Source organism: Asterias rubens, chromosome 20 (genome assembly GCF_902459465.1).
Source record: "Asterias rubens chromosome 20, eAstRub1.3, whole genome shotgun sequence".
In the NCBI taxonomy this organism is placed as follows: Eukaryota; Metazoa; Echinodermata; class Asteroidea; order Forcipulatida; family Asteriidae; genus Asterias; species Asterias rubens.
This window is the reverse complement of record NC_047081.1, coordinates 2,564,988-2,637,076: the sequence shown is the minus strand read 5'-3', so window position 1 is coordinate 2,637,076 and position 72,089 is coordinate 2,564,988. Positions and strand designations below refer to the sequence as shown.

At 38.0% G+C, this 72,089-nt stretch overlaps 4 protein-coding genes and 1 long non-coding RNA gene across 8 annotated transcripts; all 5 read right to left on the bottom strand.

Moving 5' to 3' along the window:
* Window positions 1-452: 452 nt before the first annotated feature.
* On the bottom strand, window positions 453-15,435 carry LOC117303828 (vesicle transport through interaction with t-SNAREs homolog 1A-like). Of its 2 annotated transcripts, none has more exons than XM_033788212.1 (8): window positions 14,650-15,435; window positions 12,382-12,440; window positions 11,087-11,197; window positions 8,769-8,855; window positions 7,688-7,772; window positions 5,066-5,136; window positions 3,120-3,181; window positions 453-913 (listed from the first exon to the last, which is right to left on the bottom strand). In XM_033788212.1, the coding sequence occupies exons 1-8, from the start codon at window positions 14,750-14,752 to the stop codon at window positions 820-822; spliced, it is 672 nt and encodes a 223-aa protein (XP_033644103.1). In that variant the 5' UTR covers window positions 14,753-15,435; the 3' UTR covers window positions 453-819. The 2 variants fall into 2 exon arrangements, with proteins under 2 accessions (XP_033644103.1, XP_033644104.1); XM_033788213.1 differs by having other exon boundaries at window positions 834-913; window positions 3,124-3,181.
* Window positions 15,436-18,008: 2,573 nt separating this feature from the next.
* Window positions 18,009-22,923, bottom strand: LOC117303841 (60S ribosomal protein L34-B-like). Its single transcript, XM_033788228.1, has 4 exons — window positions 22,819-22,923; window positions 20,395-20,560; window positions 19,202-19,305; window positions 18,009-18,223 (listed from the first exon to the last, which is right to left on the bottom strand). The coding sequence occupies exons 2-4, from the start codon at window positions 20,551-20,553 to the stop codon at window positions 18,142-18,144; spliced, it is 345 nt and encodes a 114-aa protein (XP_033644119.1). The 5' UTR covers window positions 20,554-20,560; window positions 22,819-22,923; the 3' UTR covers window positions 18,009-18,141.
* Window positions 22,924-26,916: 3,993 nt separating this feature from the next.
* LOC117303911 lies at window positions 26,917-34,975 on the bottom strand. 3 transcript variants are annotated; one of them, XM_033788365.1, is made up of 11 exons: window positions 34,854-34,975; window positions 33,810-34,012; window positions 33,469-33,588; window positions 32,714-33,252; window positions 32,070-32,267; window positions 31,692-31,820; window positions 30,223-30,669; window positions 29,598-29,714; window positions 28,654-28,761; window positions 27,958-28,160; window positions 26,917-27,480 (listed from the first exon to the last, which is right to left on the bottom strand). In XM_033788365.1, the coding sequence occupies exons 2-11, from the start codon at window positions 34,006-34,008 to the stop codon at window positions 27,411-27,413; spliced, it is 2,130 nt and encodes a 709-aa protein (XP_033644256.1). In that variant the 5' UTR covers window positions 34,009-34,012; window positions 34,854-34,975; the 3' UTR covers window positions 26,917-27,410. The 3 variants fall into 3 exon arrangements, with proteins under 3 accessions (XP_033644256.1, XP_033644255.1, XP_033644257.1); XM_033788364.1 differs by having other exon boundaries at window positions 33,810-34,009; XM_033788366.1 differs by having other exon boundaries at window positions 33,044-33,252; window positions 33,810-34,009.
* A 234-nt stretch (window positions 34,976-35,209) lies between these two features.
* Window positions 35,210-62,131, bottom strand: LOC117303669 (TNFAIP3-interacting protein 1-like). The gene is made up of 14 exons (XM_033787925.1): window positions 62,031-62,131; window positions 60,036-60,181; window positions 54,302-54,435; window positions 53,088-53,246; window positions 51,704-51,786; window positions 50,567-50,693; window positions 48,011-48,118; window positions 46,104-46,262; window positions 45,131-45,259; window positions 43,953-44,150; window positions 43,281-43,460; window positions 41,682-41,762; window positions 40,194-40,348; window positions 35,210-38,342 (listed from the first exon to the last, which is right to left on the bottom strand). Exons 2-14 carry the CDS (start codon window positions 60,112-60,114, stop codon window positions 38,276-38,278), a joined length of 1,659 nt encoding a protein of 552 aa, XP_033643816.1. The 5' UTR covers window positions 60,115-60,181; window positions 62,031-62,131; the 3' UTR covers window positions 35,210-38,275.
* Window positions 62,132-62,600: 469 nt separating this feature from the next.
* LOC117304123 lies at window positions 62,601-65,909 on the bottom strand. The gene is made up of 3 exons (XR_004520563.1): window positions 65,743-65,909; window positions 64,839-64,935; window positions 62,601-63,806 (listed from the first exon to the last, which is right to left on the bottom strand). It is a non-coding gene; the product is annotated as an uncharacterized LOC117304123 (long non-coding RNA).
* Between the last annotated feature and the right edge of the window lie 6,180 nt (window positions 65,910-72,089).

Genomic DNA, 72,089 nt, shown 5'->3' with positions numbered 1-72,089 from the left:
CTTGTGCATTTTCAAAGGTCTCATGTTTTAATACGCACGCGACTTGCATGGGTTATACAAAGCTCTGGTCCTAGTCATACATGTATGTTTGAATTCTATAGATTATCTAAGTTTATTGTCCTAATGTAGTGTTAAAGGCAGTGGACACTATTCGTAATTACTCAAAATAATTATTAGCATAAGACCTTTCTTGGTGACGAGTAATGGGGAGAGGTTGATGGTATAACACATTGTGAGAAACGGCTCCCTCTGAAGTGCCTTAGTTTTCGAAAAAGAAGTAATTTTCCACGAATTTGATTTTGAGACCTCAGATTTAGAACTTGAGGTCTCGAAATCAACCCTCTAAACGTACACAACTTCGTGTGACTAGGGTCTTTTTTTCTTTCATTGCTATCTCGGAACTTTGATGACCGATTGAGCTAAAATTTTCACAGGTTTGTTATTTTATGCATATGTTGAGATACACCAACTGTGAAGACTAGTCTTTGACAATTACCAATAGTGTCCAGTGTCTTTAAATGGATATCACTTGTTTCACAGTAAAACTAACCTTGTTTGGTTACCACCGGAGCCTCTGTTTTAGAAAGAAATAGAAAACTCCACAGTGCATGAATACTCACACTGACCCTGGGTGCAGTAAATTGCACTACAAGGCATGCTTCAAATATCCTGCTCTCTGTCAAATCATTCAAAAACTGGGTACTTTACCTTGTCCAATTCTCAAATATGCCCAAGATATGCATATTTGATTACAATGTGACGCACAAGTTCATTGTTTTCTGGTGGGATTTGAGGTAATCTCTGTAGACCATCTGGAAACTATTTCTTGGTTGCGATGAAATAAATAACGAGGACAATAACAACCAGGAAGATGAAAGCCAGGAACACCATCAAAATACGATTCTGAATTATCCTGCAAAATCACAAACACACAAAAATCAAAATAAGGGTTTAATCAAAGATGCAAGGCCTGATTGTTTTTCAATATATTTGTTTACATTTCATTACAACATTTTCTTTATCTGAACAATTTTTTCAAGATGATGGTTCAAAGTAGAAAACAAACCCTACAAGTTTTCATAAACTTTATGTCCTTGACAGCCACAATGTACATAAAACAAGCAAAATTGTTTATATGTAGTTACTTGGCGTGGGTTGATGTTGACAACCGACAATATTATTTGATTTTGAATGAAAGAAAACCCACTATCATTGGCTGATTTGTTCGTACTCTCTTGAATCTATAAAATGCTCTAGAGTTAAAGTATATATTTAAATTTTGGGGTCATAAAACAAGCAAACTGTTTATACGTAGTTACTTGGTGTGGGTTGATGTTGACATCCGACAATATTTTATTTTGAATGAAAAAAACCCCACTATCATTGGCTGATTTGTTCGTGCTCTCTTGAATCTATAAATAGCTCTAGAGTTAAAGTATACATTTAAATTTTGGGGTCAAGCAGCTTTTAAATTTATTTGGTGAGTTATGAACAATTCACTTTTTTTAAAGGCAGTGGACACTTTTGGTAATTACTCAAAATAATTATCATCACAAAACCTTTCTTTATTACCAGTAATGGGGAGAGCTTGATAGTATAAAACATTGTGAGAAACAGCTCCCTCTGAAGTGCCATAGTTTTCAAGAAAGAAGTAATTTTCCACGAATTTGATTTCGAGACCTCAAGTTTAGAACTTGAGGTCTCGAAATCAAGCATCAGAAAGCACAAAACTTTGTGTGACAAGGGTGTTTTTTCCTTTCATTATTATCTCGCAACTTCTACAACCGATTGAGCTCAAATGTTCACAGCTTTGTTATTTTATGCATATGTTGAGATACACCAAGTGAGAAGACTGGTCTTTGACAATTACCAATAGTGGCCACTGTCTTTAAGTAACTGATCATTGATTCTAAAGCATCAAAGGTCTAGAAGATACAAACATTACTACACCTGTAAATCTGTTAGTATCAAGTGATAAACCACAAGAGGAACTGACTGAGTTAATTATTTAGCTGCAAATATGGGTAGATATGTAGCAAGACAAATTATGAGTGACATTAAAAGTCTTCATTGAAATTTGTCATTCTTTTGGGAGTATAATCAAGAAATACTGCATTTTGCTTTTAAAGACAGTGGACACTATTGGTAATTGTCAACACTAGCCTTCACAGTTGGTGCATCTCAACATATGCATAAAATAACAAACCTGTGAAAATTTGAGCTCAAATCGGTCATCGAAGTTGCGAGATAATAATGAAAGAAAAAAACACCCCTGTCACACGAAGTTGTGTGGGTTTAGATGGTTGATTTTGACACCTCAAGTTCTATATCTGAGGTCTCAAAATCAAATTCGTGGAAAATTACTTCTTTCTCGAAAACTATGTCATTTCAGAGGGAGCCATTTCTCACAATGTTTTATACTATCAACCTCTCCCCATTACTCATCACCAAAAAGGTTTTATGCCAATAATTATTTTGAGTAATTACCAATAGTGTCCACTGCCTGTAAGGTTATCAGTTTGTACGAGTTGAGGGTTGGATCTTTTAGTTTGTAGGCCTACTAGTTTGTTTTATAAGCAACAGTAATGGTTTTGACTTTTAATAAAGTGACAACGACAGATCATATCAGAAAGGGCGACAGAAACATATTTTTGCCTCATGATACTGTTACATTAGCTGACTATTTTTCATCAATGCAGTGATGTAATTTTGTATTCAAACAATAACCAAAAGGAAGATTCAAATTCATAAATGAACACTTTTAGTTGCAATTGATAGTGTAACATTTTAATTCTTGCCTACCAGTAATAATAGATAACAAACAACTGGGCCCAATTTCATAGCGCTGCTTAGCGGCCGATTTTGTGCTCACTGTGCAATTTCTATTTCATAGCGCTGCTAACCGTAAGCACACGAAAAGGCATGCTAACCTGCCGGTGCTTACGGCACAAAAATAAATGACATCACAGTGCAAATCCACGGTAAACATGCAATATGGCCGCCCAATTTTTCTGCTTACCTGTGAAATACGCTAAGGCTTAAGCAAATTTGCTTACTGTTAAGCAGCGCTATGAAATTGGGCCCTGGTTAAATCAGGAAAAAGAACAACTAAAAATTACCTACGCATCATTGCACTCAAAACTCTGGAGCTTTGCCCAACACCAGCATCAGTATCTCGTAACTGTGTACAAAATAGAGAAACATTTTGGACATAAGTCATGTCAGTAAGCAATTTCACTACCTCATTGGGTGCGTTCGTTTACCGTCCCTGGGTCGACCCCGGTGTGTGGCGTTTTTTTTCCAGGACGAACGTGAGTAATTATCTGCACACGTTCGTCCTGGAAAACAAAACCGCCACAAACCGGGGCTGACCCAGGGAAGCTAAACGAACACACCCAATGATTGATTGACATTGTTGATGAACATTATTTTTTAACAAACCTGTGAAAATTTGAGCTTAGTCGGTCATCGAAGTTGTGAGATAATAATTATGAAAGAAAAAAAACACCCTTGTCACACAAAGTTGTGTGCGTTTAGAGGGTTGATTTCGAGACCTCAAGTTCTAATATATGAGGTCTCGAAATCAAATTCGTGGAAAATTACTCAAAAACTATGGCACTTCAGAGGGAGCCGTTTCTCACAATGTTTTATACCAACAACATCTCTCCATTACTCATCACCAAGTAAGGTTTTATGCTAATAATGATGTTTAGTAATTTCCAATAGTGTCCACTGCCTTTACTGAAATGGATGGATTAGAAGTGTGAAAATCTTCAAAAATCTTTGACCCTTACAGACAGGATTGATCAGCCAGAATTGACCAATAACATCCCCTACTTTATACAAACAAAAGCCATTACAAAAAAAACGCAGCACAGTTGCTATGGTGATCAGGCTGTTTTACTCTAACGCATCACACAATATCACTGAATTTAAGAGGCATTTTTTGCAAATTGATTTCATATGTCACTGTCTTCCTTGGTATTGTACATTTTGATTTCAACAGATTCATTCAAACATTCATTTATTAAAAATGCACAGTTGACACACAAGCACGATGCCCTAGAAATTACATATCATTTTATACAAACATTGACTGCTTCGAGTGATATGGTTAAAACTACGACTCCCATAGTGATTTATTTTCCGAGACACAGCCGAGGGAAAATGGAACGGTCCAGGGATCACAGAGGGAGTCGTAGTTTTATCCATAGCACCACTTAAAGCAGTAAAATAAGGGAATAAAAAGGTAGCGCTTAGAAATAGAGTATGCGCATGCGCTTAGAAAAAGATTACGTGCTGTTACTAATAGCTATGAATTGCGCGTTCCGTGCCTGACATGCAGAAGCCAGCCAGTTATAAACAGGTCCAGCTGGTCATTATCAACTGTTTAAACACCCCCACAGGAAGCGCTCTCCACCAACAGGAGTAGCGAAACTGTCTGGGGTATTTATGGACATTTGTTTTATAACACCCCAACAGACTATTTATCATCTTCGTACACGTAACATTCGTACACGTGTTTCAGATACACAGATGCACAACTGATTGGGTTTGAGGTGGGTAAAAACATGATTGGTACTGCACGCCGTGTGTAGTTGTCGGACTATCACACGGCAAAACGATGAATGTTATTTTGTACTGTCCGTATACGGAGCGTGAAGCATTGAAACTCACAAGACGCACTGTCCAATAAAAACAGAGGAAGTAGTATACCACCCTCCAGTTGGAGCATCTGATTGGTGGATTATGGCGTACTTGAAGATAATAAATAATGTCTCCTTCATGAGAACAGGGCCCAATTTCATAGAGCTGCTAAGCACAAAAGTTTGCAAAGCATGAAATTTCTTCCCTGATAAAAACAGGATTACCAGCCAAATTTCCGTTTGTTACATAGTGCTTGTTACTGGTATTCAGCTTTTGTTTGCTTATCCTGAAAATCATTGGTTGGTAAACCTGTTTGTATCAAGGAAGAAATTTCATTCTAAGCAAATTTTTGTGCATAGCAGCTCTATGAAATTGGCCCGATGTTATCACATTAACAAGCATTTTCCTTCTCACTTACTCTGGCTCTGGATCTTTGTATTTTTTCACGGTCTCGTTGCAGATTGTCAAGGATTCCTTGTCCAAGTTGCTCTAAAAGGAAAGTATATAAGAGAAATCATTGTAAAATATGTAGTTCAATGAACATGTAGTTAGCTAGTTTTAAAGATGCTATGTCAGATTTTTGGCCGATTTGACGCAACAATAGGTATTTTGATGGGAGTCGAGAAAGTTACAAGCTTTCCTTTGAGCCATTGCCTGAAAAAGTCTGCCAATTATTAGTAGCAGTGAAGCAAAGTGATCAAAATTAGTTTTTGTCCCGACATATATCACGTGACCAATTCTTATGTGTTTTATAAGAAACGTTTTATTTTTTTCATGGTTCCTGACCATTAAAAGTAAAAGTTAAACTTTTTTTCGTTAGAGCGGGTGATACTCTTTGAAATACCGTTCACTCCGAAAAAATCTATTTCTTAATGTTTGGGGCCAAAAATCTGCCATAGCATCTTAAACTGGAAGTTGACACGCAAACCTTTCATAAACCAGATATCAGATGCCTGATAAGAAGTTTGAAGGTTGTAAATGTTGCAAGCTTTTGGTAGACACGTAAGGCTACAGGACTTTGGTGTCATAAATGTATTATTTGAAAAAGCTCAGATGTCCAACTGTGAACGAGGCACTGCACACACATTCAAAGCTTTAAAGGCAGTGGACACTATTGGTATTTACTCAAAATAATTATTAGCATAGAACCTTTCTTGGTGACGAGTAATGGGGAGAGGTTGATGGTATAAAACATTGTGAGAAATGGCTCCCTCTGAGGTGACATAGCTTTCGAGAAAGAAGTAATTTTCCACGAATTTTATTTCGAGACCTCAAATTTAGAACTCGAGGTCTCGAAATCAACCATCTAAATGCATGCAACTTCGTGTGACAAGGGTGTTTTTTTCTTTCATTATTATCTCGCAAGTTTGATGACCGATTGAGCTCAAATTTTCACAGGTTTGTTATTTTATGCTTATGTTGAGATACATATGGAACAAGGACATACACCTACACTGGAGTTGAACCTTTCCTACTCCTAGATAGATGGATCTTATGGAACAAGGACATACACCTACACTGGAGTTGAACCTTTCCCATTCCTAGATAGATGGATCTTATGGAACACGGACATACACCCACACTGGAGTTGAACCTTTCCCACTCCTAGATAGATGGATCTTATGGAACAAGGACATACACCCACACTGGAGTTGAACCTTTCCCACTCCTAGATAAATGGATCTTATGGAACAAGGACATACACCCACACTGGAGTTGAACCTTTCCTACTCATAGATAGATGGATCTCATGGAACAAGGACATACACCTACACTGGAGTTGAACCTTTCCTATTCCTAGATAGATGGATCTTATGGAACAAGGACATACACCTTTACTGGAGTTGAACCTTTCCCACTCCTAGATAGATGGATCTTATGGAACAAGGACATACACCTACACTGGAGTTGAACCTTTCCTACTCCTAGATAGATGGATCTTATGGAACAAGGACATACACCTACACTGGAGTTGAACCTTTCCCATTCCTAAATAGATGGATCTTATGGAACAAGGACATACACCTACACTGGAGTTGAACCTTTCCCACTCCTAGATAGATGGATCTTATGGAACAAGGACATACACCCACACTGGAGTTGAACCTTTCCTACTCCTAGATAGATGGATCTTATGGAACAAGGACATACACCCACACTGGAGTTGAACCTTTCCTATTCCTAGATAGATGGATCTTATGGAACAAGGACATACACCCACACTGGAGTTGAACCTTTCCCACTCCTAGATAGATGGATCTTATGGAACAAGGACATACACCTACACTGGAGTTGAACCTTTCCTACTCCTAGATAGATGGATCTTATGGAACAAGGACATACACCTACACTGGAGTTGAACCTTTCCTACTCCTAGATAGATGGATCTTATGGAACAAGGACATACACCTACACTGGAGTTGAACCTTTCCCACTCCTAGATAGATGGATCTTATGGAACAAGGACATACACCTACACTGGAGTTGAACCTTTCCTACTCCTAGATAGATGGATCTTATGGAACAAGGACATACACCTACACTGGAGTTGAACCTTTCCCACTCCTAGATAGATGGATCTTATGGAATAAGGACATACACCTACACTGGAGTTGAACCTTTCCTACTCCTAGATAGATGGATCTTATGGAACAAGGACATACACCTATACTGGAGTTGAACCTTTCCCACTCCTAGATAGATGGATCTTATGGAACAAGGACATACACCTACACTGGAGTTGAACCTTTCCCACTCCTAGATAGATGGATCTTATGGAACAAGGACATACACCTTTACTGGAGTTGAACCTTTCCTACTCCTAGATAGATGGATCATATGGAACAAGGACATACACCTACACTGGAGTTGAACCTTTCCCACTCCTAGATAGATGGATCTTATGGAACAAGGACATACACCTACACTGGAGTTGAACTTTTCCCACTCCTAGATAGATGGATCTTATGGAACAAGGACAGATACAATATTTAAACCCTTGCTTTGTCGCAGTCTTGTAAACAGTTGTAGCATGACATACCTGTTTCTACAGTCATCTTGTAACCAGCGTCCAGCTTCTTGCCTGAACGCTCTAACCTCTCAGTGTTATCCAGTAGTCTTGCTCTCTAAATATAAAACGAAAAGGGACAAATAAAGATTAACAAGTCTCTGAAAACAGGAATGAAAGCAATTTTGTTTGAAGCTTTGCATAATGTTGAAAAGTAAGATGAAAGTATAAAAATAAAAAGCCAACTCGAGGGAACAACTATGTGACAATCTCTTCTGTGGGAGTGTTTACTATGTTTGCTCCATTCTCCTGAAGACGAGCAGAGTATACTGTTCACAGACAACACCGCTTCTTTCTCAGAGCAAACACTCCCACAAAAGAGATTTTCACTTGGTTGACATTAGTTGTTCCCGCGGTTTACTGTTTGTTAATAGTATCTTAGGAATGCAAGTAGTTATTCATATTAAAACCAGTTCAAATTAATTTGGGGGCTTTAGACTGAATATCTAGATCACACAACCGGATTGAAAGTTACCAAGTAACCGAAAAGCTGATTTTGCGCAGAGCTAGTGTGAAAGCGAAGCTGTTTGTATCCGTGTTAAAATTTTACCGAACCAGCACGGACCCTATCCGGATAAGGTTAGACAGGGATCCATCGAAGGCCGATGGTGTGAAAAGGCATTAAGTTGTATTCATACTATGGCCAATATAAATTAATTGTTTAAAGCCATTTGACCCTTTCGGTAAACAGTGTTGTCCAAGGCCCACACTTTGTGTACCACAACTTCTATATCAAATAACAAACCTGTGAAAATTTAGGCTCAATCGGTCATCGGAGTCGGGAGAAAACAACGGAAAAACCCACCCTTGTTTCCGCGCGTTTCGCCGTGTCATGACATGTGTTTAAAATAAATCCGTAATTCTCGTTAACGAGAATTTATATTGTTTTGCTGTTTTCTCAAAAAGTAAAGCATTTCATGGAATAATATTTCAAGAGAAGTCTTTCACCATTGCCTTCTGTAAACCCTGTAAGTTATTTGCAAATCTGTGAACTTTTTTTTTTTTTCTGAACCGAAAGGGTCCAATGGCTTTAACCTCATCTACATGTACTGACCTGATCTTCTGATTGTCTCCCATCATCAAGTCCAAGAAGCTCATCTCTCGATGCTTCTCCATCTCGGAATGCAATCTTGGCCTTCCTCTGCGTAAATAAACAAAACCACTTGACAAAGGCTACGCTTCATTAACCACTTGGTGCTACGATTTCTTAAGTTTTCAGTGCTCAGCCGTCGATTTCACCAAACTCTTCCTAGGATTAAGGATTAATCCTAGCATTTCATGAAATCGGCTGCCGAATATGGATTTTTTTTTGTTAACTTACAAAATAATTTTTTTTTGAAAAGTTTGTTGTCAATGAGACCCTGACTTACAGAGAAAGACAATATAATGTTTTCTTAAAATAAATCAGGATTTCTGTTCTCTTTTAAAGACACTGGACACTATTAGTAATTTGTCAAAGACCAGTCCTCTCACTTGGTGAATCTCAACATATGCATAAAATAACAAACCTGTTAAAATTTGAGCTCAAACGGTCGTCGAAGTTGCGAGATAATAATGAAAGAAAAAACACCCTTGTCACACAAAGTTGTGTGCTTTCAGATGCTTGATTTCGAGACCTCAAATTCTAAACTTGAGGTCTCGAAATAAAATTCGTGGAAAATTACTTCTTTCTCAAAAACTATATACTTCAGAGGGAGTCGTTTCTCAAAATGTTTTATACCATCAACTTCTCCCCATTACTGGTTACCAAGTAAGGTTTTATGCTAATAATTATTTTGAGTAATTACCAATAGTGTCCACTGCCTTTAAGAAAGTATGAGATGAGTTCACCATAAATCGCTAAAAATGGTTGTAAGCCACGCCCAATAATCATCCATGGTATGCTGGAATTATGGATCACTTGGACTAAGGCCGTGTCCGAATTGGCGATTTTGGTTACAGCTACGGCTAGATCAGCGCGTCTGTCAGTGTTGAAGAATAGCAGACGCGCGCGCCCTAGCCGTAGCTGTAGCCGAAGTCGCCAATTCGGACACAACCTTACTTTCTATTGAGCCACTTGGCAGGTTTTGATGCATAGATCAATGGACAATATGTCAAATGTGTGTGTACTTTTAAAGAGCCAATAAAGGATGATCTCAATATGTCAACTGTTACCTTTTAATGACCGAAATAGACATCGCAGATACCGGTTAATAACCATTTTACTCTCAAAACTTGCATTTGGTAATAAATAACTTGAGACAAAAATGCACCCAGCCGCGCGGCTTTTTCAGCCGAGAGTCAAAAACGGCTTATCTATTATAATGACCCTGGACGCCAGTGACGATTTTCCCCTATTGGTTTTGAACACAGTTCTCCAGCTTTGGCATTTCCACACTAAATACCACCCACTGATGTCACGATTCCTTTGTCGCGCGGGCTTGTTTGACCCCACATTTTTCAGAAATTTGGCTTTAAGCATTCTGGAGAAAAACCTATTTTTACCATGTTTAACGTGAGGTAAGAGACTCGTTATATTTTTTATGTTTCCTGGATGGACTGCAGCTGTTGGAAAACTGTAATATATTTAAGATCATCCTTTGTTGGCTGTTTCAATGTAATTGTGTCAAACTCTACCATACTAGCCATTCTAGCAACCAGTGATATTAACAGGTCGCTAAATATCATTTAAATACTAGCCTTTTTTTTAAGGCATGTGAAGCAGTGCATTCTGGATTATAATTCTCTTTTTGTAAGAGTAAAATTGTTATTAACTGATATCTGCGATGTCTACTCGACCATACAAAGAAAGAAATATTAAGAGCAATTTAGAGTGGCACACTAAACTGTCATGTTTTGTTGTCAGGGGTGTGCATACAATAAGCTTGGGCGATACCGTGATATTATCGAATATCACGATATTAATTTGGAAACGATTTCGATATCGGATCGATTTGGTTTTAGTCGAAATCGCGATATCAATCAAGTATCACAATATCGCGTTGGATTTCCTAGCTGAGACATCTTGCACCCCATAGGTTTGGAGTAAAACCAGAAGAATAGGTCATAAGAACACCTCGCTTATGATACGACTGTCTCTTCTACAACTTTCACTGGGAGTTTGAAGACTGATGATGTCAAATTTAATTGATCGCGATTATATCGAATATCGCGATATATTGTCGGCGATACGTGTATCGTGAATAAAATAAATCGATATAGCCCAAGCTTAGGCCGTGTCCGAAACGGCGACTTCGGCTACAGCTACGGCTAGATCGCGCGCGTCTGCTATTCTACAACACTGGTAGACGCGCTGATCTAGACGTAGCGGTAGCCGAAGTCGTCGTTTCGGACACGGCCTTAGTATACAAGTCTGATATTTAAGCATATTACCAGATCTTTCTCTAGTCTGGTGAGTTCAGTCTCATAGCTTCGCAATCGTGTACTGTATCTCTGACGATCTGTCGATGGAATGCTTCGAATCTCGAGGTCCATCTGCTCTAACTGTGTCATAAAGAAACAAATATTGATGTTCAGATAGATTTGTAAGCACGGTTAAGAAGTGATAACAGGAGACGGGATAATTATATAATATTGGATGGCTTTGAGGGGGATACAATAATATATTGCACAAGCTATAATATTGCACGAGTCGAAGACAAGTGCAGCATGGTCATACATGTAGCTCGTGCAATATATTCTTATATCCCCCCAAAAAAGCCATCCAATATTATTATTATGTATATCTGGCTGAGGACTTGATCAAAGCAACACTACCTATTTTGGCTCCAGATTCCAGATTTTCAAATTGAATTTACAATTTTTGACAAAACACCAGCTTATCTACTCTAAATTCGTTGGAAGGTTATTTTCCGTCAGGAAAGCTCTCAGAACAATCGTTTTGTAGCCTTGTGTTTTCTGCGTCTTTGTTCTTCAAAAGTTTTTCAAACTCCTCATTGGAAATTCAAAGCGAATCACGCGCCGCTAGTCTAGTAGAAGCAGCCATTGTTGTTGATTATTATCTGCAGCTCCGTTCACTGGTTAACAACAGTAAGCGCGCGCTCTTGACTATATGGGAACCAGCGAAACTTGTTAAAATGCCCAGATGGAGCAATATTGAAGCAATATTGCTCCATCCGGGAACTTTTACTGACACAATATTGCTGTCATACGCGTACTTTTTACGAAAGCATTCAATACGCTCATATATTTTTGCCTCTGGAAGCCCGCTATAAATATTAATAATACATAATAAGACACGAAATATGTTTTAAAAGTGTATGTTGGAGTGGATGGCATAGTTCACTAGGTACACTGTTACGCATGTACCTCTTGTCATCTTAGTGACAGCGAGTACGCAACAGAGTTGACGTTGAAGCAGTACTTTTGTATGTAATAAATGCATTGAAATGAAAATTTTGCATGCAGTCTTTAATTTGCATTATTGCTTGATTTTGATGACAATTGTGTCCCATCTCATTACATTTTCAAGATCGCGGTGATCGGCATAGTCTTCGTAACATCTTAGGGCTGTGTAAATGAGGTATAAGGTATAGTAATGGGGAGTATACTACGTAGTAATATTTCATAACACTTCAGAGTATTTTGTGATGTAAGTGAGTAATATGGATGCCCTATTTCGCAATTGACAGCAAGTGTTGACACATTTCCACAACCTTGATACTTACCAGTTCCCTTGCCTCATCAATCTGCCTTTCTGCTGAACAACTCTGCTGTTTTTTCTCATCTAGAAAGGAATACAAAAAAACACTCATCATATTGGTCATCTTTAAAAGAAAAAGGTATTAATGTAAACTGTATGCCTGGGGGTCATTCTGTGTTAAATCACCCCCAAAATGCAATTTTAAACCCTACCCTCCTCAAATTTGCTCAAATAACCATTCGGTCAAATTACATACTTTGCATAGAAATAGGCAAGTAGGGCAACTTTGAGTGGAGCTTGACAGCAAGCCAAAAACATTACATCTCTAAATTTTGTGTAAAGTGGAGAAAACATAATATGGTGGTAACTTCTCGCGAAAGTTCATCTCCATATAACACGACCACAAGGTCAAAGTAGATGTCAAAAGGTTATCAAACCTAAACGTGTCCTACAAAAAATGTTATGGCAGATTTGGAAAGCTTCTGACCCAATGGTTACCGATTTATGGTTGTTTGAATAACAGGGGTCAACTGTGAATTTTGACCAGAATCAACGAGAAAGAGCATGCCGTAGCGTGAAAACCGTTTATCGAATGTCCAGAGCTAAACTTTGAGCTTGTTGAGCCAAGATTACCCCATAAACCAAGTTTGAGCAAAGAGGGTAGGATTTAACACAGGAGGGTTACGTTATCGCAACTAAACACATACACACCCTGACCACAGGCACATACACCTGTAGGCTCACCACAAGAGAAGGGCAGAGGTTTGCATTCTTGAATTTGTTAATTATATAAGATTATACATTAGGCCTACTGCTCAAGACTGAGCAGTACATCTTATAAATATAATTACAAAATAACTTCAATCAACATGTTTTTTGACAACATAAATTCGCCCTTCTCAAAAAGATTGAACTTTTATATAACACCCAAGCAGATCCTCCCCATTTGATTGGAGGATTGTCCGTCACGTGTAAGCAAATAAAAGTACTATTGCACGCCGAGTCACTCACCGTGCATTTTTTGTTCCATCCGAAAAGTACTAAATTGCACGCTGAGCAAAAAACATCACTGCGTGTGCGTTTCTTTGGTAACGCAGTCAGTGTTACTGCAAGGAACAATGCATTCGGCAACTGCGTGTCTCAAAATAGCTGTACAGAACGCACATTGTCAAACAGGCCGACCCAAAAGAAACGCAGGCCTGATACTTCATGGAGGCAACGGAGGCGATTGCCTCCGTTGCCCCTTGCCCTTGCCTTGGTGACCTTGAAATGCTCCAGTAGAAATTTACAACTTCCTCATAGGGTGCCAAAGAGAAAATTCCTTGGTGCCCTTACCCTTTCAAAAACGAAGCATACAGGCCTGGAAACGGGTGTTATTCCTCCGTTGCCCCTTGCCCTTGCCTTGGTGACCTTGAAATGCTCCAGTAGAAATTTACAACTTCCTCATAGGGTGCCAAAGAGAAAATTCCTTGGTGCCCTTACCCTTTCACAAACGAAGCATACAGGCCTGGAAACGGGTGTTATTCCACAATTAGATATTGTGGGCCTACGCTTTGTTCGTTGTGAAAGTTGTACCCTCTACTAGTCTAATCAACAAAATCACAAAGATCTACTTGGATGTTATATAAAACAAATAATGAATGTTTTTCATTCGTGCAATACTGCAAATAATGTTCATTCGTTGAAAGATAAACTGTTCCATTTAACTCAGCTCCGCCTCGTTGAATAGAACATTCCATCTTTCAACTCATGAACATATACACACCATTGCACTCATAAACATTCATTTTTTGTATAACATTCCTGAGCTTGTAGTTTTTTTAGCTCAGAAAATGTTAGGGGGACATGATCAAAAGTGGATCAGGCATCAAACGGTACTTGCTCACAAAATAATAGTTGCGATAACGTAACTAACAAAATAATGAAAAATAAGTAGCAGTACTAACCATGCTAACTACAATGTTATGTTAGTTAGGCAATTTGTAGGTAGCCAATAGACCTTATGCATTGACGTCATCCAGCCGCCATCTTTGAGGTCAAACGGTGACGAAACAATCAAAACGCACATAGATTGACCAATGAACAATCTCCTTTTGACCTCAATGCGGGGGCGCCGTACTGAAATGACGTGCATAAGGTCTATTGAACAATGGAAATTCAAGCAGGTAGATACTCTAGTTGCGATAACGTAACCCTCCTCCCGACAGTAGGGGGGTTACGTTATTGCAACTAGCAGATCCTAATCCTAACATCTATTATATGATTATGAAAATAAAACTTTTTTTAAACTTACTTCCACTCAACTGTGGTATTTTGTTGATTTTAGTAGTTATTTCAGCTGAGATGGAAGCAAACTGATGTTCAAATTCCTCCATGGCACTCACAGTTGATGCCATTTCACAAGACGAATGGTCAGTCAATGGTTGGTTAAATCTGGTCCAGAGAGAGATCAGTAGTACAAGGGAAGGGGTTCATGTAGATTGTATTGTAGTGTAGAATAGAACGTGTATGCGGATACTCAGCTCAGCAGTGACGACCCAATTAACAAAGAAATCATCAGGATTCACAGGGAGTTCCTGTCACCAGGTCACAGTATCATTTAAATGTAGTTGTACAAAGAAGTAGTAGCACAGTTCCTTTCTGTACGGTTTGAAGCTAGCTGAGATTAGAACTGGTCGTTACCAATGATCATTCATGGACCATCCAAGCAAGCCTTGCCGTGTCCAGAGACATCCGACTACTGTCACTGATGAGACTGATGATGAGAGTAGACCATCATGCACGACCCACGTTCAGAACGAGTACACTGTACTGTAGATAGATGTAGGTACTGTAGTCAAGTCCACAACATCATAACATGGAGGTTACAATAACCCGTCCGTAAAAACCTTCTTTATTTGGAACACACGAACATGTCGAACAATTGCTTCCTTGTATTGTAATGAAAACAACTGTTTATGAAAACAACTGCTCATCATTCGACATTAACGGTACCATACGTATTAGAAAAGTAGGAAAATTAGTATATGCCATCAGTCGTGTACATACGTTTAATCGCGTCAGTGATGAATTTTCACCGGCTCGGAGGACGCCACCTATTGACGTGTAATGCAAAAAAAATAAGTGATTATGTCGAAAACCAATCGAGGGGTGTGGAGACGTGTCATGGGTTTCAAGTGGGATAATAATCAAAAACAAAATTACTTTTTTTGTTAAATCACACAACCTTTTTGAAAGACACTTGCACTTCATCGTGTGTTGAAATCTTAAAAGTTTTGGTAGTCTTACGTTGCGAGAGATCGTCCGCCATTTTGCAGTGGTAATAATTATGCTAGTTGCGATAACGTAACCCTCCTCCAGACTGATCTTCGGACAATTACCTAAAGTGTGACGTGCCCAATGTCAAGACACTGGACACTATTGGTATTGTCAAAGACTAGTCTTCACAGTTGGTGTGGTCTCAACATTTATGCATATAAAAACAAACCTCTGAAAATTTGAGCTCAATCGGTCGTTGAAGTCGGGAGATATTAATGAAAGAGAAAAAAACACCCTTGTCGCTCCATAGTCACGCCTCAAAATATTCTAAATCTAAGGTCTCGAAATCAAATCTGGGAAAATTACTTCTTTCTTGAAAAACTACGTTACTTCAGAGGGAGCTGTTTCTCACAATGTTTTATATCTCTCCCCATTACTCGTAATCAAAGAAAGGTTTTATGAAAATAGCTATCATGAGTAATTACCAATAGTGTCCACTACCTTTAACCCTCAAAAACACCATTATTATTTCTTTAGCCGTGTCACAAAAATTACCGTGAGGCACAACTCCATGGAATAGAGTCCAAAACCCCAACCAGCTATAACATTCACAAGCTAAACTGCTCACAAAAAGTTGAAACTTTTTTTCAATCAAGTATATTTATCTTATTGATTACTCTCCGATACCACATTTAACAATGATGACATGTTGCTGGACTTGGCCACATGAGTGAGAAAGAGACAAAGGTCACAAATCAAATGTGCCAAAATTAGAAATTTGTGTTTATGTATGAACAAACAATTGACACTGCATTTCAAGCAAGCAAGGCAACTTTACTGATCTTAATCCACTTTGTATTGAGACAAGTTCAGTATTACGAGACCTGCAAATGCCCAAACGAGTTTTTCAAGAAATTTGGGGTAATGTTGTGTGGTGTTCTCACTGGTGCAAATCTTTGTGAAAACCATTCATGGTTCTTAAAGGGAAGGTACACGTTTGGTTATTACTCAAAACAAATATTAACTTAAAAACTGACTTGGTAACTAGTATTGGAGAGCTGTTGATAGTATAAAACATTGTGGGAAACGACTCCCTCTAAAAAAAACGTAGTTTTTGAGAAAGGGCCAATTTCTCACTAAAGTAAAGCATTCTAGCTAGAAGTCTTTTATTCTTATCTGAGAGCACACAAATTCGTCCAATAAGGGTGTTTTTTCTTTCATCATTTTTACGCAACTTCGATGACCGATTGAGCCAAAATTTTCACAGGCTTGTTATTTTATGGTTGTGATGGGTCACACAAAGTGAGAAGACTGGTTTATTATTGACAATTACCAAACGTGTACCTTCCCTTTAAGATTGACCGGTTGGATTATTGATCATAACCTATTGACTGTTAAGTACAGATAACAATATTTGTGGCACATTTGATTTGTGACTTTGCCTCATTGTCATTCATGTTGCCAACTTCAGCAACATGTCATTGCAAATGGTATCATTTTAAAGGCAGTGGACACTTTTGGCAATTACTCAAAATAATTATTAACATAAAACCTTTCTTGGTGACGAGGAATGGGGAGAGGTTGATGGTATAAAACACTGTGAGAAACGGCTCCCTCTGAAGTGCCATAGTTTTCGAGAAAGAAGTAATTTTTCCATTAATTTGATTTCGAGACTTCAAGTTTAGAACTTGAGGTCTCGTAATCAACCATCTAAACGCACCCAACTTCGTGTGACAAGGGTGTTTCTTTCTTTCATTATTATCTCGCAAGTTCGATGACCGATTGAGCTCAAATTTTCAAAGGTTTATTTTATGCATATGTTGAGATACAGCAACTGTGGAGGCTATCTTTGACAATTACCAATAGTGTCCACTGCCTTTAAAGAGGAACACTTGTGCATTGATAACTTAACACAACCAGAGTAATAATTAATGATGAAAATATACTTGTTTTAAAAAAGTTTCCCAACTTTTTTCTGAGCAGTTAAGTTGTTTCATGCATATAGGGCACATCAAGTTTGTACACTGGTCTTTGACAATGGACCCTTCCCATGAAATGTTAATTACATTCACGCATGCGTACAGACCCTGTTGGTTGGCAAACGCCATATAGTTGTGCACTAAGCAGACGCGCAGTCGTGTCTGCGTCACGCACCTATAAGCCGTGTACAAAACAGCGCGATGTTCCCTCATTTTGCCAACCAAAACGTTAGTGCGCACGCGCTATATGCAATTTACATATTTCATTGGAAGGGTCTATTACTTATGTTGACCCCGTGCTATAAGTTAAGCATATTTTTAGACAGGGACAGTCAGTTACTGTCAGATATAAATACTTGGCTAAAACAAAATCTAGAATGAAGAATACAAATAAAACCAACAAAAACACACAGGATGATTTGAAATCACTTTGTTGTTTATTTATACATGTAAGCTCTTGTACATCTTGTTCCAGAGGTGGCTTTAGAGTCAATTCTTGTTTAAAACCATGTTTTTACGGATGGGTAAAACTAAACTGCTGCTTCTGTTTATGGTTTCTTAGACTGTTGCTGTGCCTTGAGAACTCTGCGAACAATCTTCTGCTCTTCAATCAAGAAAGCCCTGATGATCCTGTAAAACACAAAATACAAACATACAATGAATGTAGCGTTTTTTTTTACATTTTTGCAGGCTGATGGTATAAAACATTGTGAGAAAAGGCTCTCTCTGATCAACATAGTTTTCGAGAAAGAAGTTATTTTCCACGAATTTGATTTTGAGAACTCAAGTTTAGAATTTGAGGTTTCGAAATCAAGCATCTGAAAGCACACAACTTCGTGTGACAAGGGTGTTTTTTTCTTTCATAGTTATCTCGCAACTTTTGTTATAAAATGCATATGGGTAGAAAGATGTTAAAAAGTAGAAAACAATGATCCACACACATCTGCCTCGCAATCGCATGGTTTTCCTTTTACCTTGCGAACTAACACGGTCGGCCATTTATGAGAGTAAAAATTTCGAGTTATACTTGTGTGGATGGTTATACTCTACTTTTAAAATATCTTTCTAATCATATGTATTCTATAACGAACGGGTAAATACGCTTTTCATAGACCAACTCGACCGATCCAAGGCAATGTGTTCCTTAAATACCATGTAAACTAAAACGGGACACCAGTTTGTGCAGTCAAGTTTTTGACTTTATAAAATGGCAAACCTTGTTAGTTCACAAAATAAAAGGAAAACCATGCACTTATGAGGCATGTTTGTGTTGATCATTTTACTCAACTTTTAAAAGATCTGTCTTTCCATATCGTTCATATCGTTCATAGAAAACAGTTTCAAACGCTTTTCATGGACCTACTCGACCGATCAAAGGCAGCTATCCCTTTAAGACGACTGGGTATTATAGCCTACTTGAACCCCTATGATGCATCCAACAGCCAACAGCTTTGTTCAACTTAGATCCGCTTGCAAAACAAGAAAACTTGCTTAATTTGTTTGATCTTCTTTTTGTTTGAGTTGTTTTCATTCATACTACAGGTCAACAACGATATATTCCTGTACAGCAAATACTGTACATTCCCTTCCAACACTCTACTATCGTACCTCTGTTTAACTGCTCCAGCACTCAAACAGCCTCCATAAGCTCTGGTAACACGCTTTCTGGGTCTTGGAACTGACATCAACTTCTTTGGACGGGCAGCTAACACCTGAAAAAATAGACAAACATGACATGAATACAAAACAACAATACTTGACAAGATGATTGCAAGCAAGGCCCACCTGATTGCTTCAGTTGGGCTAAGCAACTAGCTTACACTCGCGCCCAGGGTTCTCCAAGTGCGGTGTTTCCCCGCGATGCCCCCGTCCGAAATTCTCAAAATACCAAATGCGCCCATTCCAAAAATATAGTGCCCGGGCAAAATCGCCAAGCGCCCGGCAAAAACCTTGTGTCCCAAATAATAAGACTCAAAAATTGAGTCGACCCCGCTCCAACATATGAGAGATTGTACATAGTTTATCAGGGGCCCCCGAGGTTTACAATTAATTTGATATTGAAACTAAAATTGAAACATTGTGGTATTAGAAGACCGATCAGAGATTGGAATATATCAGGACGCAAAACTGAAACTTGCATTCCAAGTTGAAGGTATCGGGCGATCATGCACAAAGGGGATTTTTGGTTTTGTTCGTGCTGAAATGATTTGCACAAAAAATGTTTGAACAATCAGTTGATCTTGGAATAGTTTGTGCAATTGGCTTATCTATCGTGCAGAAATAGTGCAGGAATGGTTCACTTAATATGCCGATAGGGCAGGAATAATTTGCACAGCTTGGCGATAGGGCATGAATTATTTGACAACAGTGCAGAAATGGTTTGCGCAATTAGACGTTAGTGCAGGATTGGTTTAGCACCCAGACAAAATTTAACCCTGCGGAGAACCCTGGCTGGATGACTAATTTTTAATTCCCAAGTTGCATTGGGGCATAATGTGACAATGTGCAGAAGAAAGGCAGTTGCGAGTGGGTCATGGGAAAAAGAAGAAAAAACTTGTCCGGATCTTACAGATTGACAGCCCATGACAATGGGCCGCATTCATGTATAAAGATGTAAGCAAAAGACTAGAAAAAGCAATTGCTATTTTTTTATGAATGCGGCCCATTATCTATCAAACATTTTATAAGTTTCCCATAGACTTCAAAATTTTCCGATGGAAGTGCCTTTTGAAAATTGAATGTTCCTGGCAGGCCTGAATAGAATTATTTAAATACACGTAGATCCAAATGTAGATTCTTACCCCCATGAGCTTAACTCCAGTATCTCCACATCTTGCCGGAGAAGGCTTCTTCTTGGGATAATGGTATACAAGCTTGCCACCTGGTGTTTTCACGATCTTCACCTTGTTGGACTTGGTGTTGTAGGAATGCCTACGTCTGTAATGAAGTCGCTGAACCATACTGACTCTGAAAAAAAAAAAAAATCAAAAATAAATTTACACAAAAATTCTGATTTATTTGATCTAACTGGGTTTTGAAAAAACATGGTTTCTTAATGTTGCCCTCATCGGATGATTGAACTGGTAGAGGAAGTCACCCTGTACGGCATGTGTTACCGATGACGTAGGGGTTCCTGCGCCAAATGCAAAATATAGTGTACATGCCCGAGTCAAAGACTGGACATCTCAAAGTTTGCCGAGGAAATTTGCTAGGAATTCACCTTTCTGATGTTGTCTTTGGTAACGCACGTTATCCATGGAGAAGTTGTTAGTACATAACATAGACAGCATGGCCTGGAATTTCACAGAGGTCATGGCCTGGAATTTCACAGAGGTCATGGCCTGGAATTTCACAGAGGTCATGGCGTGGAATTTCACAGAGGTCATGGCGTGGAATTTCACAGTTGCCAAGGTCTTGGCCTTAGTGGCCCATCAGAATTTTCTTAAAAGCAGTGGACACTATTGGTAATGCCCCTTATTTTTGACCGCGCGAGGGCGCTATAAATAGTATTTTGATCACTTCCGGGGGTACACGCGATTCGCCCTGCACAAATTAATAGGCGTTCTGTCACTTTTGTTGCGCCGTAGTTTCAATTTGCTTTAGAGGTGGATTATAACGGCTCCTTTAAAAGTCTTATTGTCTGTGATGGATTAGATGTCTGTGGTTATAATGTGTTCCAATCTTTAAAAACTGTTTTGCGTATGAATGAATATACCCCGGAAGTGATTGAGAGCGCCCTCACGCGGTCAAAAATATGGCCCATTGTAAGCATTCTCCTAACTAGGTGTATCTTAACATATGCATCAAATAACACACCTGTGAAAATTTGAGTTCAATTGGTCGTCGTAGTTGCGAGATATGAATGAAATAAAAAACACTCTTGTTACACGAAATTATGTGCTTTCCATGCTTAATTTCAAGACCTCAAATTTGAAACTTGAGGTCTTGAAATCAAATTCGTGGAAAATTAATTCTTTCTCGAAAAATTACGTCACTTCAGAGGGAGCTGTTTCTCACAATGTTTTTTACTATTTACCTCTCCCCCATACTCGTTATGAAGTGAGGTTTGATGCTGATTGTTATTTTGAGTAATTACCAATAGTGTCCACTGCCTTTAAGTCTTTTATTTTGTTTTAAGATGAAAAATACAAAAAAACTAATTTTAGGCCTCATAAACGGATGCTGGACACTTCGAACCTTTGAAACTTTGTAGTCTGGACACTTGGTACCTTCGGGACACTTCATACCGTAACCAAATTGGTCACTTCGTACCGTGGGCAGGGTACAAAGTGACCATCAACTGAGTCACATCGTACCTTCATTTAAAATGAGTATTCCTTAATAAGTTAATGCTCGTTGAGATACAAAATAATAATTAATGAATTGTTATTTTTGTTTTACGTGTGAATGGTCTTTTAAATGAGAAGTCAATAGGCCTATTTTTATAATTTTATGTCCGCCAAGGGTGCATCTTCCACTCGTAGTTTGTAAAAAAAATAATTCAAAGTCAAATAATCAAAATAGCTCCTTGGTCACACAAAATAATATTATTTAATATTATTATTGATAATAACTTGGTTTGATTTGCTTTGATTTTATAATCATCTGATCCGGAGCACAAAATAATCATAATAAATAATGCAGAAATACCGATTTCGTACAAAGTACAGTGTCTTGACTTCGAGCGAAAGAGTAAAAAATGTCCCAGATTAGAAATTTGAATCTGAGTGGGGCGGAGCTTTTCACAAAAAAACACAATGCAGAAGCTTCGTGACCCTCCGGCAGGCTACGCCGTCGGCAGGAGGGTTTCGTTACCGCAGACGAGACGCAACTAACTGCGCCACCACTGTTTTCCACTAATCAATCATTTTGAGCAAATACCACACTTAATTACATCATAATGAACAGAAAAATGGTGACAGAATACAGAACTGTTCATACCAAATCCGTGTATGGATTAAACAAAAGCTGAAACAAATAAAAAACGGCAAACCCTGTCCGTAATCTGGACAACTGTGGTATAACACGCTACATTGCATACATTTTGGGTTCCATTAACAAGATCGGACATAACGTTAAGTAATTACGAATTACTCAAAAAATGAATAAATTTAACCACGCAAAATGCAAGAAATAAAAGCACTGATAAGTACTTCTATTAAAAATAACAAGTATTTCTAAAAACTAAACATAAACAAGGAGATGATTGTTGATTTATTCCTTACTCTTTTCAGGCAACGAGCAGCCTGTTTCAGCCAGTAGAAGAAAAGGCAGATAAATCTAACCGCAAGAGGGCGTCCCACTGATGCACGTCACGCGCTTGCAGTCGATAGTAGCTTGGCCTGGTTGATGGGAAAAGCAGCAGTAGACACAGGCGAAGGGGTTGGGGGGGGGGGGGTGGGGGGGGGGGGGGGGGGGGTCGGGGGGGGGGGCAACCCTAGCCTTTCGTCAATACAGAATGTCGACACAGTGCGTCATGTCATGGCCATGTGTTAAGGGGACACTGGGGCGCTGTACTTCATTTTTTCGAAATTAATTTGTAATTTTCGGTGTACGTCGTACTAGCGCCCCGTGTAATAACCCTCCAAGTCACCATTAATTCTATGACGACTCTCATAATAGGCCTAATAAAAATATTTAAAAAATGATCCAAAAGGACACGCAACCATCTTCAAAACCGCATGGCTTCTCAATTATGACATCAGCCGTCGATTTCACCAAACTATCGTAGGACTTAAAGGACGAGTTCAGTTCCGTATCCTTACACGGAATGACGATCTTTTCAAACTACAAAAAAAACTCCCGGGAACTTCCTGGGATACAATTTAAATAACTTACTCCCAGTAAATAATTAATCCTGCTCAGGGGTAATGGGCGAAAGGAGTCCGTGTTTTTTTTCTCCAACAGACGAAGGCATGCGTGAAACGACCGTGTATAAATTCCATGGAATTGTGTCTCACGGCCCTTTTGTGACATGGCCAAATATATAATAATGGTGTTTTTGAGGGTTAAAGGTAGTGGACACTATTGGTAATTACTCACAATAGCTATTATCATAAAACCTTTCTTTTGATCACGAGTAATGGGGAGAGGTATAAAACATTGTGAGAAACAGCTCCCTTTAGAGTAACGTAGTTTGTCGAGAAAGAAGTTATTTTCCACGAATTTGATTTCGAGAAAGAAGTAATTTTCCACGAATTCGATTTTGAGAAAGAAGTAATTTTCAACGAATTTGAATTCGAGACCTCAGATTAAGAATATTTGAGGTCACGAAATCAACCATCTGAAGTGTGACCGTGGAGCGACAAGGTTTTTTTTAAATATTATCTTTCATTAATATCTCCCGACTTCAACGACCGATTGAGCTCAAATTTTCACAGGTTTGTTATTATATGCATATATTAATGTTATTATAATATATTAATGCTATTCTTATAATGACCATTGTTAGTTGCATCATGATGCAACTTGCTCTCTTATCCTACCCTTTCATGTTTCCCTGAATTGTTGTCGAACAATACATTTACCACTTCACTCCTATTGGTTCTTAGCCATCAATATTGTTTCTGAAATAGAAACTTTGATTGGCTGGTATTTTCCATCTTCTTTCTGGATCCTTCCCTTAATCCCTTTCCCCTCTCTTTTTCTATAAATGGATATGTATTTGTTTGTACTTGTTTTATGCCTCTGAAGAAGGTCCGGTTTGGATCGAAAGCTAAGGCCACCAACCCTATTCATTACATATATATTAATGTTGAGATACACCAACTGTGAGACCAGTCTTTGACAAATAGTGTCCAGTGTCTCTAAAGACATTGGACACTATAAGTAATTGTCAAAGACCAGTCTTCTCATTTGGTGTATCTCAACATAATAATATAACAAACCTGTGAAAATTTCAGCTCAATTGGTCGTCGAAGTTGCGAGATAATTAATACGAAAGAAAAAAACACCTTTGTTACACGAAGTTGTTTGCTTTAAGATGCTTGATTTCGAGACCTGAAAATTCTAAATCTTAGGTCTCGAAACCAAATTCGTGGTAATTTACCGAAAAGGCCCAAATTCTACTGCTCAAATTTTGAAGGCTTATTGTTCTGTTTGATTTGCCATAATTGGGTCTCTAAATGGCCAAAGATTGCACCACAGGGCACAGAGCATCTAGAAGAAAAAATTCCTTCTTTCTCGAAAACTACTTCACTTCAGAGAGGACGCCGTTTCTCACAATGTTTTATACTCTTTATCAACCTCTCCCCATTACTCGATTATAGGTAAAGGTTTTATGCTAATAACTATGTTGAGTATATTACCAATAGTGTCACTGCCTTTAATACAAAAGTGCCGCCCGAGTGACGTCATAGACTTCGGGCAAGTCACTTTGTATTGGCATAAACATGAACATTGAGCACTCTTCATCTTAAAGGAACACGTTGCCTTAGATCGGTCGAGTTGGTCTTTGAAAAGTGTTTGTATTTATTAAATGCATAATGGTTAGAAAGATGTTTTAAAAGTAGAATACAATGATATACACAAAATATGGCTATATAAAATTATAAACACGGTTTGAGTCGTTGGCATGAAAAATACAGAGTGAGATGGGTTGGCCAAAGTTCAAACAATGGTCATTATAAGACCAAACTACAGGCTAGAAATCTTTTTTTATTATTTTTTTTTATAATAACTAACGACCAGACAACACTGATGATTAAACCAAAGCTGCAATGCTCAATCAAACATTCATTTGCGAGCAGGTGTGAAACCCCTATTATCATCTGAACGAACCAGCTCCAACCATCCCTTCCACTGCAGTGAAGACTATATCAGTCTTCACTTTCACAACTTAAGTGACACTTAACGAACTCCGTAATATTGATAATTGTGACCGGCTCTACAAATTTGGGTATTAAGGGACAAAATAAGTTACATACACAGCTGAATTGGGGTTAGTATAAGCTTTATTTTGGCGTAGGTTTGAACCCTGTTGCCTTCTGGAGATATACTGAAATTTGCATATTCATATTTTACAATTTAATGAAAGTGCTCCTTAAAGGCAGTGGACACTATTGGTAATTACTCAAAATATCTATCATCATAAAACCTCACTTGGTAACAAGTAATTGGGAGAGGTTGATAGTATAAAACAATGTGAGAAACGGCTCCCTCTGAAGTGACATAGTTTTCGAGAAAGAAGTAATTTTCCACGAATTTGATTTCGAGACCTAAAGTTTAGAATTTTGAGGTCTCTAAATCAAGCAATCAGAAAGCACACAACTTCGTGTGACAAGGGTGTTTTTTTCTTTCATTAATATCTCGCAACTTCGACGACCGATTGAGCTCAAATTTTAACAGGTTTGTTATTTTATGCATATGTTAGATACACCAACTGTGAAGACTAGTCTTTGATATTTACCAATAGTTTCCACTGGCTTTAAACTTAGCAAACTTTATGGGAAGTACCTAAAATTGATACAAAAACCTTTGTTTTTTCAACTCAAAAATAATAATGATATTTCTGTGAATAAAATATGGAAGTATTTATACAATAGAAGCCAATAAACCAAGAAAGACAAAATTATGCTTTGAAAATATTTTCAGGATCTCAACATTGAACGCCCTTTAAATTTAATTAGCATATCGGCCCTAAATACCCTTTTTTTGCAGAGCGGGTCATATTTATAAAGCCAGTGGTTCCGATGCCACTCCTCCAAGAGTGGTTTAGATTGCAGCTCCTGAACTGGCTGTTCCTGATATATACACATCATTTTCGTAAATCTCTTGATTTATATCTGCTTTGTATACCCCCCAGTCTGGAAGCACGCAAATCTTACAACTGTTTCCAAACCGGGCACATCAAGCGATCTGAAAAACTACATACCGATTGCACTCGTTCCAGTAGTCATGAAACTAGTCCTTAATCGGGCCCTTGTGTAAATACAAGCTCCTGCTAGTGCAGTTTGACTTTCCACCAATTCCACCAAACCGATATACAATGATGATTGCTTTTAGTCACGCAACTTTAAGGAACACGTTGCCTTGGATCGGACGAGTTGGTATATAAAAAGCATTTCTAACCGTTTGTTATAAAATGCAAATGGTTAGAAAGATGTTTTAAAAGTAGAATACAATGATCCACACAACATTGCCTCGAAATTGCGTGGTTTTCCTTTTCCTTTGCGAGCTAACACGGTCGGCCATTTATGGGAGTCAAAAAGTTGACTCCCATAAATGGCCGACCGTGTTAGTCGACGAGGTAAAAGGAAAACCGCGCAATATCGAGGCATGTTTGTGTGGATCATTGTATTCTACTTTTACAACATCTTTCCACCCATATGCATTTCATAACAAACGGTTACAAATGCTTTTCAAAGACCAACCACCGGTCCAAGGCAACGTGTTCCTATACGGTTTTTCTGGCAAATTTTCACCCCTTTCTTGTCATTTTCATTAGCAATACAATACATTATTTTGCGATTATGATATAGGCCAGTTTTGCTAGAAAAAAATACGAAACTGCGGAGTTACAGATAGAACGGTGCATTGAGATAGGGTAACAGTACAAATCGTTTAGTTAAAGCATTTGTAGCTAAATAAATGAGTATAATTTTTGTTATATACAAATGATTGTTATAAGTGACCTACTATGTGGGATTTAACTAAATTATGTTTACACATTACATGAACTTCCATTAATAGTACTGCCTAATAACAACAAACTATGACACATGTTTGACACGCGTCATACTGTTAACAAATGAAGGCCTGCACACAAACTTACGCCGTCGAATACTGCACCAGTCTAACAATATTCTGCGGTATAAAATCATCGCATGCATAATGTCACGTGGTGTTCAAATGAGTCCCATTCACTTTCTGTAAACATTTTCTGGCACCTGTGGAGCAAAAAACAAAGAACGATAAACACCTTCATTGTAAAAAGTCTCGTGATGTGTGGACATCGGCAATTTTCCCTTCAATTTAAACGAAACATCATATTAAAGGCAGTGGACACTATTGGTAATTACTCAAAATAATTATTAGCATAAACCTCGATTGGTTACGAGTAATGTGGAGAGGTTGATAGAATAAAACATTGTGAGAAACGGCTCCCTCTGAAGTGACTTAGTTTTCGAGAAAGAAGTAATTTTCCACGAATTTGATTTCGAGACCTCAAGTTTCGTGACAATTATTACCAATAGTATCCATTGCTTTATGCGGTACTAAGTAATAACATATTAATAAATCAGGATTTTTTGTAAGAAACAAAAATAATGTAGGCTTATGTGGAATGTTTACAATGTGTTCTTAAACAGAAATGCATCTTAAATGAATTCCACGTCATGAAGTTGAAGCGAATGACATCTTCTTACCTTGGGCATACGTATGGGTCTTGACGAGCTGGTACCCCGCTTCTACCTCTGACTGTATCTGATTCAGCCTGGAGATTAATTTGTAACCAACGACCTTCCGGACCAGGCTGTAGCATGATGACTTGTGAGCCAGTTGACACCTTAGACGTTGCCTTGTGACTGGGTTTTACAACATCCTTATGGGGAGTTCTGCTCGACTTCACCTGAGAAGATGAATTGGTCAAACAATGTATTCATTAAAAGGCAGTGGACACTATTGCCAATTACTCGAAATAATTATCAGCATAAAACCTCACTTGGTAACGAGTAATAGGGAGAGGTCGATAGTATAAAACATTGTTGGAAACGGCTCCCTCTGAAGTGACGTAGTTTTCGAGAAAGAAGTAATTTTCCACGAATTTGATTTCGAGACCTCAAGTTTAGAACTTGAGGTCTCGAAATCAACCATCTAAACGCACACAACTTCGTGTGACAAGGGTGTTTTTTCTTTCATTATTATCTCGCAACTTCGACGACCAATTGAGCTCAAATTTTCACAGGTTTGTTATTTCAGGCATATGTTGAGATACAGCAAGTGAGAAGACTGGTCTTTGACAATTACCAATAGTGTCCACTGTCTTTAAGTCAGACGTCATTTGATCTGCATTGACGACTGAGCCCCTGTGGCGACTTTCGCTTTTATGTCCCTATACTTACCTTTAACTTGTTGTGATCCCTACGTGATGGCTCTGCTTCTATTTTCTGATCTGATGGCCTGTAAGCACCATGCTTTGGTGGTCCTTTAGTCTTTACATCGTCTTTAATCTTTAATAAAAACATAAACATTGGTACTTCCTTTTCATGTATTTCCACACTCTAAAAACTAGTGAGTTCGGTGAGTGACTATACACTTTGAAAGTGTTGGATCCAGCATTTGTATGTTAAATCCAGCATTTTAAAGACAGTGGACACTATTGGTAATTGTCAAAGACCGGTCTTCTCATTTGGTGTATCTAATCATAATTATGCATGAAATAACAAACCTGTGAAAATTTGAGCTCAATCGGTCATCTAACTTGGGAGATAATAATGAAAGAAAAAACACCCTTGTCACACGAAGTTGTGTGCTTTCAGATGCTTGATTTCGAGACCTCAAGTTCTAAATCTGATGAGGTATCGAAATCAAATTCTTGGAAATTACTTCTTTCTCGAAAACTATGGCACTTCAGAGAGAGCCGTTTCTCACAATGTTTTATACTACCAACCTCTCCCCCTTACTCGTTACCAAGTGAGGTTTTATGCCAATAATTATTTTGAGTAATTACCAATAGTGTCCACTGCCTTTAAGGTATTCGGTCAACACTTTAAGCGCCAGTTTAACTTTTTAAATTTCCATTGTTTACGTAGTTCTGAGCGTGCGCACATGACCGAAAACATTGGATTTTACCTGGTAAGTCTGCTGCCACCAAGCGTCCCAAAAGTCTCCCATTGCTTGCACAAACATAGACATTCCACTGGTTTACCTTTTCCATACGTGTTTATCAATAATTTCTTAATTTTAATAGGGTATACACTTTTATGTAATCTGAACTTGGTTTTATTCTTTATATTGTGTTGTTTAGAGTTATACAAAATAGTGAATTGAACCTATTGAGACATACCTGATCCTTTGTTTGTTTTTTCTGTTTGCTTATTTGATGACGTAATGTTTGTATTTCATCCCGGGCTTTTTGTCTGTCGGCTCGTTCCTTCTTGAAGTCCGACTCGTACATTTGATTCTGTGCAAAACGACAAAATCAGTTGTCAAACCTAAAATGTAGAAACTTGTACAACTCATTACTTAAAAGGCAGTGGACACTATTGGCAATTGTCAAAGACTAGCCTTCACAGTTGGTGTATCTCAACATGTGCATAAAATAACAAACCTGTGAAAATTTGAGCTGAATCGGTCATCGCAGTTGCGAGATAACAATGAAAGAAAAAACACCCTTGTCACACGAAGTTGTGTGCGTTTAGATGGTTGATTTCGAGACCTCAAGTTCTAAATCTGAGGTCTCGAAATCAAATTCGTGGAAAACTACTTCTTTCACGAGAACTATGGCACTTCAGAGGGAGCCGTTTCTCACAATGTTTTATACCATCAACCTCTCCCTATTACTCGTAATCAAGAAAGGTTTTATGCTAATAATTATTTTGAGTGATTACTAATAGTGTCCACTGCCTTTAACCATAATAAAATAATTAATCACAATGGATCTGTATATAGGACCTGAATCTTGTATGTACCTGATGCCTCAATAACTCAACTTGCTCCTTCATATCTTGTTTGCTTAGACTCTTGTCAGTCACTTTGGACACGTTTTCCTGCGGCTGCTTGTTCTTCTCCGTCACTGTCTGATATTGGGAGGCAGTAAGACAATCATCTTGTTTTTCTTCGTCTGCCGGTGCCTTGAGTGGCATTGGTGCGGTGGTAGGGAGATGCTTGGGAGTCTTAAGTGGCATTGGTGAGGTGGTAGGGCGATGCATGTGAGTCTTGAGTGGCATTGGTGCGGTGGTAGGGAGATGCACGGGGGTCTTTCTTTCAACAGTGTTTGGTTCTTGTTGCGAGTCATGGTTACGACCCGTCTTTGATGATTCCGTTGATCCAATAGACTGCTTTACAAACGTTGCTGCTGTCTCTGTAGATGGTGACTGATTTACGTGAACATGCTGATGGTACTTTTTCTCCAGTGCCTGATTGTTCATAGGAAAATAGGTTCATTGTCAGAACTTAATAATAATAATAATTATAATAATAATAATAAACATAAATAATAATACTATCGAAGTCTTATATAGCGCCCGTATCTACCAAACAAGGTACTCAAGGCGCTGAGTATACACAAACTTTCAGAAAGATAGGTTGTTGCAGTGATGAATTGTGAGACCCAATCATGTAGCAATAATAAGGTTTTCCATGTCAAATTCGGCAAATTAGCAGTCAATTAATTTACATACGTTCGGATTCAAGCTGCTTTACCTCTCCAGTTGTTACTGCATTTCAAACCAGAATTCGGCCATTCAATTTCGTTTTGAGTCGAGTCAAACTCCTTTAGCACTCAGTTCAATTTAGCGTATCGTCATTCTTTTTCGTGTTACACTAGCCTCGATAAGGGTCTGCGAATTTGAATGCTGCTTTGATGAATTGCTAAATTGACTGATTATTTTGTTAAGTCGAACGCAACATTGCATTTGACTAATCATAAAAGGAAATCGAATGACCCTTTTATAGCGTTCAATTTCGCACAAAACAGAATATTCTGGTGGTTAAATTGGCTCCTCATTTGCCGAAATTGACCGATACAACATATATTACGTGATAATAATAACGATATGTGCCCAAATTAATTGCAAATTGTTTCCGCAAACTAATATTCGCATTTTGTGGCATACAATATTTTGTTCGATGTTCCTTTAAATCCACCATCGTATTAATCAAGAGATAATAGAGATACCATCAAAGTATAGACCCACAACGAATTGGAAATAAAACATAAAACTGGATTATATATATAGAAACATTATTCAAACACAAAACAAACATTTAGAAGCAATACATATCAATCGGTGTCAACAGTCATAAAACGTGTGTTATTGTTCACACAGTCACGCACACGGCCAGCTAAACTCGACGTTTCAGGTGGTTTATTAATTGAAACTATATAGATTAAGAATTAAAATGCTTTCTTCCCAAATCAATTACTCCCCATTGTTACCTGCTTAAGGCGCACGATCTCATCTGTCATACTTGTATTCTGTTTGATCAAAGTTCGATTAAACATTTCAGATTTGTCATTCTTCTGTTGTTCTTTAGACACAGCTTTCTTCAGCCGTTGATTTTCGTCCTAATAAGAAGACATAAATGTTTGTTTTAACAGCATCATTAAAAGCATTATTGCTGAATATTATGTGACATAATTATTATAATACAATGTTATACCAACTAGACTACCGACATTGCCCGGTAGCTAGAGGCAGTTCTAATGCTGTGTTTTGGCAGCGGGTCCTGCAACGATATAGATGTTTAATTTGCATCGGAGATAAGGACATAATTATTGAAACAATATTGGTCCATTATGGTTATTCTGGTTTACCTCAATCAGTTCAATACGTGTTTTGGCTGTGAGAAGAGTCTGCTCATAATGATTTGCCTTTATATCTGCCTCTTTGACAGCGTCATTAAGCTCGGTTTGAAGTCCTCCAATTGTCTCATCTTTTTTCGAGAGTTCAGCAATTAAATCCGATTCCTTATGTTTCAAATGATTCTTCCATTCGGTGTTGGCTTTCTTAAGCTAAAAAACAATATGAAATATCTGAGTTAAAAACCGTATGCAGATTTTGAAATGCCGTTGTATAGAAAGCCATTAAGCACTTTCGGAACAGAAAAAAACAATAAAAGTTCACAGATTTACAAATAACTAACAGGGTTTATAGAAGGTAATGGTAAAAGACTTCTCTTGAAATATTATTCCATGAAATGCTTTACTTTTTGAGAAAACATTGAAACAATTATCAATTCTCGACAACGAGAATTACGGATGTCACGACACGGCGAAACGTACGGGAACAAGGGTGGGTTTCCCCGTTATATTTTCTCCCGACTCCGATGACCGATTGAGCCTAAATGTTCACAGGTTTGTTATCTTATAAGCTGTGGTACACGAAGTGTGGGCCTTTGGACAATACTGTTTACCGAAAGTGTCCAATGGCTTTAACTGCAACACATTGAGGTACAAACCTCCTGTACTTGAATTTTAAGGCTGGATAACTCTTGTTGTTGCAGGTACGTACTAGCGAAGCTATTTGTAATAGTCGCCACTGATCTAACGTTTTCTGATTTCTCTTTATGCGGTAGAACCTTGCTTAAAGTGTCTGGTGAAATCAGAGCATCCATATAGGTCTCTGGATCCTCTGTGTTGACGGTGTCCACTTTGCACCCATTTGCTTCAAATCCTGTTTGACTGATATCTCCATGTGAGTTATTCTTGGTAAGTTCGCTCTCTCTGTTTCTTACTTGGCGTTCCAATGGAGTTCTAACAAGAGGTTGAGTCAACTTGGATTGATTTACCAATGTAGTCGAATAATATTCAGTTTGACCAACGCCCTCTAATTTTGAAAGTTCTCCAATAAGTTCCATCTCTTCAATGGCACCCTCTGCGTCATCTCGCTCACCAGCACCTCCATCCTCGTCTCTTGGTGACGTCATTACATATTCCGCCTCTATGGCGCCCTCTATGTCATCTTCTGTATCGCCCAATGTTTCATCATCCAACGTTACTACATTTAAACACAAACATTATCATCAAATTAATGAACCTTTTTAAAATTTACTATAATTAATCATATTATTGTAAAACAAAGGGGGGGGGAAAGAGAAAAAAAACCACTGTTTGTTTGTACTACCGTAGCGCGGTGTGGACAGAGATTCTGTCACACACCGAGGTCGACCCAGGGAAGCTTAACGAACGCACCCAATGTTGCAATGATTGTTACCTTGGGGTTTGTCTGTGGATGTCGCGTGTTTATCATCCGTGTCGTCAGGGTGCAAGTCTTTATCTGCTAGTAAACCACGCAGTCGGTGAACTTCCCCTTTTGAGTCTTTTAGAGCACGACCTATAGCATTTCGTAGGAAAAAAAAACATGTATATAAAAAATTGACTCAACTCGGTCAATGTTAGTAAGGCTATATTTTTGCCACAAATATCAGTTTAAACGTAGTTAATGATTTCAAAGTACAAGCTGTTTTATTGTCATTTATAAACATACGTAACGTAGCTATGGGTGCGTTCGTTTAGCTATAATCGAACGCACCCAAAAGAGACATGTAGACTAACCGAGTACCCGAACGCCTCCCACACAGCGTCTCAATCGTCTGTTCTCCACTCTGAGGGGTCGTAGTTCTTCCAGTTCATCCTCATATGCATTGGCTGTCATTTCCCAATCAACTGACGTCATTGTGGGTCGTTGGTTTCCTTTTATGGCATCATCCTCAATACCGTTTGCTGCCGGTGGCTTATTATCAACTGTCTCCATTCTGCTATTTCCGCAAATAAATACAAAACAATTAGTGACTGGACATTTAAAAGCCTACAACATAAGGGTATACACCTTATGCACATGACGTCATTTCAGTACGGCGCCCTCGCCTTGAGGTCAAAAGGATGTTGTTCATTGGCCAATCCATGTGCGTTTCGATTGTTTCGTCACCGTTTGACCTCAAAGATAGTCTTGGTGCCAAGACCATTGGTGTTGCGCGGTCACACACAACCAACGTTCCGATTATGCACGGCAAAAACTGTAGTACACGCTTGTAATGAACGAACGCTAGCGGGCGCTCTGTTTCTCTGATTTCCGGATCTCACCATGTAATAGACCTTATCGCAAATACCAATGCGCAAGCGCAGACTGTTGAATGAGGTGCATTGTGGGATATATATGGATCAAATTTTGATACCAGCTAGACCACAATGCACCTAATTCCAAGTTTTACGCGCACGCCCCGGTATTTGCGAAAAGGTCTATGTCCGTGAGATCTAAATCAGCGAAACAGAGCGCCCGCTAGATGGCGGCTGGATGACGTCAATGCATAAAGTCTATACTGATACGGCATTTCAAAAATACGTGTCCAGCTACCGGTTTCCTATGTTGTATATTTTGTAAGGAGATCTAACACATAGTATTAATTTTACCATTATTGTTACGATCATGTTAACATTTACCAGTACATGACTATGTGGGAAAAGGTTTCAAGGTTGCACAATGTTTCGCTAACGATGTTTTGCAGTTGAAGCTCGTTTTGTTGTAAAATCTTCTGTTCAACTGCAACTAACTACGTCAAACTGAAATAAAAACTTCTACAAGATATGAAAACTACGTACCGTGTGGATCTTTGAAATATATCGAGAAATTCTTGACACAAAAGTAGCGCTCCTGTTCACGTTGAGTGTATATAGGTCTTTCCAGTCCGGTTCCATGGAAATATTGGTCGTCAACACGGGCGGGAAGGGCATTTACTGGCTGGATTGCGAAACACAATGCATGATGCAAGGGGGAATTCCCTATCAGTGTAAACCCGATTGGGCAATCCTGTGACGTCAGGGGAAACCCCGGTCTATATGCAGATGTAATGCGCAAGATATATCGGAGTACAGATTTCTTAGAACTGCTCAATGTCTGTATTCATTGAATACCACTTATCGTCATGAATATAATAAAAGTACTCATAATCGAGCAGTTTCAATTTGAAGTTTATTATGCAACATTTATTCTGTTAGCAATCTGACAATAGGAACAGCAATGAGTGTCATTCATAAGTACACCTAGTTACCTCTTCATAATCATAAACTGGTTATACACAATTGAGTTATTTTATCGATCATAATTAAAATGTAACTGATTTTGTCTTCTCATCTTACTACAAAATCTGAAACATCTCAAGTGTATTCATTGAACTTATCCACGGGACTCAATAACAGTCAATGCTGAACCTTCCTATACATTACAGCATTACAATGTATACAGCTAACTACATCTACGTAAATATAGAGCTAGCTACAAATACCAGCCACATACCCACAAGTGCATCCTTACCAAAGCAACATCTGTTGAAACCATTTTGTCTATATTCAAACCGAATTTCCAAACAAGTTGGCGTTCGTTCTACACTTTGCAAGTACGCATCATTATTAACTGAAACGCTAATAACCTAAAAGCAGTTAAAAAAACCCAATAAAAAGCTATGTTTGGTGAAAGGGCGTACAAAATGATCAAAGAGCTGAAGGCTAACAGCCAATAGTAACATGGAGGAATGTCTTTTTCTAGCATTTCACCCAATAATGTTACCAAACATTCATTTGGATCAAACCAAACACTCATTGTCGTAGCGGGCTCTTATCTTGGATTCAGAAAATGATTTCACCAAACATCAACTTTATTTTAAAAAAATATCTTGATATACTAAATAAACCAATAAAGTAAGTGGCTATAATGTTGCAATATTGTTGAATTAAGATGAATATTGACTGTGACATCCACGATTCTTACAGAGTTTGTAGGCGAGATGCAATGTGTATTTTCTTTCTCCAAAATATGACTTGAAATAATTGTTTTTGCCCCTTCATTAGGTTGCTCCCCTGAAAATGATTTCTTTCTGACAAATACAGCTTTATTCCTGGTGATTCATAATTATGTGAAACTGTACATGCAGTAGGGTTGTGACTGACCATGAAGCTCCAGCTGAAGTGTGAAGCACTCACTTGAGTACCACTAAGCAGGACCTGACCACATTACAAACGAAGCACCATGGCAGTTAGTACCACAGTAAACAATAAATTGATGAGGTTATACATCAATTTATTTGTTAACTGGTGTACGAACTGACATGGGGCTCTGTTTGCAATGTTGTCTGACCATGCTAAGTGATATTATGGGAGTTCTGCACACTTCTGCTCGAGCTTAAAATGATCAATCCCGACCCTGCTGCATGTGCTGTTTCACACAGTTATGAATCACCCGAAAATAAAGCTGTATTTGTCAGACAGAAATCAATTTAAGGGAATAACTGCTGAAGAGTTAAACAACTGATTCAAAATCTTGCGCTGATTTGTTGCCATGACAGGTAATTAATTGCCCTATGACCACATGAGCCATGCACATGAGCAGTATGTTAAGCATAACCAAAAGTCGCAGTCACAAGTTGCCACCTGCAGTACCGTCTATAATGGTTCCGTTTGATCATAAATCGCAATTAAAATGTAAATCTTTTGTTTCTTCCGATGTGCAACTTTATTTAAATTAACACACTAAAATATAATCCTTTATCATGAAAAGCAAACTATCGATACATGTGCTAGTTAAAAGCGAAAGCAAACTATCATAATATATTTTATTATTATCATTTATTTGAAGAAATAAGTACTTGAAGAAGAATAAAAACTCAAACAGTCAGCAATTAATTTATCTTAGTTCTTCACCGATGCTGGACTTCAAAGCTTAGTTTTTTTCAGAGTCCTTCAGAAAAAACACCTATAAGGGTCTAATATTATTTGGAATGGAACCCGAGACCCGAAATCTGTTGCAAGGGTACATCTAGATTTGTGAGATTGCGAATGGAGTAGTTCTTGTGTTATTTGGAGCATTTTAAAAGAAACTTCTTAATAAAGGGTCACTACTCCTCAATCTGAATTGTAATAAACTTGTTTTCTCTATCGCTTCCTTAACTGAGTGTAGTGTTTTGTGATTTACAGAATGTATAGCAAGATTTTTTGCAATATTGTCGATGTTTACTTTTGAAATTGTTACTTTATAGAGCTCTGGAGAAGCCATCTGACATGTCGACATCTGACATTATTATCTCGGTTGTCGACGATTGTCATTTTTAAGATTTACATCATGCCACACATACGAGGCCATTTGCGGCACAACACATTTTAAGATGGTTTGCAACCATAGATTAGCAATGAGCAAACAAATTAATTGCTGACTAAGTCCCAATACAGAAACCACCAAATTTAAATGTAACAAATAGGTGATAATTATAGATTAATCAAAATTTCTGCCTAATATTATAATAAGCTACTGTGATAAAATTGACTATTTGCCATCAATACAAAGTTAACCTACCACAATAATGAACAGAAAACTAAAGTAATTTCATTGCAATACCAAAGGTCACCTGCACAGCAGGGTGATCTTTGATATACAAGTCATTAAGAAGGTTTAGAACAAGTAAAATGTCATTAATTACCCTGAAAAACAATTATCAATCATGTGAACAATAAAAACAAATTAATAAAGAAACCTCTGTTTGATTGAAAGTTTTTTTTTTTTTTTTAAGTATTCTCAAACAACTTTTGAGGAACAATTTTTTTTAAAAACATTATCACTAAGAGTTCCTGCATCATCCCTTATTAGGGAATAAAATATCAAAGATATGAATAATATTTTCTATAATAGGTTGGAGAGTTATTTTTAAAGTGAATTTAAAGTGCAACGTAGGTTTTTTTGTGCAAACATTGCTTCTATAAAAGCATAAGAAGCAATTAATTCCAAACGGCAAAGTGTTGAGATATTTGAAGGCAATATGCCCCTTTAAAACTCCAGTAAGATCAGCTGATTAAAGGTTGGTGTTGTCTTACATGGCTTCATACATCGCAGTGGGATCTCAACACAGAGTAATACATATAAGAACTAGAGGGCGCACTGGTGATGCTTCAACTTAGAAAATGGCCGCCTGCGCGCATGCCGGGGCGCGTATATAAGCCAGAGCGCCCTCTTGTTCTTATATATAACTCTATGGATCTCAAGCATTCATACACTCACTGATGTGAAAGTGGTAGCTGCTATCGTCATCAAAGCCTCTCTCACATCTAAGTTTAGACAAGAAGCAAATAAAACAAAAATAATATTAAAGGCAGTGGACACTATTGGTAATTACTCAAAATAATTATCATCATAAAACCTTTCTTGATTACCAGTAATGGGGAGAGGTTGATAGTATAAAACAATGTGAGAAACAGCTCCCTCTGAAGTGATGTAGTTTTCGAGAAAGAAGTAATTTTTCACGAATTTGATTTTGAGACCTCAAGTTTAGAATTTGAGGTCTCGAAATCAAGCATCAGAAAGCACACAACTTCGTATGACGAGGGTGTTTTTTCTTTCATTATTATCTCGCAACTTCGACGACCGATTGAGCTAAAATTTTCACAGGTTTGTTATTTTATGCATATGTTGAGGTACACCAACTGTGAAGACTAGTCTTTGACAATACCAATAGTGTCCACTGTCTTTAAGGGAATCAATGTGTGGTGAAAAGGTTTTCAACTAGTGGTTTAATCCCAACGAGGCCTGCCGTCGATTTCACAAAACTGTTCCTATCTTAAGACTAATCTTAGGACTTAGGACGAGTCCCAACCCTGCACTGTAGCATGCAGACCTTAAGATTAATCCTAACTCGAGATAAGACAAGTCCTAACTCTTTGTGAAATCGACCCCAGGTTCTTGATAATTTTACCGAGACGAAGTCGATGTAAATTATCAAGAACCAGGCCACGAGTTTAAAACCGTTTCAACACACTTTGATTCCCATTCATAAACACCTTTTTGGTTAAAAGGCGTAATAAAGTAGGAAACTCTGTAACACTTATCCGTTTCCTTCCGAGTGCTTGAGCTCTGTATGTTTCCACCTCCATGGTATGTTCAGTATGCATGTTACATGCATACATATGACGTCCGTACGTGTGTGTTTTCCGGTTCCGTTGGTGCGCATGCTCGTATAGTCTTGGTGCATATTCGCTGGTTTTCCTTTCACACACAGTGCGGCTAACTCACCGACAGCGCCTGCATCGCCCTTAACAAGAAACGTCTTGCATCAAGACTAGCGCGGAGTCTCCGCTCACAATCGTTTACAAACACTGGTCATTATCAGCGGTTTAAACACCCCCACGTGACGCGCTCTCCACCAATAGGAACAGCGAAACTGTCTGAGGTATTTATGAATGCTGATTTAAAGTGCAATGTCCAGGGTGTTTAATGCAAACGGGTACCGAAAATAAACATAGATAGCTCAGTTTGTGCAGCACCTTAACAATCATTCCTGGCATTCCTCGTTCAAATCCACCTACACTCCATTTGCCTTTGCTTATCTCAAACTTAACTTCACGTTTCACAGTGCTGAAAATGTATTATGTGTGCAGTTGAACGCTGAAAGGATTGTGCTTGGCAAAGGTTTAAATAAATTACTGAGTAAATGGGGAATGTGTTTCTTCAAAGAACCCAAGCTCTGCCTCTAGCCACCAGGCTAGCTCAGTGATCTAGAGGTAAGACATCTGCGCTAACAATGCAAAGGTCAAGGGTCCAAATCCAACCCGAACGATATCTATTCTTTTTCTACACAGAATTTTGGATAGTACTGAGGCAAGTGAAATCACGATTAACAGAAGCATTCCAAGAACTTTGCCACTTAACAGTGTAGTGGTGAGTAGCCACTGATCTGTGTAGCATTGCAGAATACTGTGAATTTGGTTCAGCCCTTGAGGAAATGATACATGATAGACTGGTATACATGATAGACCTTGAGGGGAAATGGCACCCTCGGCTTCGTCTCGGGACCATTTCCCCCCTGGGGTGTACAAAACGCCATGGACCCCGTCACAGCGTGCAACAATTGCATAATGAATCCATAAACTGCAAGTCTGAACTTGACTTTGGATGTAGCTTACCTCGGGCAGACCAACATGTTGTCTTGAGCGCCATTTGGATTGGATTCCAAACTCTCTGGTTGATTTCCATCTTCTCCAATACCGTCAATGTAGACATCGTTGCCAGCAGTATTGTACACATAGCTTCCTCTGCCATGTGCAATCAAGCGGCCTGGCTGTAGAACAATAATGTTGATAACATATTGATTACAAATAAGGCACATAAATGGAATAAAGACACAAACAAACATTGGGGTGGATTTCACAAAGGTAGTCCTAACTTAGGACTAGTACTAGGCAATGCTAAGAGGTAGGACTGGTCCTAATCCTAACTTAGGACCAGTCCTACCTCTTAGCATTTAGGATTAGGACCAGTCCAACCTCTTAGCATTGCCTAGTCCTAGGCAATGCTAAGAGGTTGGACTGGTCCTAAATGCTAAGAGGTTGGACTGGTCCTAATCCTAACTTAGGACCAGTCCTACCTCTTAGCATTTAGGATTAGGACCAGTCCTACCTCTTAGCATTGCCTAGTCCTAGGCAATGCTAAGAGGTAAGACTGGTCTAATCCTAACTTAGGACCAGTCCTACCTCTTAGCATTTAGGATTAGGACCAGTCCTACCTCTCAGCATTGCCTAGTCCTAGGCAATGCTAAGAGGTTGGACTGGTCCTAATCCTAACTTAGGACCAGTCCTACCTCTTAGCATTTAGGTTTAGGACCAGTCCTACCTCTTAGCATTGCCTAGGACTAGTCCTAAGTTAGGACTACCTTTGAGAAATCCACCCCTGGACTGTTATACTAAGTTCTTCTACTGTGTAGTATTCTCTTGTATATAATTGCTGTGGTTTCAACCATTTGTACATAATCTGCATTGTCATTTTGTCAAGTAATCTTTATATTTTTAAATTATTGTATATTTCTCGTATCGTTTTTATATGGAGCTGGTCTGCTATCGTAATTGCCTGCAAAGGATGATTAAAGTCTTTTTAAAGGCAGTGGACACTATTGGTAATTACTCAAAATAATTATCATCATAAAACCTTTCTTGATAAGGAGTAATGGGGAGAGGTTGATAGTATAAAACATTATGAGAAACAGCTCCCTGTGAAGTAATGTAGTTTTCGAGAAAGAAGTAATTTTCCACGAATTTGATTTCGACACCTCAAGTTTAGAATTTGAGGTCTCGAAAACAAGCATCAGAAAGCACACAACTTCGTGTGACAAGGGTGTTTTTTTCTTTCATTATAATCTCGCAACTTTGACGACCAACTGAGCTCAAATTTTCACAGGTTTGTTATTTTAGGCATATATTGAGATACACCAAGTGTGAAGACTATACTTTGACAATTACCAATAGTGTCCACTGTCTTTAATTGAATTGAATTGAATTGAATTGAATTGAATTGAATTGAATTGAATTGAATTGAATTGAATTGAATTGAATTGAATTGAATTGAATTGAATTGAATTGAATTGAATTAAGGCTATGAGTAGAAAGAACTACACTTACAGGTACGTCATGTCTTCTTGTTGGTATGGCATATCCAGCTCTAGGGGGAGCAGACACCTGGTTGTATCTTGGTTGTGGAGCCTGAAAGAGAAGTAAAAGCAAATTGATTTCCGTCCTTTATTAAAGGCAGTGGACACTATTGGTAATTGTCAAAGACTAGCCTTCACAGTTGGTGTTTCTCAACATGTGCATAACTCAACAAACTTGTGCAAGTTTGAGCTCAATCGGTCATCGAACTTGCCAGATAATAAAGAAAGAAAACAACACCCGTCACACGAAGTTGTGTGCGTTTAGATGGTTGATTTCGAGACCTCAAGTTCTAAACCTGTGGTCTCAAAATCAAATTCGTGGAAACTTACTTCTTTCTCAAAAACTATGGCACTTCAGAGGGAGCCGTTTCTCACAATGTTTTATACCATCAACCACTCCCCATTACTTGTCACCAAGAAAGGTTTTATGCTAATAAATATTTTGAGTAATTACCAATAGTGTCCACTGCCTTTAAAGGGAAGGTGTCTATTGGTGTCATTATGAGCATTACAGCAGCTTTTGGATAGTATAAAGCATTCTGGAAAACATTTCACTGCGAGATAATGTAGATTATGCAAAAAGATCAGGTTTTTTGTCCACAAATTTTAATCTGAGACAAATATCTATCAGATTGTGTCTTCCTATCAGGGATTATTCTTTCTGTGTGGACAAATTGTCCGGACTTTTGGCAACTAGCATTGGAAAGCTGTTGATAGTATAAAACATTGTGGAAAACGACTCCCTCTGAAGTAACGTAGTTTTTGAGAAAGAGGTATTTTCTCACTAAAATAATAAAAGACTTCTAGCTAGAAGTCTTTTTGTTTCATTTTCTCGCAACTTCGATGACCGATTGAGCCCAAATTGTTCACAGGCTTGTTATTTTATGCTTATGTTGGGGTACACTAAGTGGGAAGACTGGTCTTTGACAATTACCAAACGTGTACCTTCCCTTTAAACAATCAGCAAAAGATGTCCCCAATTCAGCTTTCCCTGTACCGAAGCACCAGAGCAACCTAACACACTCTGCACATGCTATTATTTTACTTTTATTATTATTATTAAAAAGATATATATAGCGCATTTCCAAAATAGACCAATGCGCTTTACAATAAAAATTGGAATAAAATACAATAGAAAGCAAATTTATCCACACACATAAAAAGCACAAGAAACAGCACATTAAAGGATCTATGTACATTCTGTGGGAAAAAAAACAAAAAAAAAACAGTGTCCATAGATTCACACCAAACCCACAACGTCCGAAGACAGCGACGGTCGAAAAGCTTCCCCAAAAACATCAGCCGCCGAAGCGCTGCAGCTCCCGAGAAACGAGTAAAACAATGTCATGAAAACAATATACGTCCCAGTGATCGTGAGACGAAAACTATTTAAGCATGTCAAATTGTATTTTCATGACACCGCCCCACCCACCTCTCAAAAAACTTTACACCCTGTCACATGGAATCTTTACGCTATGACTACTGCAGGAATCTACAGATTCTAGTTTCAATGGTAATAACACACTGTCTATAGTAGTTTCGACAATAGCATTCAGTAATGTGAACATACGGATGTTGAGTAGGGTCTGTTCGGCTGATAATACAGACGTTGCTCTCCTTGCACGTAGGTATCTTGCTGTTGAATCTGTTTTTTAGCTCGCCTCAGTTCTTTCTGCAAAGCATCTAACTCTCCCATGACACGCTGACGATCTTGACGCTCATTGAAGAAATCCGATTGGAAAACCTCAGTCTATCAATCACATAAAGCATTTTAGATTTAATACATCTCTCTCTCAAAAAAAACATAAAATAACTTGTGAATGACAATGTTGATATTTTGGTAAAGAATTTATAACAAAAACAGTATATCTGACAAAGTTGAAGTGGAAATTGTTTCAAGAAAACATGTCCAGGAGGGATGGATATTAATCTCCAATTCAGTTACTTTGACACTACAGGGTACTGTTTATGGTCCTTTTTTAAAACAATAATAATTAATTTTGATATAATCTTTATCACTGCCCAAAGGGCGTATCAAAGCTCTTCTGACTCAATTACCCCTGGTCACTGGGCCACATGTTTCATTCCTTAAACCATCTCAGCTCCTTGCCGAGTATACAGACGGTGCTGCGAGTTACCACACTCCAAGCTTATCATTCAGTTCACATAAACCATCTCTGCCTCCGTACTACAATTCGCGATGTGAGGATGCTACCCTAATTGCTTTGATGGGAATAGTTACCTGTTGTCTCAGTAGCTCCAACTCCTCCTTCAATTCACCTTCAGTCATCTCATTCACTCCCTTGACATGGATAGGCGATTCACGTCTCTTGTTGACTTCAGATGAAGAACTTGGTAGTGGAGCGATCTGTGCAGTATGATTTTCACTTTGTAATTTTCCAGACTGCTCTTTACCAATTCTCAGATTTTGAGAAAGTGCCTACAAAATAAGAGTAAGTAAAGTAAAAACGCTAATAATTCAACAGAGTCTTTTTTTGAAGACACATCTGATAGCTAAATCTAAACACCAGAGGTCACGGCTCCCGCTTCTTCTAGACTTCCTACTGCAGCTCAAAAGTGTACCCCTCCTCCTTCCTCTTCTTACCTAGTACCAGCTAAGAGTGGAACTCCTTACAGAAAGATCCTGGAGATGCATTTAAAGGCAGTGGACACTATTGGCAATTACTCAAAATAATTATTAGCATAAAACCTTTCTTGGTGACGAGTAAAGAGGAGAGGTTGATAGTATAAAACAATGTGAAAAACGGCTCCCTCTGAAGTGGAGTAGTTTTCAAGAAAGAAGTAATTTTCCACAAATTTGAGTTTGACACCTCAAGTTTAGAATTTGAGGTATCGAAATCAAGCATCTGAAAGCACATAACTTTGTGTGACAAGGGTGTTTTTTCTTTCATTATTATCTCGCAACTTCGAGGACCAATTGAGCTAAAATTTTCACAGGTTTGTTATTTTATGCATATATTGAGATACACTCAGTGAGAAGACTTGTCAAGTGTCTTTAAGGCGACATTGAGGAGGGAAGGATCTACCTAGCTTGAAGGCACTGTCTTTTTAACGGCTCTACACTGAATATTATATTCTGCTTTTGTTTGTCTGCGCACAAATTTCGACAGTGCGTGAACCAACCTCACAGTGCGTCATTTTTAACCATGATGTCTGCACTTTACTTGGAAAAAGAAGCATAAGAAAAAAGAAAGAGGGGATGCCTGCCCTGAATCTGATGTTTACAGAGTGATCCTTGTACATATCTCTAGTTCGATACCTTTACATCAATTTGAAACTTTGACAATCAATTCGGAAAAAAATATAGAACACCGTTCCTGTATAACACAATCAAGAGAGCTCCCTAAACACTTGGGGTAAGATTTGAAAGGGACACAGATTTGAGTGATGAATGTTTACCTCGTTCAAACGTTGGATTTCTTTGTCCATTTCCTTGCGTTGTCCAGTAAGTGTGCGAGCATAACGTTCCAGTTTGTCACATTTCTGTTTCAGAGCAACTACCTCTGCAACAGCTTCAGCTTTCTCTTTCTGCAAATATAAACCTGATTGAGTCAATCCTGACAGAGCAATAGATAACATTGCATCAACAGTCTCAACGCTACATGTACAGACATAATGAAGGTGTATAAGACTGGTGTTTTCTTTATTCAAAGATCAGTTGACACTCCATGCTTACCTACATTAATTACAGTTAAACAGTATTTGCAATATCTATAGTATATATTTGGTTTGCGGTAACACCATGTGTGTATCTTCTTGCCAGGTAGAGTTGTTCTTAGGGAACTGTCTTGCTTTATTCTACTACCATGGAGTTTATCTACTCCACGGCAGTAGAATAAAGCAAGACAGTTCCCTAAGAACAACTCTACCTGGCAAGTAGATACACACATGGTGTTACCGCAAACCAAATATATATTGATACCTCACCATGCAATGCCTCAAATCCTAAATATCTATAGTTGAATGTTAAAATGCATGCATTGGTATACGACTACTGTTAAAGTCTTGTTTCATTTGGCATCTAGTGAGTGCTACCAGTAAAATGCTCTACAAATCTTTGTCAAGACAACAAATACATTAAAAGCTCTTATCTAAAATCATTTCAATAGGGCCTATATTGATAAATTTCCTGGTCTTAAATGCATATAAATGTAGTCAAACTGTATGTACATTTCTGGCAGGCCCTTGTTTTGTGATTTTTTTTGTTCAAATGTTCACTATCTATTTTCTATTGTAAATCTTGGTAATAATTATTTTTAATGTTTTAATGTCGCAATCCAGCGGTATCCTACGATGGTAATTCATAAACCATAAACCATCCTTGATGAGCTCTTAGGGATTGTGACTGCAATAACTGTTATGACTACTTTACCTCCACTTTGTCCAGTCCGATGTTAGTTTGTGGATCTCCATTGCTCTCCCCCATGTTCTTGGCATCAGTAAGCTTCCTTTGAAGATCTTCTATTTGATTCTGCATCTGCGTCTTCATGTTGTGGTAGTGTTCATCCCATGAATGGTTCACCTTCACAATCTACATAGAACATTGTAGAACAATGCAATTCATTTAACATTAACCCTTTAAAGATGCTATATAAGATTTTTGGCCCTAAACATTAAAAAATAGATTTTTTTGAGTGAATGGTATTTCAAAGAGTATCACCCGCTCTAACGAAAACAAGTTTAACTTTTACTTTTAATGGTCAGGAACCATGACAAAAATTTAAAACGTTTCTTATAAAACACATAAGAATTGGTCACGTGATATATTGTCGGGATCCTGTCAAAAACTAATTTTGAGCACTTTATTTCACTGCTACTAATAATTGGCGGACTTTTTCAAGCAATGGCTCAAATGAAAGCTTGTAACTTTCTCGTCCCCCATCAAAATACCTATTGAATGTTAAATCAAAATTGTTGGGTCAAATCGGCCAAAAATCTGACATAGCATCTTTAACCCTTTACATGTAGCTTGCATATACATGTACCGCCCGAATTACACCCCATACCATCTGCACGTGCCCATGAAGGTTTACATGGTGTACTTTGAGTTATAAACATGTCATCAAAATGTAGCAAATAGCCGTAGATAGAGCGTGATCTCAAGATGACAAAAGTCTAAAAAAAGCACATAAGAAGAAATAACGTAGCGATTCAAAGGTCGGAAGTCCTTTCACAATCAACAACGCACGCAGGAGTAGGTGCTTTTTCTCTGTTTGGAGGTGGCTGTTTTCTCTGTTGGCGGAGGACGGTATAGGGAATATACCACGTACCACGCGCGCATTTACACAGTAATAGCCGTCTCCCACTTGTTTTGCAACTTACTAGTGTTTTTAACAGATGGATTTGAAAGGATTTTACACAAGGTTTTAGGTGAGGAAGTTAACTGTGGGTAATAGAGGCATTCATTTTCATTTCTAAAGGTATGATGTGATTATTTTTTCAATCACTTTTGTAGCTTTGTTTTCCTGTCAGATGACAGTACAGTTGAGAAAACTTGTGTGCACAACTTTCCACACATAATCTGCACTTCATCGCAACTAGTGTTTTTCAAATTGTGTTTGATCTCTCTTATGTTTCCAACCTGAAAGTTTGAATTTGATGAATCAAACAAAACAACTGTGAAAATTATTGTAAAGAGAATTTCATCCTCTAAAAAAAGAAACTCAACTTGTACCCTGTGTCCTAAAAAAACACTATATATAGTGTACACTTTTGAAATGGCTGCTGAACAAAAAATTCATGACTCTGGGGAAACGGGTTTAGACAGTTAGATGTAGATAGCTTATGGACTCAAATTTCATGACACCGAAAAGTTTGTAAATAATTAATGTAAAAACAAAAGTGAACGGAGACTACATTTTCCATGAAATCCATTACATGTAAGTCTTTAAAAGAGTCATGGTACACCATGTAAAATACGTATCCATTAATTTAAGCAAAGCAGTTTACTTGAAATCAAACTGGACCTCCCAGGTCAAAATTCTAGTTGAACCTAGTTAAACTATGTTTAACTGGAACTAGTTGAAAACCAGTTGATAAACTAGTTAAATACAGTTAAAACCAGTTGGTTTACTATGGAAAATGGACAGACACCAACTGGTTTATAATTTAAACCTAGTTGAACACAGTTAAACCTAGTCCAAACCAGTTGGTTAATATGGAAAATGGACGAGTTTGGTCACTATCCAGTTGAACCAGTTGACCCCAGTTAACTGGGTTCAACTGCAATTTTGACCTGGGCTATTATTGATCATTGATTTGATAACATGAAGTATATACCTCTTCCATCTGTTTCTTCAATGACTGGTACTTGCGTTGGAGCATGAAATGAACCTCTTCACTGACTCCAGTGGTTGCTGCTGTCACAGGTTGCTGTATGACCGTTTTCTACCATGATAGAAACAATGAAAATTCAATATGTATTAGTCCCGACAGCGCTCACCTACTTCACTTGAAATTCCAGAAAAGCCTTAGAAGCAATCGATTTCTTCAAAGAGCCATCAAGACCCGGATGTATGGCAGCTAATTTGTTCTGGCTGCCATTCAATTAATAATGGCCAGCTTGAACGGTGAGTCTGTATCTAAACGCCTTTGTTGTAAAGTGCATTTTTACTTCTGTTGTCGTTAAGTGTTCTTTTTCCGTATAATGCCATTCTATCTGTCCGTAGTTAACTTTGAAACTCTGTATTTATTAGGCCCATCATTTTTATGTGGTAAGGTCTATCCCATTTTTGATGCTGTACCTTTTTACTGGTGACTGTATTTTTAAGTGAGCAATAAGGCCAAAGGAACTTCCCATGCAGGGACAATAAAGTTGTATTGTATTGTATTGTATTGTATTGTATTGTATTGTATTGGTTTGTATTGTATTGTATTGTATTGTATTGTATTGTATGATGTCAGTGCAGTTACTAAATATCAAAATACATGTATATCTTTACAAGATTGACAAATGAAACATTTTAATTGTAATGAAAGAAAAGAGCTACGTATTGACAAACTTTCTGACTCTATGTGACAACCATAATACACCATTATCTATGTTATATATAAAGCCAAACATCAGCAAACCTGAATTCAATTGGTTACTAAATTCTAAACAAACTATGAACAGGCAGTGAAGTCAATGACTGTACCATTGATTATTTAGCATAGACTCCATTTTACAAATTAAACCATGTAAAACCAGTCTAGCATACAACATCCAAAGCCAACCACCGTAAAAAAAGCTTTGAAGCTTTGCGAGAGATAGAAAGACATTAAAAGTATCACTATACAATGTACCTCATACATATTCATGACAGAGAGTCGAGTTCTCATTGGTCCATTCAACATCACGTGCCAGGTGTTAATTTTGCTAACTACCAAGCGCGCACGTGAGTATTCACGCAAGTGGTAAATGCCATGACAAGTAATAGTTCCCCGGGAGCTTTTCTACTTGTCAAGCGTACTACCATTGCGTGACGTCATCCCCGGGCGCTATTGATCGTGGCACTGTTTTGTATACACGCACGAACAGCGCTCTCTAAGCGACATCCAACACATGAACAAACTTATCATGTGCATTTTGTTTCACAGTCATCATTTTCTCTTGTTCAAAACTCATGTTCCGATAACTGAATATGTATGAAGTATAGTTAAACAAATATAACATGGTTTATTCCGGGTGACTAGTCTATGAGTTCCCCTCGGTATTGGAAGTTGACAAACTGGTTCCCGAGGCGAAAGAGCTAATATTGACTAGTCACCCTTGAACCATGTTATATTTGTATAATAGTGTTTAAGGAAAGAGCCCGATACTTAACAATGAGAGGGTAAACTCTCTCTGTTATAGGGAGACTGTTGCATTCCAATGGGAGACTTTTTGAAAGCTCTGCCACTAGAGGGCAGCAGACCTACCAGGTAAGGGTGCACAATGGTAAATGCTAAAAATTCAAAAATACTCAAAAAATATTTAGAAGTCTCTCAGCCTCTTGAAAATTATATGAGATACATTGTCATACAACTAAACTTCAGATTCCTTCTCAATTTTTGGTAGGTCAGCATTTTTGGAATTTTTGCTAATTACCCTAGAAGAAACACTCCCAAAAACTCATGCACACCGCTTGTTATCCTCGGGGAACTCGTGTCCAATACGTCCTGTTCCAGAACAGTTTGGTTTATGCTGGCATTGTGTTATGAAAAATAAAATACAGTTTGGCTAAATCTAAATACAAAATCAAAAACACGCAAAACACAAGGTATTTGCTGTCGGTGACCGTCACTCATGCTTTTCCTATTCCTAAGTTGTTGACATTACCTGGTGAAGAGCGCCCCCTCGTGGTGATTGGCAGATAGTCTAAAGTTTCCATTGGACTATGGTTTATATGAGACGATGCGGCGGGCCAAAAGTGCTGAAAGCATTGGGTGTCATGGCGGAGAGCTTTACATGTAGAACATAAAATTAAAGTTCTGGTGCTTTATTAGGGACCTAGAATAAATTAAGAACACTGTCGACAAAGTGCAGACGGCGCCATGCCACAATGAATTAAGCGCTCCAGTGATAGGTTCCCAGGTTGGCCGACACCATGTACAGTGATTCTCCCTTAAGACCGGGCGATTGCGTAAAAAACGCAGGGCATGCTGGTTTTCTTTTGTCTTTCTTTTGGAATGAGGCATGCCAGTGACATAATTTATCCATGCCCCCTTTATAGTCAAAGATGTGTGTGGGTGTGACTCCCGGTCACGACACTTGTGTCCTTGAGCAAGACACTTCACCACTAATTGGTTTTCTTCACCAAGGGGTAAAAATGAGAGTTTGATATTATGTTTGAAACAAAGACTAAGGTAAGCTACCTGTTTCTGAGCATCTTTGATTTCTCTTGCTTCCTTGGTAGTCACAAAGTCAAACCCTCCACACTGTTCCTCTTCCTTTGCTTTTCGCATCTCTGAAATCTCCTCCTCTAACTGCCTCATCTCTTCCCTGATAAATCAATCAAGATCATCAACAATCATTAAAAATTAATTTAGTTACAAGAAAAGTGTGTACCACAACATCAGGATAAAATGTGGGTAAGGATATATTGACTGGTGCACTACGGTGGGATTGAGGCATTATTAGGACATATTGACTGGTACACCACAGTGGGATGGAGGCAGTACAAGGAACTATAACACACCTCTTGCTTGTTCTGTATTCTGGTTGGCTGAAACATGGTCACGGGTTAAGTGATCGCGCGCGCACGTTTTTAGGGAAGAGTGCCCGCCGGGAACTAGTCTTTGAAAACAGCGCCCTATCTTGACTTGAACCGTGAACAGCAACTACAAAACGCCCTTTCTTTTCCTGATTTTTGTTATTATCTCACATTTAAGACCGAGGTGTGTTATAAAACACATATTGACTGGAATAATTTGCAAACTAGTGTACGTCTATTCCCCCTCGGGCCTGTGAGTGACCACAAGAGGGGCCTTTTTCTCGGGGCCGGGTCACTCATAGTCCCTCGAGGGAACAGAAGTACACTTGTTACCTCATTACCAGTCAATACTGTATGTGTAATACTAGTACACCATGGTAGAATGGAGGCAGGCATTAAAGGCAGTGGACACTATTGGTAATTACTCAAAATAATTATTGGCATAAAACCTTACTTGGTAACGAGTAATGGGGAGAGGTTTATGGTATGAAACATTGTGAGAAACGGCTCCCTCTGAAGTGCCATAGTTTTAGAGAAAGAAGTAATTTTCCACAAATTTGATTTCGAGACCTCAGATTTAGAACTTGAGGTCTCGAAATCAACCATGTAAACGCACACAACTTCGTGTGGCAAGGGTGTTTTTTTCTTTCATTATTATCTCGCAACTTCAATGACCGATTGAGCTCAAATTTTCACAGGTTTGTTATTTTATGCATATGTGGAGATACACCAACTGTGAAGGCTAGTCTTTGACAATTACCAATAGTGTCCACTGCCTTTAATGGGAAAACTATATTACCTCAGCTCGTTGATCTCCTGTTTCCTTTCCTCAGCTTCACTCTTCAGATTGTGGTTTTCTTCTTCAAACACTGTCCGCAGAGTCTAGTCAAATACAAATACTGAACTATTAAGTAAAACTTAACTTTGAACAAAATCTGTGAGATTAGTTGTGAATTTCAAAATAATCGAGGTTCAAGGTTCACTAAATTTCCACAACCCCCCCCCCTCTCTTGTTTAACAGTGTAACGAGCTAGGAAGTTCAAGTGTAAGAAATGAAAACGGTAGAAGCTTGACAGGAAAAATTTTGAATGTAAATTTGAGTTTTAAGAAAAACAGAACGGCACTGGAGGGAAATTATTACATGACGTCTAACACCTCATGGGACCCAAGCTGAAGAGGATAAAATGTATCCTTACTTTTAAAGTAATATCTGCAAAATTACTGCTGCCACCACGCCACTATAGGAGTAGTAGTTGGATGTCTAAACATACACCATCATAATAGAACTCGTTTTCATGAGAAACTACAACTTTAATACTGCCAACAGGTTTAGGAATAATCGGTAACTAATACAGAGATGTCATAACATGAAGTGAACCAAGAGCGACCTCAAGAGGGCGCTAGACTGAACTGGCGATGTGACGATGTACATGCAGCAGAACTAGCTCCCCGTGCAATTATCCCGTATTGAAGATAAAATCCAATCTGTAAAATGACCTCAGGCAGGAAAGAATTGTACAATGTCACCAGTATTTCAAGAGATTCAAGAGATTCAAGAGATTATTTAACAAATAGAATCCACAAGGCATGGGTGACTAGTAGGACCAAGTGTCGAAGGCAAGACTATTGCGACATGGCAAGTCCTGACATCTAAAAAAGTAGTTTTACCTTGTGTCAAAGTTTGGACTATTGTTCGCTGTGTTCAGTCCACTCTAATTGAAGCACTACTACTTGGTAGTGAAGTTCACTTGTTGCCTAGGCCTAGGTGATGTACATTTCACATCAGGGAATTCCCCTTTGTGTGTAACCTAAAAGGCGTGTGTCACCTTCAATCATTCATGTATGAGACGAACTTTAAGATCCCCAGCGCGTCTTGAGCATCTTACAGGATTTTATTGCATCACTGTTACACACTGTGAAATGTACATTACACATGTACATGTGCTCAATTTAACCAAGTTTTTACTGTATAATGATGCATCCGATCAAATTCGTGGAAAATTACTTCTTTCTCGAAAACTACGGCACTTCAGAGGGAGCCGTTTCTCACAACGTTTTATACCATCAACCGCTCCCTATTACTCGTCACCAAGTAAGGTTTGATGCTAATAATTATTTTGAGTAATTACCAATAGTGTTCACTGCCTTTAACAGTATTAAGAAAAAAACCAAGTTGAGCCTACCGTTTGCATTTTGACTGTGCGTTCTAGTCGAATGATCTTGGGTACCAGTTCTGATAAGTGAGCAGTAATCTCAGATGTTCTCTCATCTTCAACCAAACTCTGAAGAGCGTGCTCGACGTTACGAATCTGCATAGAAATCTCTGGACGATCTGCTTTGATCTGGTAGAATGGAAACAAATATTAAAAGTATCCACTGAATAAATTACAGGATTCATTACTAGATGAAGAAACCAAAGTAACTAAAATACATAGCTATTTGGTACTATTTCAAAAGGTATTCGGTTAATATCAAAGCTCAGGGTGTGTTGTAGAATAAGATGAACTCACAAAAAGATCGCTGTATAAAAAAAACACCTAAACATCATGAATAAAACAACACTTTCATTCCCTTACAGTAGCAAACATAGAAAACATACTGATAATCAAATTTGCCTTAAAGGACCACATTACCTTGGATCGGACCAGTTGGTCTATAAAAAGCGTTTGTAAATGTTTTTTTTATAAAATGCATGGTTGGAAAGATGTTTTAAAAGTATAACACAATCCACACAAATTTGCCTCGAAATTGCATGGTTTTCCATTTACTGTGCAAACTTACACGGTCGGCAAATGCGACCAAACCGACAGTCACGTATTATTGCTTTTTCCTAGTATGTCAATAACGAAGACATCAACATCGGCTAAAAACCTTGGTGTTACCCTGGACTCTACTCTTTAACATGCATTCTCAAATCCAAAAAGTGTAAAGAGCTGCGGTAACACCATCTTTTGCCAACACATGACGGACAATCCTCCAATCAAATGGCAAGGATCTGCTTGGGTGTTACATAATAGACGATGTGACCTCTGACGTCACACAAAAACCATAACATGATTCGCGCGCATACCGCCGGGCAAAACCTTTGTGTTTTGGCAGCCAGCTAGAAAGTGTATGCAATCTTGCCATGACTAAGTGTCGTTTCGCCCGGCGAAATATGACATACATGTATACAGTGTTTTTTCAACAGAGGGCGGTTTGAATGTAAACATAGGTCACATCGTCTATACTTACTTGGTGATCGGGCAACACCTTGGTGTTTTGGCAGCCAGCTAGAAAGTGTATGCAAGCTTGCCATGACTACATGTCTTTGCGCCCGGCGAAATATGACGTATACAGTGTTTTTTCAACAGAGGGCGGTTTGAATGTAAATTTAGGTCACAGCGTCTATACTTACTTGGTGATCATGTGATGGTCTTTCACTAATAAGATATCCAGGAATTACATACTCAAAGTCTTCAGATATGGCGCCAATGGAAGAGGATAGTTCATGTTTGTCATCTTTATTGTTGTCGTCATCATTGTTGTCACCTGTTTAATAAAATAAAACATTTTCTCTATACACCTATTGCACACTGCCTCTCCTGTCTGCCATTTTGGGTCAAAATCTGCCGCACAAAAGGATAGTATCCCACGTGTAAACGCACCAATGTGCATTAACACGTACTGTACCATCCTTTTGAGCAATGTGCGATCACGTTGTGCAATGGGTCTATATTCGTCTTTGTTAACTTTTCCTCCAAAAACACCCAGCAGGTTGGATATGTGCGCATAAGTCTTATTATTATTATTATTATTATTATGAAAGCAAAGATTTGACAATAAGCTTTGATTCATTGTGAGAGTGCTTTAAAACACAATTCACTCTAGGATTGTTATACAGTTACCATAGTGGATCCTGAGTGTGACCATAACAGATGAGGAATTGGCATTCTCTGGTTATAATGGGAACATCGCTGGGAAGTTAAAGCTCTCATATATTAAAAAACATAAGAATTATGTAAAAGAATACCAAAACTGCAGTCAATTGAAAAGTAGAACGCTTTGGAAAAAGTTAGCATTCCGAAACACCTCCTCTTCAATTCATTCCTTTTTTTTGCTAATCTAGTTGCCCTCCTGTCATGTTCTTTTCTGGGTTTTTTTAAAAATATTTATTGTGTGCTTTTTGCTTGAATAGCCCGGCTCGAGGAGTTACCGGCACAAAGGAAAATGAGGTCTTTCTTTTGCATGCTGTGATAAAATGAAATAATAATAATAATAATAATAATAACTAGACATAGTGTTTTTTGTTAATTACAAAAACACGGTGTTCGGTTGGACGTTACGTGATGACGTAGTTCAAAAACATTGAACCATAAAGATGTTTTTTATACAATGTGTCGTTATTTTATAGTTAAACTTGTATCACACTTTTGAACGCCTTGTTTCTTCACAAATGCAATATGTTTGTGTGAGATTGGCATAAGTTTTTTGTATGCAACTTATGAAAGCCCTTTAAAAATCTAGCTCACCCCTGCACTTGATGCTGTACACAGATTTGATAATCAACAGCGCCCTCTTTGGTGGGCAAAAAGAGAGCGCTGTTGGGAATTCCCCCCAAAACTTTCGCGCCATATGATTTTTACACATTTGATTGTTATTCAATACCTGATGACGTCATTATGACGTAATTAGGCCTGTGTTGTCTTAAAAATACTAAGGTTCAACTTTCTATTGAGTTTCAAGGTTCAAATCGATCTCAATCTTGAGTTATGCCGTAGATAAGCTCAAAAGTTTTTTTTTTATGAAAAAAACACGAAGGCGAACTTTGACCCAGGGTAACGACCCGGAAGTTAAGGTGGTACGATTTTGACATTAACTTTTCAAATGTTGTCCAAGTCTTTATCTATCCGATGCCCAAGTATGAACATCATAGCTTTTATATTCGTTGAGATACAGCAACAAGCAAATTGTCATTTTTTAACATTAAAAACCCTGTCATGACGTCATCATTCTAAAAAAGTGGCGGTTTCATCAACTCACTGGTGCCTATGTACATAGTAAGTTTTAAGTTTATACAAGCTTAACTTTTGTTTAAAATTGCTTGGGAAGGTTCAGAGGTAAAGAAGAACACGAGGAAAATTAAATCTATGAACAGATTGTTGATAGCTTTTTAATTTTCACAGAAAGTAAAAGTGTAAATCTATTACATTTATACCTTTCTTTGCACAGAAAACAAATGCTAAGTTTAATACTTGTTAAAGCGATGTATTTTATTAGTAAAGAGCTAACTATGTGCAAAGTTTGAAGGTTTTGTGATCCTTGTGATGTTTAACTCAAGAGTAAACTTCTTAAAAGGTTAAATGGATTTGGGGAAACTTTATACGAAACAACAGTTTACTAATTTTAGACTTGTGAAGTAAATAACTGTAAAAGACTTATTTATTAAGTATTACAGAGGTTTCGCAAGTGTACGACACGGGAACAGATACAACTACGATAACTGGGATGCACGTTAGATTTTGTTAGGCATTAAATAAACACTTATTTTGAAAAGCAATGATTTGTACACAAAGCTTTACCGTGTAGCGCGCTAAACACTGCCGTGAGTGCCGGATAGAAACACCCTTCACGAGTCGATGTCACGAATCAGCTTCCCGGTGTTTGATCAAAACATAACCAATGTTTGTCTTTTTCTGGTTGCATTTTCTCACATAATTAAAAGTCATACGTATCACTGAAGTAGGTGGCCATCTCAGCGAAGCTTCGTCTTTAATTCCGTTTTGATAATTAAGCCATGAGAAGGGCGAACAGGGGAACAATTTGACGCCGAATATGATATGAGCGGACTTCAATTGTAAAATGTTGGTACACCATTAAACTAGCGCTACGTTGTAAGTACAATGACCTGAGACTTGTCAAAACATGAATGGAAATCACGCGTACAGTCAAACGATGCACTATTCCAAGCAGAACACACAGGCCTCGTGGACTGATAAAGGTGTGATCAATGGAGCGGAACGGCCAGCCAAAGCGCTTTTGCAGTGTACGCAGTTATCACGCGGGTCAACACATCCGTGGGCTTTATCGTCCGATTTCGACCAGAGTTTCAGGTCAAATTGGTATCATCTCTGTGGGAAAGTTTGAGCAGGATCACTCATCTATAACGGGATGCAAAATTTATGTTGAAATGTTACGTAGTTTTAGAGATCAAAAATTGTAAAATTGTTCAACTTTTGGTTTGAACCGGAAGTCAAGGTCAAATGGGGTCATTTTGTGTGTAGCGTTTTTTGAAGTTTGATCGACCTGTCCGATGATATGTAGATTGTCAAAATCCACCATGTGGTTCAGGAGTTATGATTTCTTTAAAATATTTAACTTTGATTTGTTGTAATTCAAAACCTGATGACGTCATCATGACATCATTAAGTTTGTGTGGTCTTATTATTAAGGTTCAATTGTCTGATGAGTTTCAATGTTAAATTCCATATCAATCTTGAGTTATGACAACAAATTAATTGTCTTTTTTCACAAAAAACACAAAAAACACAAAGGCAGAGTTTGACCTTCCGGTACGACCGGAAGATGAGGTCATACGATTTTGGCATTAACTTTTCAAATGTTGTACAATCTTTATCTATGTGATGCCCAAGTATGAACATCATAGCATTAATATTCGTTGAGATACAGCGAAAAGCAAATGTCGTTTTTCAACTTTAAAAACCTTGCCATGACGTCATCAATGACGTCATCATTCCCAAAAAGTGGCGGTTTCATCTACTCACTGGTGCCTATGTACATAGTAAGTTTTAAGTTTATACAAGCTTAACTTTTGTTTAAAAGCTCAAAAGTTGTTTTTTGATGAAAAAACACGAATAAAAAAACACGAAGGCGAACTTTGACCCAGGGTAACGACCCGGAAGTTAAGGTCGTACGATTTTGGCGTTAACTTTTCAAATGTTGTGTAAGTCTTAAACTATCTGATGCCTAAGTATGAACATCATAGCTGTTATAATCGTTGAGATACAGCAACAAGCAAATGATCATTTTTGAACATTAAAAACCCTGTCATGACGTCATCATTGACGTCATCATTCCAAAAAAGTGGCGGTTTCATCTAATCACTATAACCTATGTACATAGTAAGTTTTAAGTTTGTACAAGCTTTACTTTTGTTTTAAAGCTCAAAAGTTGTTTTTTTGATGAAAAAATGCGAAGGCGAACTTTGACCCAGGGTACCGACCGGAAGTTAAGGTCATACGATTTTGGCGTTAACTTTTCAAATGTTGTCCAAGTCTTTATCTATCTGATGCCCAAGTATGAACATCATAGCATTGATATTCGTTGAGATACAGCGAAAAGCAAATGTCGTTTTTCAACTTTTAAAACCTTGCCATGACGTCATCAATGACGTCATCATTCCCAAAAAGTGGCGGTTTCGTCTACTCACTATTGCCTATGTACATAGTAAGTTTTAAGTTTGTACAAGCTTTACTTTTGTTTAAAATTGCTGGAGAAGGTTCGCAGGGAAAGAAGAACGCGAGGAAAAAAAAACAAAAACAGAACAATAACAATAGTTGTTCGGCTGTTGGCCGAACACCTAATAATACCACCCACATGCCACTCTTACAAGCACTATGGAGAGGAGGACTGGCAAATAACATCATCCCTGTGGTTTATTGTGATAAGCCACATGTTGATGCATTTTCCAGTAGCTCATTCTTATTTATATATATATATATAATTTTTTTTTCCCCTGGAGGGGGAAATTTATTCAAGTTTCTTCAATGTACAAAGCTACACAAACTACTGGTAAAACCAACTACTAATAGAACGATACTAAGAGAAAAATGGCAAATTGCAAAAACAGGAAGTTTGATGATTATGCAAGGCATTTAGTTGGTACATAGCAATACAAAAGGCTCCCATTTGGTATTGAACTTATCCAAGTTGTTATTCTTAACAAAGATCATTTTTTCCATTACAAAATAATGATTTATTTCCTTTTTGATAAGAACAAATGAGGGCTTTCTGTCGTTCATCTTCATCCGATAAATATGAAAACGGCAAAGAATGAGAATTAAATTGAGAGCAGACCATTTTCTATTAAGGACACCAAACAGCTTGGTCGTGTTGTCAAAATTAATATCAATGTTCAGTGTATTAGTCAACCAGTGTTTTATCTGACGCCAAAAATACAGAGACACCTTGCACCTCATTCTTATATGATTGAGTTAAGATTTAAAAGTTTCATGAGCGGTTGGTTCATATCAGATAATCAATTATATTACAGGGCAACTTTTCAACTGGATTGTCTCTCTGAAATTGGATTGCATCATTTGAAGGTCGCCATTGCTGGAATCAGATTTTCATGTCATGAGAGCGCATAACAGGCAAATAAGGTTTAAAGCCATTGGACACTTTCGGTAAACAGAATGGTCCGAAGGCCCACAATTCGTGTATCACAACTGGTATAAAAAATAACAAACCTGTGAAAATTTAGGCTCAATCAGTCATCGGAGTCGGGAGAAAATAACGGGGAAAACCCACCCATGTTTCCGCACGTTTCTCCGTGTCGTGACATGTGTTTAAAATAAATCGAGAATTGATAATTGCCTTAATGTCTTCTCGAAAAGTAAAGCATTCATAAAATAATATTTCAAGAGAAGTCTTTCATCATTACCTTCCGTAAACCTTGTAAGTTGTTTGTTAATTTGTGAACTTTTCTTTTTTGCTGTGCTGAAAGTGTATATTGGCTTTAACACAACAGTCACAACAGAGAAAAACAATACCCCAAAATGCCAGTAATTAAGTTCTTGTTTTAAAGTTCTCCAAACACTGTTTCATCTAGAGTATTTTAAAAAGTAACATTAGCAGCAATTCAGTTCAGCAAATGGTCAGCCGTCGATTTCACCAAACTCTTCCTAACTTAGGATTAATCTTAGGACTTAGGACGAGTTGAGTCCCGTATCCAAATACGTAGGAAGCATTGAACCCATCCTAAGTTAGGACGGGTTACTCGTCCTAACTCGAGTTGGGATTAATCCTAGAGTTTCGTGAAATTGGCTGCGGGCTATGTTTTATGTGTCAGGTCTATAGATCCAAAAGATGCAAATGTGGCCCTCTTTGCTCAGTTTTTACCAATGTCTTACCTAAAGGTTGTTCTGGTGGACCTTTGAATGAGGATGCCATGATGACACCCACAGGTTTTTCTGCACTTGCTCTTGCCATAGTTGTCAAATGTTTTCTAGTACATGTTCATGTTGAAGCTCTGGTTCTTTCTGTTGCTCAATTGGATCTGTTGGAATCAGCCAAAAACATGTTATTTCTAAACAAAACAATCCTGTGGCCGATTTCACAAAGAATTATGATTGATCTTTAAGGAACACGTTGCCTTGGATCGGTCAAGTTGGTCTTTGAAAATCGTTCTGTAACCGTTTGTTGTAAAATGTATATATGGTAAGAAAGATATTGTAAATGTAGAATACAGTGATCTACACAAATATGCCTTGAAATTGCATGGTTTTCTTTTTACCCTGTCGACTAACATGGTCGGCCATTTATGGGAGTCAACTCCCATAAATGGCCGACCGTGATAGTTCGCGACGTAAAAGGAAAACTGTGCAGTTTTGAGTGATACTTGTGTGGATCATTATATTCGACTTTTAAAACATCTTTCTAACCATTTACATTTCATAACAAACGCTTATTCTTACAAACGCTTAATCTTACAAACGCTTTTAATAGACCAACTCGTCCGATCCGAGGCAACGTGTTCCTTTAAAGGGAGAGGACACTATTGGTCATTGTCAAAGACTAGTCTCCTCTCCCTTGACCAAAACTTAGAAACACATAAGGCTACACTTGTTATTTGCACTTGTAAATGCAAAACTTTGGTATTTTAGGCATTCCATTTTTTCTAAAGGTACAAAAATAATGTCATAATGTTGAGGCCATAACAAATATTAAAAAAAATTGCCCACCGAAATTTTTTTATCAAACACTATTTCAATTCACAATTCACAATGATCAAATCAAGTGACAGGAACATTCTGCTGAGCATTCTGGGAAAAAAAATACAGAAGTTTAAAGAAGCCATGTGCCTTATATCATTTTCTAATATTTTTTTTTTAACCCTCATATCAGTATTAAAGTTTAAACATCAGCTTGGTGATTCAATTATTACGCTTTATTGAAAAATATTAAGGGGAAAAAATATATGAAAAAATAAATAATAATCAGATTTGAAAGCCAATAATTATTTATACTTTTTATTTAATTTTTTATTTGTTTAATTTTTTGCAAATTACCATGGTAATTTTTAAAATGTCATAAACAATGTTTTGAATAAAATGAAGACAACTGCTGGCTTTAGAGTCATACACAGATGTTTACTCCACATACATATGGCTTCACCGGGAAACCAGTCTTTCTTGTTTACCTTGAAAACAGGTAAAACTCAAAATAAATGGGACCAGTTGATTGAAGTCATCGAAGATCGGTGTGTGGTGTGCAAATTTCAATGTCCATCAAGTTTTAATTTATGTTTGCATACTTCATATTAAGAAATGAAGATAATATTAGGGCATCGGTTGATATATGGCATCATCATTGTTTTCCCAATTCAAAGAAAAGGCCATAATACAGTGGAAACTGGTAACTAAGAGCAGGGATATGTTTAGCTTGAGATACACACACTACAGTCACCAACCAAGTGCAAGTAAGAAGACTGGTCTTTGACAATTACCAATAGTGTCCAGTGTGTTTAATTAATCTTCTATTACTATTAGCCGTCGACATGGGGTGCGGTCCCCTGTTTTTGAAACCGGATATAGCATACTACACGGTACTTTAATTATCCCATATTTCCTCCATGATTATCCGAAATACATTACATGTTCCGCCATCGCCAACACCGTACACGCACTGGGACTGACCGTGCATTGAATGATGTATGTCTCCATGCAATCAAAGGCAATGGAAATGTTGAGGGGTCGCCAGTTCGTTCACTTCAAATGGTCAAAAAAATCGCAAGTAACATACCTAACGGGAACAAGTTTGGACATATTATGGTGTACAGTTTATTATAAATACTATAATCAAAGAAAATTTGACTTGAACTGAGTAAAAACAGTTAAAAAGCTCACCCAAAGTTGCGTTGAATGAATACAAACATCCTGCGGTTTATGTTCTTGTTGAAATGTAATGACAACAATGCGCGCGCTGTAACTGTGAGAGGGGAATACCCTTTATTTCAGGCGCTATTGCAAAACCATAGAGCGTTTTCGAATCGAAGGCTCAGGCTTGAGGCTTGAGGCTTGGGATTTTCAGGCTCCGGCTCAGTGAGACTCAGGCTTCACAATAAACAACATGGCGACGAAATTGTTTCGAACACTTCGGCTTCACGGCGGGATTAGGCTTCATGGGGGAAATAATAATGCACGAGAACAAACGTGCGTCGTCTGCATTTTGTGTGCGAGGCATTTATTTAATGATTGTATAACAAAACAAAAAATAACACCACCACAAAACACATAATCATACCATTTGTATTGTAACAAACGCATATTTGCTTTCTGATGGTTTAATATTGTAAAAATACCTCAATAACTTAGAGCAGCCCACTTTTTAGCTTCACTTGATTGTAAAATGACTTATTTTAGTGAAAGCCAACAAATGATGGTTGTTTTCATCAACAACGAAACGGACCAAAAATGTTCTGAAAACATAGCTTTATTTTGTTGTAATATATGTCAACAACATGCCTTGCATTGAAACTGGAAAGCAGGGAAATTTCGAAAGGTATGTTCTGTTATTTGAAAACTATAGTATTCTTTTAGAATAAAAATAACATTACTCTGACTATCAAGTAAAAACTGCATACAAGCTATACTGCACAACAATGAAAACTTTATTTTATCATAAATTGAGTTACTTTTAAACAAAAGAAGTATCAATTTACAGCAATTGATTGTTTAAATAACTTTTTTTTAAGATTACAAAGACGGTGCTAATAAATGATTGTTTGTGTTCTCCCATGAGGCTGGGAAAATGTTAGGTTACTTAACAACTTTTAAGTTCATTGCAATTATGATGATCTCCACTTTAAAGTCAAGAAACATGATTATTTCGTCAACTGTTAGGTTAGTATTTCGGAATTGTCAAGTTTTTTCTAATTGTATTTTTCAGCTGTAGAATAGTTGCTAGCAAAAAATTGCAAATAAGGACAGGTCAGTTTGCTTTATGTTACTTTACAGAGTTAGAATTGAGCTTTTTATCTTTATCGACACTGGTGAAGTTTCTTCTGCTTAATCACCAGTGATATTTCCTCTACTGATGACTAAGCCTGAGCGACTAGTGGGACAGACAAGTGTCGAAGTGGAGACTATTGATTGCCTTGTCGAGTTACAAATACCATTTTTCAACTACTCACATTACTCGACGTGCTACCATGACTACTAAAAAACAGTCACGACTAGGAAACTTTCTAGGACGATAGGTGGCAGCAGACTTACCGGGTAAAGCCATGTTCGCAGAATTATGTGCAAGCTCATAACTACGTAAACAATGGAAGTTTACCCGGTAAGTCTGCTGCCACCTAGCGTTGGAAAGTCTCCCATTGTGTCGCTCTTGCCTATTCCCTACAACTTCAATCCTTTAAGCACAAATTTTACTTGATTGGGCCTGCGGCAAACAACTTGCCGCAATGTATCTTAGGAGTTTAAAATAGTCACAACTATTGTCAAAGTCGTGACTACAATGTTTTTGACACTAGATGAGTAGTAAACTTCACTTGTTGTCCAGGCCTACTGGTGACATCTTATATTGTTCTGAAATGAACTAACAGGTCTTTCGCTTTGATGCGGAACTGGCTAGCACATGTTACGCTTCTCACATTGATGTTTTTCTGCAGATCCTTGTAACTGAAATGAGAAGAAGATACAATCTTATGAGTATGATCAAATAGTCAATGCTTGAGTAGGATCAAATAATCAATGCTTGAGTATAATAAAATAATCAATGCTTGAGTACATGTATGATCAAATAATCAATGCAGCCCTCAACATTATAAATTGCAAAATTATAGCATTATCATACCATTTGGGTGATCATTGTACAATGTATCTAAACAAAATTGATTTTTAGCTCTTGGGATTTAATGTTGGTTTAGAGAGTTTACTTTCTATTACCCCCCCCCCCCTTAGATATAAAAAACAAAGGTCAACATTCAAGAGGGGATTGACTTGGAAGTCTCTCGAACTCCAGATCACCACTGATTATCGGAAACATCTCAAAAGGATGTCGGGTTAGCCTTGCTAAGCCTTGCTAAGGCAGTCAAATTGTCACTCCGAACAAACGCAACTACCGTATACATTGTACACTGAGCGTAAAATTAACCACATCCGGCACATCGCACGACACGACGCCCCCGTACACAGCCTCAGCATGCGGTTAGTGGTACGAGTGCGGATTACTTCAGCAATGTGACAGTGTATACGGGTGGGTCGTGCGGTGTGATTACTACGCACAGTGTATACGGGTGGGTTTAGACCGTCGTCTTTTTCTGAGTGAATAATACCACAGCCTTGATATTTATAGTATTCATTTTGGTTTTAACCCATAAACACCGATGTGGTAATTGCACTATATACTCAATACTTACCGGAGTAAAAACCAAACTGAATACTCGTAACCTGGTGCAATTTTAATATCATTTGCAGTTCCGGCTGCTAAAATTTAGGATTCAAACTGCCTCAGCTACTGGGCAAACTCGGTGGTCTAGTTTAGCATGAAACTGCTCTAGAATTGCAAAGGTTGTGGGTTCGAATCCCACCTGAGTAATTTGCCTGTGATTTTTGTTTTCACAAAACTCAGGTAAGTACTGAGTATACAGTGCTTATATAACACACATTGGTGTATATGGGTAAAAACCAATTTTGTGATTCAAACCATACCTGACAGATATGGGCAGTGTTCAAGTATCCTTTTGCCCCTATTAGACTTGAACCTCGGCCGGGTGGTTTTCCTCACACCAAAGTCACTCTTCCAAATCTACATTGTACAATGAAAGTTAATACAAGTAAGAATGTTGATGAATGCCAGTCCTCTTCTACAAAAAAGTTGGAATCCTTAGTCCACAAGCAAAAGGTGTTTTTCTAGCAAAGTCCCCCCCCCCCCCCCATCTCAACACCCAACCCATACTTATATAGCCTCTGCTTAATAAGTTGATGCAGGTGTACATGTATCATCATTCATTCATTCATGGCTAATATTTAAATTTATGTAATCATGTAACCTTTTTTTTTTAGTTGCCAAGAAATGTATTTCCCTTCAGAAAACTCAAATAAATTACTACCCGGTACATCAGTCAGAAGTAAACAATATGAAATATTATTATTAAAAAAGTAGGCCTACAACAAAAACATTCTTGAAAAAAAGGAACAAAGCGAAATATTATTCATAAGTAACAAGAGTGTTCAATGTAATGTTTATATAAAATAATCGGTTCAGCTTAAACGAAACCGCAAGATTTATAACTAATAATATCACTATCCAGCTCTCGGCCTTGGGATTATAAAAAATAATAAACAAGTGTCGTTTTTAATCAGCAGACAAGGAATTTTAATTTTCTGCCAACGAAAAATAGACCATAACCAAGTTAAGAAGACAGGCCCTACTTTCACAAATATTATCCTGTCAAATAATTCCCGAATGTAGCTTATCTTCATCAGTAAATGTTGAGAATAAAACCAAAAGACAATTTTCACGAATTAGATGCAGCACTAAGTTTATGGGCACACGTCATTTTTAACGCGAAGTAAATTATCATAAAAATTTACATTATATATCAAAACTTACCTTAATATCATTGATGCAAATTGTTCGCCTTCTCATGGGTGATATATCAGGTGAAGACTGTTGTTATTAATAGTAAAACACAATCAAAAGAGCCAAATTTGTCAATTTTATTGAACGGTAACCGAGGATATTTTTAATGGCTGCCGCAAGAAAAAGATTTATCATCACGAATCTGACGTCATGAAGCCTAGCGAAGCCACCTCTTGAGGAGGCTTCGCCTGGCGCTGTTTTCAGCCAAAATCGAAGCCTCAAATTCGAAGCCCGATCCGGAGCCTCCGATTCGTACGCGGCTTCAAAATGGCTGCATCAGTCTGAAGCCCAAGCCTGAGCCTGAGCCTTCGATTCGAAAACGCTCCTAGACCTTATTGCAGATAGCGACTTTGAACAACTGCGCATGTGCGCGCAAAGGACTGTGGGAAAAATTTGGCACCTCGCTCAAAAAAGTAAACAACGTTCAACGTTCGTACACGATCGATCGGTTTGCAAAATGGATGTGGCAGGAGTGAACGAGAAAGAGCTGATTGATAGAATAAATAGTTCTGGCATAGACGAACTAAGGTAATCTTTAGCTAGAGTGAATGTGCCAAGACACAGTAGTTAAAGACAAACTCCAAAGGCGACATTTTTTCGTGATAAAATTACTGTTTTTAGGTTTGCCCGTCTACGTCTGTAGGGCGTCGGAAGACTGACATTGACAAGGTCAATGGCGAAAAGTTGCAACACGGATCAGTGACCCTCCCGCAACCATCAGTCACCCTCGAAGGATCGGAAATAACAACCAAAACTTCCCACCAGTGACTCCGATTTGTGCTGATAAATACTTCTACAAAAGCATGGACGACCTCCATGACAAAAGTAAGACATTTTGTTCTGTTACAAAACAGAGAAACATTGCCAAGGTCATGATGATCGAGGACTGTCATGACTGTTTTACAAAAAATAAAAAACATTTCTTATTCCTGGTCTAGATAGAGTCTAGATATAGCTCTGTGGATAAAGCCCATCAATGGTTACATTGTCTTGATTCGATTGTATCTGTAATTGTATGCCACTAATCAGCAATGACGTGGACGTAAATAGAATAGCTTGGTAGTTGTACATTTTTAAAACTTTATGTGGCAGATGATACTTTTTCCTTATTTCTCACACCATCAACTTTTTAGGTCTACCACTGATATGGTTCAAAATTACAGTGACCAAAAGTGACTAAGTAATTGTGGTTTATACTTATATTTATTAATATAAATCTATTTCTACCTCCATGGTTATACCGTAGATCATGACATGACAAGTACGACAAGGTTCTGGTGTAGGTCCTAGCATACTTCTACTAGTTTCTAGAACTTAGAAGTAGTCCTAGCATAAACATTTTTTATTCAAGGGTTCAGTTTATACAAGTTTGATGTACACGTATTGTACGCACATGATTCTGTGCATAATATAATTACATACTTTGTGCTTTGTTTTGTGCATGTATTACAAAAATGATACTTTTAGTACACTGTACCATAAAGCATCAAGTTGTAAGCTTTATTGTTAGACCCTACTGGTACTGTAATAATGGTATGTTTGTTATGTCTATAATTTTATCATATGATATGAGACTATGAGTTTTTGTAGGTTTGTAATTTGAAAAGCAAGGACTAGGTCACATGAGCGAAACCCTTCTTAAGGTAGGAATTTGAAAAAAGAATATAACTTCTTTTAAATTTTTGTTTTCAAATAAGTTTGATTTATTCAATAAAAAGAATAGATTCTGCATTGGGCATACTCAAAAAATAAATCCTTTTAGTTTTACTTGGAAATTGTCACCATTTAACCTTATTATTTTGGGGGCAACTATCCCAATTAATACATTTTTGGTTATGATAGACTAATAAAAAGCCATATTGAGAAGACTATTTATACAGTAACTCGCTTTTATATTCTTTATAAATAATAGGCTATATTTGTACATCTGTTAAACCTGATTCTAAACTTATATACTGATAGGTCTCATTTTGTAGTTTAAGTGGGTGAAAAGTCATTTCAAACCTTGCCATCAAAGAAGTATTGTGAGCACTTAAATGTGATTCTCTGCAAACTCTGCATCTTCAAAATTTGGATTTAAATTAACAAGTAAGTAGACTGGCACTGTGGTCAGGTGGTTCAGGGCCCACTAATAATGGGTTCAGTACTGCCAGAGGCAATTTGTTATGTATTAAGCTGTCTCATGACTTCACAAAGCCATTATTAAAACAATTGATATTTATTAAGCTGCAGCCACCTTTAGCAAACACGTCATGCATGTCAGAGTCCTTGTTCACAAAAAGACTCTAGAAGAGGGGTCAGACTATCTGCTACACCCACAGGTTGGAATGGAATCTAAATATGACTGTGCCATGATAAAACTGCAGCTATGTATAAAACCTATGACAAACTCTAGTTTGTGAATGCTACATCATGCATGTTGTGAATTTAACTCCTGGGGTTGGTGTGAAAACAATTGTTCACAATCTAACAAGCATCTGTAATTATTTGACCCATTTTATGGTGATAGTTTAAAGGTTTCATTGATAAATGTGGGTACACATAATTTAACTCTTGCTGAAAATAAATCCAAACCTGTCACACTTTTTGTTCCATATATTTGTTTACAAACAATTTTTTATTTACAATTTCCATCCTTTAATTTTTTTTCTTCAAATATTTAAATTGGTTATATTAACTTTATAACACACTTGGTATTTTCATGGCCCCTTAAAAACACTTACATTGCAGTTTACTTTACTCAATTATTATCTACCCTTGTTTGCCTCAGGTATTGTTCATGTTGACTGTACTGAGGCGGTTAACTACAACCCTCTAGATCTTTGCAGTTGCAACCCTTGGTATTATTTAAATCTTTGCATTATGAAGTATTATTGTATGATTTAAGTAACCAGAATAAATGAAGCTTTAAACTCTTCAAGACAGTGGAAATGGACGTTTGGACAGTGTTATTGTTTGTATTGTATTGTATTATTCTACTTTCTCTGAGAATTGTAGCCTACAACCGCAGGACGCCACGCACAGGCATATTAAGAAGCACTTGCGATACCTTTAGGTGTTTTCAAAGCCCAACAGCCGACAGAACGCTTGCGTCACAGTTCACTCTGCAATTAACATTTATCTTTTCATCGCCAATTTATGTGTCATCAGTCAAAAATGGCCTCAAGAGCATGAAGACACACATACACACACACAGCCTTTAGTCAATTCAGAAGATGGTCAATGAGCTCTCCTGCAGCAAAAGAAGTAGGATGTGGTTGGTCGAGTCCACAAAACAACAGTACAGATCACATCTTTGGAGTGAACACAGAACTGGGAGAATAACTGCTTCCAATATGAGTGCTGTCACGAAGCATGTTGATGCACAAGTAATTATCTGAAAGATAAAGCAGACAAAAACTAAGGGAATAAATGAGTGGTTACAAGTTCTTAAAAAGGCGTTTAAAACAGGCAGGGTCATGGTCGTTCAGCCCTTGTTCCTCTTTTACCTATCTTACTTGATGACCTGACATGTGTTGCATTTTAATGACTGAGACAATTTTCGGATGCACTGTGTGGTGTGTGCGTAGTTAGTCTTGGTGCAAGACGTTTCTTGTTTTGCTTTCATACCCAGCGCGGCCAACTCACAAACATCGCCCGTATCGGTGAAACATCTAGCACCAAGACCAGCACATATTATGCATAAACATATCCGAAAACAACCGGTTATAAACAGCTCCAGCTGGTCTTTATCACTCGTTAACTTTAAACACCCTGACCCCACGTGAAGCGCTTTCCACCACAACAGGAATGCAGATAGCGAAACTGATTGAGGCATTTATGAATGATCTTTTGCCTTGTAAATCATAACCAAACACTCTGCCCTGAAAGTCAGTCATGACTAATATGACTATGAGCTAATTAATGAGCAGTATCATTATCAGAATATTGATATTATATTCTGAATATAATATCAATATTTGTTATCTCTAAAAAATGTCGAGGAATATATAATTGAATAGGCCTATGTTTCTTTTTTAGTTTCTACCACCAATCACACATAAATCTAGCCTATACAATGCTCAAATTGTAGCCTACAGCTTGTTGGGTTTGACATGCTTGATGATTTAATCATGACCCGGTCATGATTAAATCATCAACAAGCTTTATTGATATTTTATTAAACTATTTTGTGTTCATTCAAAGTCAAAAGAACATGCATGGACCTACTACGTATGTACGTACATGTACACTCCCTCGTTCTTCCGTTGAGTCGCAAAGCACACACACTGGTCCGATGGCATTATTGTCGTAGTTTTTTATATTAATAATAAACATCTGACATGGCTAAATAAAGCATGGAGGTACACCCATTCGTGGGTGAAACTGTCTTCCGCCACAGAAGCATGACCGTCCACCACAAACAATGTCAATGTTTACAAACTTATTGTTTATAAAAAAAACTTTGTAGAACACGTTACGTGACGACCGTATAACTCTGGAGGAGGTGCCAAATATCTCCCACAATCCTTTGCGGGACGTCGGATTTTTGCTATCTGCAATAAGGTCTATGTTGTAGTCTTGGTTCCAAGACCATTGGTGTTGCGCGGTCACACACAACCAACGTTCCAATCTATGCACGGCAAAAACTGTACACGCTTGTTGGAACCAAGACTAGAACGTTGGTTGTGTGTGACCGCGCAACACCAATGGTCTTGGAACCAAGACTAAACCATGTGCATAACTAAACCATTGGGCGACCAACGTCCCGTGACTAACACTTGACGTAATGCCTATATCAACGTGAGTATGTTCGAGACTTTTCTTTCTCGAAATCCTTGAAGAATACTCTGGAGTTTGTACTAAAGACCGACTGTTTTTCACGCATAGCGTGCCTTTTGTCACACATTATAAGAGGCTATTCCGTCAACTGAAATACCGTGCCAGGGAAATTCCCTTTTCACCCCCAGTGCGACGATTAGCTGTTACCACCCCGGAGGTCGCTCGTATAGATGTTCACAATTTTACACCAAAATTTAGTTGAGTCTGCCCGAACGTGCTGATGGCTAGTTTTTATCCAACTGATTTTTACATGTTCAGTACTTTTTTTTCAATAATTGTTAAGGCGACATCGTTTTCTCATTTTCTGCTATTCAGCAGTCAGACTATTTTTTTTAGGACTAATTCTTGTTGCCTGTATGCCAATGCACACATAGCCCTTCCAGGCTGCTTCATGTGGACCTCTTTCCACTTACGGTGCCCAGCCTCCCCAGGGTTTAAAAAGAAAAGAACAAAATACTATAACCGTTTGCCATATTAAATTTCTTAAAAGTTAAATCGCGGCCTAGAGTGATCCCAAACCCATTCTCGTTTTGCTACCAATATTTTCAATAAAGCTCAGCCGCAAATTTCTTTATTTTCACCCTAGATTCAAAGGGGGTATAGCTTTATCAGCTGGAGTTGGACAACTTCGCGGTCTCCCTTTAGCACAGCTCGATGACGCCGCATGCACTGGTAACGCAAAAACCAACGCATGCATGCTTGAGCTCGCTCCCTCGGTAATGCTTCACAAAATCGCTGCGAGAATCAGACACAAACTGAAGAGTGAGTTGCCATCAGAGCAAGCTGGATTTCAGATGAAAGAGGAACACGCAATCAAATAGGAAATCTGCGAAATCTAATAGAAAAATATCAGGAGTTCTGGTAAAGATCATTTTTATTTTTATTTTATTTTTACGATAAAAGAAAAGAGGAACCAGCCCATGGTATAGACGGGCGCTTTTGTTTATGACTAACTTAGGCTTGGTGGTCGGGATACCATACCAACGAAAAACAGCAATCATGCTGCCTATCACCAGTCGATGATGTCATCGTCAGCCAATCACCGTGCAGGAAAACCATGCTGTCTATATAGTTGATTTTTTCGTAATGGGAGTTTTGGATTAACGGTGGAAATCGCTGTATCCTGACTGGACTAGGTACAATCCGGTCTCGCTTTATAGCATTTCCGGAAAGAATATGAAATAATCTATCCATATATACTAATTGGGGACTGTTGCCGACATTCCTAACGGGAAAATTTGCCGTGTTTTTGTGACTTGTTTTCTTTCTTTTTGAAGCAATTTTTTTACGTACAAATTTCTCTTTTTAAAAATATGAGTTGCACCGATCTGTTTCATACAAAACGACAGATATGCTCTTCATTTCAATGTACTGCTACATTGTTTCTGTCAATACTTTTCAGATAAGGCCGAAAAAGACTGAATTTCAAAAGACTAGTTAATATTTAAACCGAGGTCACGCTTGAAAAACGATCAGCGCAGATAAATCACAAAGGA

Bases quoted from the DNA above. Each gene is read 5' to 3' on its own strand.
- LOC117303669 (XM_033787925.1), bottom strand. From the start codon at position 60,114: ATGGCAAGAGCAAGTGCAGAAAAACCTGTGGGTGTCATCATGGCATCC. The intron at 53,247-54,301 runs GTAAGTATAGAC...CCATTCTACCAG, and splicing joins GACCATCACATGATCACCAA to ATCAAAGCAGATCGTCCAGA. The intron at 50,694-51,703 runs GTAATATAGTTT...TTGATTTATCAG, and splicing joins CAGGAGATCAACGAGCTGAG to GGAAGAGATGAGGCAGTTAG.
- LOC117303828 (XM_033788212.1), bottom strand. From the start codon at position 14,752: ATGGCATCAACTGTGAGTGCCATGGAGGAATTTGAACATCAGTTTGCT. The intron at 12,441-14,649 runs GTAAGTTTAAAA...ATTCCTTTCTAG, and splicing joins AATACCACAGTTGAGTGGAA to ATGAGAAAAAACAGCAGAGT. The intron at 3,182-5,065 runs GTAAGTGAGAAG...TTTTGTACACAG, and splicing joins TACAAAGATCCAGAGCCAGA to TTACGAGATACTGATGCTGG.
- LOC117303911 (XM_033788365.1), bottom strand. From the start codon at position 34,008: ATGGAGACAGTTGATAATAAGCCACCGGCAGCAAACGGTATTGAGGAT. The intron at 28,762-29,597 runs GTATGTCTCAAT...TTTTTATTAAAG, and splicing joins AAAAACAAACAAAGGATCAG to ATTAAAGACGATGTAAAGAC. The intron at 27,481-27,957 runs GTAAGAAGATGT...TTTGCTCCACAG, and splicing joins GACCCATACGTATGCCCAAG to GTGCCAGAAAATGTTTACAG.
- LOC117303841 (XM_033788228.1), bottom strand. From the start codon at position 20,553: ATGGTTCAGCGACTTCATTACAGACGTAGGCATTCCTACAACACCAAG. The intron at 19,306-20,394 runs GTAAGAATCTAC...CTATTTTTTCAG, and splicing joins CTGGAGTTAAGCTCATGGGG to GTGTTAGCTGCCCGTCCAAA. The intron at 18,224-19,201 runs GTACGATAGTAG...TGTGTTTTACAG, and splicing joins GCTGGAGCAGTTAAACAGAG to GATCATCAGGGCTTTCTTGA.